This window comes from Dendropsophus ebraccatus, chromosome 12 (genome assembly GCF_027789765.1).
Source record: "Dendropsophus ebraccatus isolate aDenEbr1 chromosome 12, aDenEbr1.pat, whole genome shotgun sequence".
NCBI classification, from domain to species: Eukaryota; Metazoa; Chordata; class Amphibia; order Anura; family Hylidae; genus Dendropsophus; species Dendropsophus ebraccatus.
The window spans coordinates 86,591,242-86,663,330 of record NC_091465.1 but is presented as its reverse complement, the minus strand read 5'-3'; the positions used below and the strand labels follow the sequence as shown (position 1 = coordinate 86,663,330).

Genomic DNA, 72,089 nt, shown 5'->3' with positions numbered 1-72,089 from the left:
GATCCGGATGCAGAGGTAATCTCCAAAATTCCCCTCTGCTCATATTCATGGGCAGGGTGAACCATGACCCCTTCGGCCAGAAGGGAGTTATTATTATTACTGATGACTGATCTAGACTGATCTTTGTCAAACTCTGGGAATCATGGCTATGGGAGGAGAGATATACGCCAGCTGGTATGTCCATGGTATTGTCATTGAGTCCACTACCGTGGGATTGTCTGCCCTATAAAGGGAACAGAAATTTCTCAGTTTGGCATTGCTTGCTGATGCCATGAGGTATCTCTGAGGAAGCCCCCACCTCTGGGTTAACTGAATGAACACTCTCCTTGAGAGAGACCATTCCCCCGGTAATGTCAGGCCTCGACTCAATCCGCCAATATATTGTCAACACCCCTGATATGAACCGCAGAGAGTCTGGATATTCTGGTTTCTGCCCAACAGAAAAATCTTCTCTACTTCCCTGAGGAGAGAAGGGGATCTGGTACCTCCCTGTTTAGGTACGCCACACAGGTCATGTCGTTCATCCGGATTCTGACTGCTCTCTGTAAAATAGGAGGAGAAAAATGAAGAAAAGCTAGGTAAATCGCTCTGAGCTCCCTCACGTTGGAGGGCAGAGCGGATTCCTGTTGACTCCAAGATCCTGCAGTCGTGATGACTGTCAGATGAGCTCCCCAACCTGTTCCTGAAGCATCTGTCGTGATGGTTATCCAGTGTGGTTCTGAAAATAAAACTCCATGTTTGACTTGTCTCCACCACATTAGAGAATGTCTTGTTTGAGTCGATAGAACATGCATCGCATCCAAGTCCTTCAGTCCTCGGTTCCATACTGTTAGTGCTTCTCTCTGAAGAAATCTCATGTGCCATAACGCCCATGGCACCGCGTCCACAGCTGAGGCAAGGAGCCCTAGAAAGCGCATTTATGTTCTTATGGATACCTGACGAGGAGGAATTAAGTCTGATTTCTCTATGTTGATAAGCCAACCTAATTGTTGAAGTATGTCCTGGACATAGTTCAACTGAACTCTCAGAAGATCCTGAGTCTGAGTCATAATCAACCAATCGTCCAGGTAAGGGATAACTTTATCCCCTGTAAACGGAAGCGAACCATCATGGTTACACTACCTTTGTGAAAACAAAGGGTGCGGAGGTATTCCGGATGGAAGGACTTTGAATTGTAAGTGTCTTACCTTCCCCTGGATTTGGATGGCGAAGGCTCTCCTGTGAGCCTTCAGAATCGGTACATGAAGATATGCATCCGGTAGATCTATGGTGACCATAAAATCTCCCTCCTGGAGGATAGATTTTACCGATCTTATGTTCTCCATGTGGAACGTCTTCTTTACGATGCACCTGTTGAGATATCGCAAATCTATAATAAGCCTCCAATTTCTGGATGGCTTCAGCACTAGTAACACTGGGGAGTAAACTCCCTGACCGATCTCGGATAGAGGAACATCCTCTAGAGCCTCAATGGAAAGGAGGTGAAGAATTTCTGTCTCTAGGACTAAGTGTCTTTCTGGCTTAAGATTTCTTGACAGAAGAAATCTTGGAGGAGGAAGAGATGATAAATGAAGGACATAACCATTTTGAATAATATTTAACACCCAGTGATCTTTTCTTAATTCTTCCCAGGCAGGGAGAAACAAACTCAGACATGTTCCCACTGGACAGCTTCTGCATCAGAAGTCTGGTTTCTTGTTGGTGTCCTTATTCTGCTGCTTCCCGGAACCTCTTCTGGAATAGTTTCTTCCTCGACCTCTGTACTGGTATCTCCCTTTGCCTCACTGAGGAGATTTTGCTCTGCGAAAGGAATCACCGCTCTTATAGGACAATGGTAGGGACTTCCCCTCCTTGTCAGACAATTCCTCCATTAATTTATCCAGCTCAGAGCCAAACAGCCTACCTGGCTGGAACTCCATATTACAGAGCTGAATTTTGGAGTTAGCATCTCCAACCCAGGGTTTTAACCATACCGCCCTTCGGCAGCGGTTGAGAGCGTACTAGTTTTTTTACGCTAACCTGGTTCCCTGAGATGCATCATCGCAGAGAAAGTCAATGGCCATAATGACCTTTTTAAGGAGCGAAGGACCTTGTCCCTGCTAGCTCTACCTTCCAAATTTTCCTGGACCTTGGTCAGCCATCTTCTTAGGCTTCTAGAAACCTCAAAGAAGAAATGGAGACTGCCCCTTGGGCTGCCGCTGCCGTATATGATCTCTTGAGGGCTACCTCCACCCTTCTATCCATCGGATCCTTAAGATTGGATCCGTCCTCCGCAGGCAGCACAGTACATTTTGACAGTTTGGCTATGGCCGGGTCCACTTTTGGAGGCTCATTCCAGTCCTTACATTGTTCTTCCTTGAGAACATATAAGGTCTTAAACCTCTTGCTCAAACCCGGAGCCTTTTCCGGTTCCTTCCATTCCGCCTGTAACATAGACAATGAAGTCTTACCCACAGAAAAAGCCCTAGGCTTTTTTGAGGAGGACCAATCCTATCCTCTTCTATTTCCTCAGGGTGTATTTCAGCTTGCACAGCTTAGCAGAGCTTGTGAATTCTATCAGCTGTGAAATACCCCCTGAATAATTCTTTCTCATCTTCAGAAGTAGAAGAGGTTTCAGAAGAAGATGATGACTTAACTTCATCAATCACAGTAAAACTGAAAATGACCATAATCCTACAGCCATAAAGTAATATACTCAAAGGCTGGGAGTAGAGAGAGAGAAATACTCCGTTTGGTCTTTAACTTAGGACACGGGCGGCGATTCTCATTAGCCGCCAAAGTCTTTTGCACATAGTCCTTGACCCATACAACTACATCCTGAACATCAGGCTCCTCATAGGTTTAGGTCTGCATGAAGGACAGCGTACTTAGGCATTATAAATATTTTTAGGCATTCATAAATATTTTTATGAAAGAAAGGATGAATCTTATCTGGAAAAAATGATCCTCCTACGGTATCCATAGCCGTCAGGTAGAGGAGTCTCACACTCGGCACATGAAGTGCTTCCTTAGAAGGTCTTTTGCCAGCAGCACGACTGGTCTCCATTTCAGACATCTGCAAATAATCAATGTATTACAATACATATAAACCACTAGCCTGGCTAGAGTGATATCGGAAAGAGACACTAGGTGGCAGCAACACTTACTTTTAAGCATATAGAAGAGAGATCACAGCACTTTGCACTCAGATGTTTTCTATTAGATCCAAATGAGCCACAGAAAATCCTTCCAGAGGAAGACAGCCAGACCTAGAGGTAGCAACAGCTTACCTTCTGCCTTGAACACACAGCTAATCCGGCATGCAGAGAGACGCGCCGCTGCCGGCCTCCGGAAGTGACATGACGCTGATGCCGCAGTGCTGAGACGCACGCAGCGCCGATGCGTTCCACAGTCGAACGCGACTGGAAGAAAAGCCAGCGGCTCGGGTGACACGCAGAGTGCGTTCCAAGAAGCACTAGGTAAGAAAAACTTAAAAGCTAAGACCTGCAGAAGCAAATATCAGAATACTACCTGGACACCGGCTCCAGCGGCATCCCAGCAATCATTACCTGGAGAGAAAACCTGAATGCAACAGGTTAACAAAGCATAAAAACGGAGGAGGGACAAAGTCCCCTAGGGCTAACAGCAACGAAGTAAAAAAAGACTGAGGTCTAGGGGGAGGTGGAGCCTATTTATACCTCATGGAGGAGGGGATTAAAATTTAATTGTTATTTTTTCATTAAATATTCCTTCGTCCCAGGGGCTCGCAGGGGCGAATTTACCCCATATGTTGTGATGCCAATGGGACGTAAGGGAAATTAACTTGATCAATGAACATCACTTGGTATGGAAAACCTGAATATTGGTTAGTGCAAAAGTTATCCTGCAAGTCTGTGTTGTACTGGGTCATCAAGTATCATCCAAATCCAGTAAGGGTGCCACTTAGGGGAGGAGCTGGAAACAAGAATAAAAACAAAGGGTGCCTTCTGGTGCAACATTACTTGCTCATACTTATTATTCTAAAACTCACCGATTTTGGACATCTGCCTTTGGTTATTAGTGACAGAACCTGTTTCTTGGAATTTGCCCTGTTGGTGTACTAAAAAAAACAAAAGACAAAACAGCGATTTCTATTGAAATACTTTGTGTCACACACCCACCTGGTGGAATCTAAAACATCTGTGATATAGGTGACTTGGCCCAACAGGTTCCCCCCTCCACAACAGCCAGTGTAAAAATTGGATAACCAATAGACACACAGCCTTGTTTATTATTGCACATCAGGTTTTTTGTGTTTTTTTGAGTATCCATATTACATTCTGTGCTGAAATTCTGGGGTATCAGATTGTGAAGCTGTAAAGATCCAGACTTCTCCGGTTCCTTCACGTTTTTATAACATCCAAGGACGTGCCACTCGCTCTGGAAATGGCCATCCAGCATAGCGTCCATTTCCAGAGGGAGAGGAAGGTCACAGGATGTTTAACACTGACAGTGGGCGGGAATAGGCAGTCTGGGGTCTGGCAGCTGCTGGGGGCAGGTAAGTATACATTACTGACATGAACCCTGCAGTCACACCAGGATGCCCAATCATACTATCACAGACAACCCTTTAAATTGTGTGACAATTTCAAGTACAGCAACGAGCCTCTGGCTCGTTGTTTACCTAATAATAAAATGCACTTTTAACCCCTTCACGTCAGCAATCTGTATATACACGTTCCTATTGCACATACCCCGTGCAGTAGGAATGTATATATACGTTCCTGACTGTTCGGGGTTTGACGTGTGCGGGACTACATACATCAGTGTCCCGGGAGTTGAGGATAATGAGAGGCAGCTGCGATCCCGCAGCTGTCTCTCATTAGCCCCTTAAAGCCACAATGCATAGCAATCGCGTCGTTTAAGGTACTCAGTGACAGGGATCCCTGTCCCTATCGCTTGTACCGATGGGCGGAGGTTATCCACTTACCTCCGTCCTGTCGGCCATCTATGCATAGAGTCTGCTCTCAGGCAGGCTCTATGCATAGATTGCCGATAACACTAATCTATGGTATACCATAGCATAGACCAGTATATGCAATCTATAGATTGCATGTTTTAATCCCTTAAGGTCTGAGCCAATTTTTAGTTTTGCGCTTTCGTTTTTTCCTCCCTGTTTAAAAGGCCATTGCGCTCGTTTTTTTCACCTACAGACTCATATAAGCTCTTATTTTTTGTGCCACTAATTGTACTTTGCAATGGCAGACTTAATTTTTGCATAAAATATGCTGTGAAACTAGAACAAATTTACATGTGTGGTGCAATTAAAAATTTAAACTTTTTTTTTATTTGGGTGTGTGTGTGTGTGTGTGTGTTTACTCCAGTCACCCTATGGTAAAACGGATGTTACAAGATGTCAAGATGTTACAATTACAATGATTAATTTTTTTAAAGCAGTCAGATAAAATAAGTTAAGTCTTTCAAGAAAACTAAATGTTCCTTAAAATTGCTCTTTTACTATCACTATAACGCTTTTATCCTTTGGTCTATGGGGCTGTGTTGTGTCCTTTTGTGCACCATGATTTGTACCTTGATTGCGTAAATGCGACTTTTTGATTGCTTTTTATTACAATTGTTCTGGATTTGATGCAACCAAAAATGCGCAATTTTGCACTTCGGAATTTTTTGCGCATACGCAATTTACTGTGCGGGATAAGAAATGATATTGTTTAATAGTTTGGGCGATTGTGCACACAGCGCTACCATATATGTTTATTTAATTATTTTTATTAATTAAATGGGGGTGATTCATACTTTTATTAGGGGAGGGGATTTTTTATTAATAAACTTTTTTTCTTAAATACACATTCATTAGAAGTCCCCCTGGGGGACTTCTAATACAACTACACTGATCTCTCAGTGTAGTATACTTAATACAGCACCAATCCATCAGATCGGTGCTGTATTGCTCTGATCTGCAGCAGACCAGATGTTAACATTTAGTATGTTAATGTGTTTTCCCTGAGTCCGATTGGCAGCACAACAGATGGGGTGTCTCCGGTCCTGTGTACCATTTGGACAAGGGAATATTTTAAGTAACAAAAAAACAAGGCTCCACCCCCTCCGGTATAACTAGCCCCCACCAACCTCCTCCCACTGAGTTTATTGTATCTGCATAGGGAGGGACTCTTGAGCTGCCAATAGGACTCAGGGAAAACACATTAACATACTAAATGTTAACTTCCCTATTGTCCATATTGGCAGCACAACAGATGGGGATCTAGCAAGGATAACCCCCTATAGGGAGGGCTCTATGCTGTAACAGAATTTAGGACAGCTCTGGCAAACATGGTTTGCTTAGAGAGTAAGGATTCAATCCTGTAATGTCTGACGAAGGTGAGTGGAGAGGACCATGTAGCTGAATTACATATCTGGTCCAATGGAACAGAGCTTCTTTCCGCCCAGGATGTGGAAACAGCCCTGGTCGAATGTGCCTTAGTAAAGTCTGGGGCTTGCTTGCCAGCCTCCACATAGGATAGGTTGATACAGTCACATATCCAGCGTGAGATGGATGGTTTTAAGGCTTTTTTGCCTCTATTTTTCCCATGAAAGAGTACTAGCATATTCTCTTCCTTTCTGAAGGAGCATGTTCTCTGTAGATAAATCCTTAAGGCTCTTACCACATCCAAAGTGGAAAAATCTTCTTCTCCTTCTGATGTCTCTGGAGCAAAAACTGGTAGTAAGATTGAATGATTTACATTCGAAAAAGAAGAGACTTTTGGACAAAAAGTAGCCAAGTACCGCAGGATGACCTTATCTTCCAGGAAGGTGGTATATGGCCTACAGCTCTCCTACTCTTTTTGCCGTAGTTACAGCCAGAAGGAACACCATCTTGAACGTAAGGAACTTGATGTCTACGGACTCTAGGGGTTCAAAAGGCTGCTTACACAGTTGCTTTAGAACCAGAGTCAAGTCCCAGGGAGCCACCGTTTTGGTAACCGTAGGCCTTAGACGTGCAATAGCCCTGGTGAAGTCCTTTACCTCTTTTTCTTGCAGCAGTCTTCTGTTCAGAAAAAAGGATAATGCGGCAATCTGGACACCTAATGAACTTGGTTTGAGCCCTTTATCAAAATCAACCTGCAAGAAGTCCAGAATTTGTGCCGTAGTAGGCTGCAGCGGATCCACTAATCTTGAGGCAGCCCAATTCTGGAAAACTTTTGCGATTCTATCATAATAGCGATTGGTTGCCTGGCTCCTTGAATGAGACAGTGTCTCTAACACTCTCTGAGAGACTCTTTGTTCTTAGTATGGGCCTGTCAGCCTCCAGGCTGTCAGGTTGAAGGCTCTGAGGTTTTGGCAGAATAGACTTCCCTGAGATACCAGGTTGTCCATTATCGGTAACCTCCAATAGTCTCCCTTGCACATGTTCAGGATCTGTGGGAACCAACACCTCTTCGGCCAGAAAGGGATGATCACTATGGCGTTCACTTGTTCTTTGCAAATTTTGGCCAACACCCTCAGTATTAGCGGGATCGGTGGAAAGACATAGATCAACTGGAATGCCCAAGGTATTGATAGGGCATCTACTGCCAGGGGATTGTCTTCCCTGTACAGGGAACAGAATCTGCTCAGTTTGCAATTTCCCCTTGTAGCCATCATATCCACCTGAGGGAGTCCCCACCGGTCCACTATTCTTCTGAACACTTTGTTGTTCAGTGACCACTCCCCTGGGACTGTGAGTCCTCGACTCAAACGGTCCGCCAGCACATTGTGTGTGCCCTTGATGTGGGTAGCGGATAACCTGGTTATCCTTCCCTCTGCCCATAGAAATATCCTCTCCACTTCTCTCAGAAGAGTCTGGGATCTTGTGCCTCCATGTTTGTTGATATAACAAACGCACGCTATGTTGTCCGTCTAAACCTTTACCGCCTTGCGATAAAGTGCCTGCTGGAAATGGCAAAAAGCTTTGTAAATTGCTCTTAGCTCTTTTACGTTGGAGGAAAGACTTCTTTCTTCTTCCATCCAAGAGCCTGAAACTTGTCTCTGATGAAGATGGGCTCCCCAGCCTGTCCCTGAGGCATCTGTGGTAATTATTTCCCAGGTTTGTTCCATGAGATCCATCCTGTCCTTCACTTCTTGCCACCATTTGAGTGAGAGTCTGGTGTTTACAGACAGGATATGCATATTGTCCAGAGTTGCCAGATCTCTGTTCCAAATCCTGAGAGTCTCCTGTTAAAGATGCCTGAGATGCCACAGCGCCCAAGGGACCGCCTCTGATGTGGAGGAGAGGTGACCTAGAAACATCATCAGGGTCCTCAGCGAAACCTGTCGTGGAGTCATCAAGAACCTGCAACCCATGTGTAGTCTGTTCTTCCTCTGTGAAGAAAAGTCTCATCTGGATGGTGTCTATAACAAATCCCAGAAAGGCCTTTGTTGTTGACGGTTCCAGGTCTGATTTTTCCTGATTTACCACCCAGCCTAGCGGGTAAAGAAAATCCAGGACGACCTTGGTCTGTGTGCATAGGAGGTCTGCAGTTGGCTCCATGATCAACCAGTCGTCTAGATAAGGTACTATCCTTATCCCCTGAAGTCTTAACACGGCTACCACCGCAGAGACTATTTTGGTGAAGACGAGAGGCGCTGTGCTGATGCCAAAGGGCAGCACTTTGAACTGCAGATGCCTGATTTCCCCCTGAAGGGGTAAGGCAATCCTTAGATACTGCCTGTGGCAAAGCAGCATCGGTACATGGAAGTACGCGTCCTTGAGATCCAGGGACGCCATAAAGTCTCCCGGGAGAATTATAGACTTCACAGACTTTGTTTCCATTCTGAATTTTCTGTTGACAATAAATTTGTTCAGATACCTTAAATCTATTATCAACCTCCATTTGCCGGACGGCTTCGGGACCAAAAAAAATAGGGGAGTACACCCCTTTCTCTTTCTTCTAGGAGGAACCTCCTCCAGAGCTTCTATAACAATTAACCGAAGGACTTGCTGCTCTAGAATGCTTCTTTTTTCACCTTCTAGACCTCTTGAAATTAAAAATCTTTCTGAGGGAAGAGGATTTAACGGAAGATAATATCCTCACCGTATAGTGAGGATCTTGAACTGCAGAGGCCCAGGTCTCCCAAAAAAGGAAAGGCGTCCGCCGACCGGCAAATCTTTTGAGTCAAAAGGCTGGCTTCTTGGCTCCCTCCTTGGACATCTGTCTAGATGTACCTCTCCTACGGGAGAAAGTCCCTCTACCCTTATTGGAGTATCTGGACTGTCTTCCCCTGATGGGGGATCTCCACCTTTTGAACTGCCTGCGAGCCACTTGTATCTGAGGAAGGGACTTTCCCTTCTTATCAGATAACTCCTCCATTAGAGTACCAAACAACCTACCCGGCTGATATTCTAGGTTGCAGAGGTGGTATTTGGATGGGTTGTCACCCGTCCAAGGCTTTAGCCATAGGGCGCGCCTACCAGCGGTAGAAAGAGCCATCGTCCTAGACGCTAGCCTGATCTGCTGAGAAGAGTCACAAAGAAAATCTATGGCAAGATTTATCTTTTTGAACTGGGAAAGAATCTCATCCCTCTTAACACCTTTGTCCAGATCCTCCTGCATCTTTGCTAGCCACCTCCTTAGGGATCTAGCTACCTCAAAAGAAGAGACCGATACGGAAGTCTGAGCAGCCCCTGCGGAATATGCCCTTTTAGGAGCTACTTCCATTCTTCTATGCATCGGGTCCTTCAAACTAGAGCCATCTCCTGCAGGCACTAGTGTACGTTTTGATAATTTAGCAATAGCGACATCCACTCTAGGTGGAGTCACCCAATCCTTAATCCAGGGCTCCAGACTAAAAAATTTACCTAGGAGCCATTGGCTCCTAACCTGAAAAATTTAGGCGCCAAATAGAATATTTGGTCGCCAACATTTTAAACCATGTAAAATTAATGTTATGTTAAATGGGACTTACTGTGTGCAGAGGCCGCAGCCTCCTCCTCCTCCTCCTCCTTTAGATTCTTTCTTTTCTTAGTTTGAAAACGTTCAACATGGAAACTTGCAACTTGACAACCATATCCAGTCTGACTCAGTACTTCAGCTTCACTTGGCTAGCCTTTTAATGAGGCTTACTCTTCTGAACTTGAACTTAAAGGGAACCTGTCGACCCCCGTGCCGGGGTGACAGGCTCCCAACCCCCCGTTAGAGCCCCCTATACTCACCTCATCGCGCCGGGTCCCGCTTCTGAAGATGGTCGGGTCACGGAGATCTCAGCCGCTGCAGCCCGGCGTGCGCTGAGAGATGAGTCCAACGCTCAGAGAATGACAGGAGAGTCCAGCGCTCCGTCATTCTCTATGAGCGTTGGACTCATCTCTCAGTGTGCGCGCCGGGCTGCAGCGGCTGAGATCTCCGTGACCTGACCACCTCCAGAAGCGGGACCCGGCGCGATGAGGTGAGTATAGGGGGCTCTAACGGGGGGTTGGGAGCCTGTCACCCCGTCACCGGGGGAGACAGGTTCCCTTTAAAAGCTTGCAACAGTCTATACATACTGAGCTAGACTTATGACTGCAGCCATAGTGACCCCCCCACAAGATGTGTATATAGATAGATATATCTCTCACCTAGTGACTAATGCAAGTGACCCCCTACAATACAGACACCTGAGGGGCCCTGATAATAATAATTGTGCATATATCTATCTCCCAGTGTCTGCAGCCAGTTTGCCCTACACTTATAGATGGCCCCCTCCCCTTATAGATGACCCCCTCCTCCCCCCCATTATAGATACCCCCTCTTCTCCCCCCCATTATAGATGCCCCCTCCTCCCCCCATTATAGATGCCCCCTCTTCTCCCCCCCTTATAGATACCCCCTCCCCTTATAGATGGCCCCCTCTCCCCCCATTATAGACACCCCCTCTTCTCCCCCCCATTATAGATACCCCCTCTTCTCCCCCCATTATAGATACCCCCTCTTCTCCCCCCATTATAGATACCCCCTCTTCTCCCCCCCATTATAGATGCCCCCTCTTCTCCCCCCCTTATAGATTCCCCCTCACCTTATAGATGCCCCCTCTCCCCCCCCATTATAGATGCCCCCTCCTCCCCCCCATTATAGATGCCCCCTCCTCCCCCCCATTATAGATACCCCCTCTTCTCCCCCCCATTATAGATGCCCCCTCTTCTCCCCCCCTTATAGATTCCCCCTCACCTTATAGATGCCCCCTCTCCCCCCCCCATTATAGATGCCCCCTCCTCCCCCCCATTATAGATGCCCCCTCCTCCCCCCCATTATAGATACCCCCTCTTCTCCCCCCCATTATAGATACCTCCTCTTCTCCCCCCCATTATAGATACCCCCTCTTCTCCCCCCATTATAGATGCCCCCTCTTCTCCCCCCATTATAGATACCCCCTCTTCTCCCCCCCATTATAGATACCCCCTCTTCTCCCCCCATTATAGATGCCCCCTCTTCTCCCCCCATTATAGATACCCCCTCTTCCCCCCTTGAAGATGGCCCCTCTTCTCCCCCCATTATAGATGCCCCCCCTTATAGATGCCCCCCCCCCTTTCCTCTATGCTAAGCAATATTTAAAAAAAAACAAACACACAAACTCACCTGACAACCCGCTCCCCCGGCGATCCTCTTCTTCGGACGCTGTCCCCGGCTGATGCGCGGCTGCCGGGGGTGTCCCATCCTATCCCCGGCAGCGCGGCACATCAGTGAGCTCCCTGTACGCCGGGGCTGTGACTTCTGACACAGGAAGCGTCTCTGACGTGCGCTTCCTGTGCCGGAAGTCAGGGCCCCAGGCAGCTCACTGATGCGCCGCGCTGCCGGGGATAGGACGGGACACCCCCGGCAGCCGCGCATCAGCCGCGCATCTTAAAGAGACAGCGCGCCGCCGCCGGGGCCAGTCGCAAATGGCGCCCAGATTAATAAATCTGGGCGCCATTTGCAAAAAGTCAGTCGCATTGGCGACCATTTTGGTCGCCATCTGGAGCCCTGTAATCTGATCCTCCCTTATGTTATACATAAGCTTAAATCTTTTGCTTAGGATTGCTGATCTCTCAGGTTTTTTCCACTCTGCTCGGATCATGTCCATCACCTTATCCTCCAAGTAAAAAACTCTACCCCTGGAGGTTGAAGGTGCGGCGTCTGTGGCCTCTACCGGATGAATCTCCGCGAGGACCGCCTTAACTAATTTCTGGACTCTGTCCACAGGAAAATAATATTCGTCCGAGGATGAAGCTGACGATGATGCAGATGAAGCTCCTATTTCATCAATAATAGTGAGCTCCTGCTCAAAATGTGGGAAGCTAACGGAGAAGACTGGCTTCTCCTTGCCCTCTTTTTAGGTCGGCTCTTCAAAGAATCTTTAAGTTCTCCAATGGACTGCTGTACAAAGTCCTTCACCCAGACCACCACATCCTGCATAGAAGATTCCTCTCTATCCGGTAGGTTGCTGCGACACTCCTGACACAGAGCAGAATTATGAGCCTCCGGGAGAGCTTTATCTGTAAATAGAATCTCACATAAGGATCCACCCTGGAACACAGTGTAAGACACACGAGGACCCAGCCTCTACTTACCACACCGGATACAATAAGTATTTCTATGCTTAGAGGTGTTTTTGCGTCCAAGGGACCCCCTGCTTGACTCTATAGAAGACATCCTGTAACACTGCTTAGATATAAAATATGCTAGCAAACATCCATATACAAGACAAGCAGGCATACCAGCTTTATACAGCTACCTTGTGCTGAAAGCAAGCGGATGGAATGATCTCCTTACTGGTTGTCTGTGCTGACAGATAAGTCTGCAGACTGTGAAACGTGCTGTCTCCTACAAAAAACAACGCCACACAGCACTATACTGTGGGCGTGTGGGGTTTAAATAGGCGTCCTTGGCGCCATTGCAATAAGCCCTGCCCCCCTCTCCGGCTCCCTGCCAGGTTCCACTGTTTACCCTTAACGGCCTAAAACCGCAGCGGGGGCATAGTCCTGATAAGTGTTGCTGGTACAGGGTCCCCAACCGCCTGTATACCCAGCCTGTATCCACTTACCGAACGCGGCCGCTGCACGGAGCGGTCGCGCAACCCGGAAGTGATCTTCTGACTCCCGTGACGTCACTTCCGCCTTACCGGAGAAGACGCCGGAGAGCGCTGAACGCTGCGGACATCTCGGTAAACGCCCGCCGCTCCCCTGCATAGGTCCTTGATGCCGCTGAACTGATCAGTGTCATGTATAACCCATAGCAGGGCAGCTGTCTGTAGAAAAATATGTTTTAAGAGAAAAAAACGCCAGTATAGGCAGAAACAAATAACCCCATACTGGCCAAAAGAATAAATCCTTCTGCACAGCCATACATAGCTGTGCATTCCAGTCCATGGCACAGGGACAAGGAAAAAAACTCAGTGGGAGGAGGTTGGTGGGGGCTAGTTATACCGGAGGGGGTGGAGCCTTGTTTTTTTTGTTATTCATTAAAATATTCCCTTGTCCAAATGGTACACAGGGGCGGAGACACCCCATCTGTTGTGCTGCCAATATGGACGATAGGGAAGCATGGATTGCATGAGATACGTCATGGATTGTTAAGGGGTTTAAGTGAAAAGAAAAAAGGTGTAATAAGAAAAAAGTTTTTAAAAGTATTTAAAAAGAAAAACCTTATAAAACCATATTTTATTATATATATATATATATATATATATATATATATATATATATATGTATATAAAATAAACACTATGGCTCTTAGAAGGCAGGGAGGAACATTGCATTAATTTGAGATCCGTGCATCAATGGGCTGGGTCTTGAAGAGGTTAATAAATCGGTCTATTGCTCACTCACAGCAATAGACCAAACAAAAATTGGACCCCGATGATAACTCACCTTCCCCGCTTGTTCTTAGGCAACACTCTCCCCATAGGCGGCCCCTGAACCATGTAACATACAAAATTTATCCCCATAAAAAAAATGGACTGGGAACCTTCGGCAGTCCAGCTGTTGAAAAACTGCAATTCCCACCATGCCTGGCTTATGTAGCTGGAAGGCTAAAGGTTTCACTTCTGCCATAAACAGTACAGTACTTAATGCACACCGATTCTCTGATCCTGATACTCATCATTTGCTGGTAAATTTTGGGAGGCCCACTATATATGTTTAACACACTAACTCCGCATATAGAAAAAGAGGAGGTATGCCAATGTATACCAGTCCAAGCACCATTGAGGCTGTCAGATGAACAGTGCTTTATGGAAACATCTGACATGTGCGCCAGAGCTTTCCCGAATTCTGGAAACACGAGATTCATATAATGTAAAGATAATCTTCCCTAAATTACAGAACTTTATAAAAAAGTTACAGACACTGATCAAGCAGGGAACATGGTGAGGTGTACAACATATGTTAAAATGGGTATCACAGAGGAACACAAACCTCCAGATGGTCTAGGATATTAAATTAGCCCAATAGCTTTGAAAACACCAACTGCCGCCATTAAAGGCCGCTATTGTACATACAATTGTGCTTAGCTCTATGTATGGCACTTTTCTCCTCCTAACGCTCTGCTGTGCATACTTCTTCAGAACACACAGCATCATATACAGATATTTTTTTCTAAAACCAAGGCATAATGATACACACAGTATCTGGAGTACCCACAACACACGTCTGTATAAGCTATGTTATACGGGGGGAGAGGGGGCGGGCGTGATCATGATGTTCATGCCCTAAACTGATCAGGAGGAGGCAGCTTCAAAACTAGAACAGATTTTTTTTTTTTTTTTTTAATAAAGTTTGTAATCCAATGGACACACAAAAAAAAATCCAGGATGGGAAGGGGAAGAAAATCCATAAATTAAGGTGTCTGGAAAAGAAAAATGAAGAAATAGAAGGGAAACGCTGGGGAAGAGGGTGGTTAAAAAGTCTTTTGTCCAAGTGTATAACACTTCCTCACAGATTGCGATGAGCGGAGAAATGTCTTAATGAAAAGCACTTACAAATGAGGGACAATACGTCTGAGTATGAAAATAAGATTCTTTCTGAAAACACATTTTTGGCACAGATTAAAAAAAATGTTATGTCGTGGGGTCTGATTTCTCTAAAGTCAGTATTATATATATTTATATATATATAATATATATTATATATACTTATATACACACACCCATGGAGAGTCCTAGAATATCTGAGGAAAGGAAAATAGATCTCCCTTTTGTATGTTTTCCCCATGTAAACTGTACATCCCAAATGAAAAGGAGTGAGAAGTCCTTAGAGCAGATTAGACCGGCTGCAGAAGATGGCGGCGGCGACCGGCCGCCGCTTTTCCCATCTCCTTATTTTGCAAACGTCTTTTACGCCTCTTTCCGGTCAAAAGTCTAATATTCACAGGTTTCTGCTCATCAGTCCATTGTATCCGGGCTTCTCTATATCACAGCATGTCGCTCAAAATATGACACACGCAAAAGGGGCGGGACGGGCAGGGAATGCTGTACAAAGGTCCATGTCACTAATTTAGTGCAAAGGCAGGTTCAGCTTTTTTTTTTTTTTCCTTTTTTCTTGCTTTTTTCCTCTTAAAGAAAAAGAAAAAAAAACAAAAAAACAAGCACACAATAGTAACCACTATCTTGGAATACTCCACGTTTCTGGACGTGGAATCCGAAACCATCTTCTTCCGTAATGTTGCATCAAGCCACCTGTGTGCGTCAGCTTGTCCATAAGCAATATGTAAACATCCTGGGAAGCAGCAACGCCGGCTCCGTCCAGCGGGACGCGAATCCTCAACAGCAGAGTGGGACAGAGCACTCACTCAGCAACTGGTTTCCTAACGGTTTAGTGCGTTGTTTGTGATGGCAGTGAGTAGTCTCATGCCGATGCAATGACGATCATTAGATGAGGAGAGATGTTGGAAATGCTGGCTAGCAAGTCTGGTGCAAGGCGGGACAAATGACTTTCTGAAAATTCACAGGGTGGGAAGATCTGCAGGACATAGGCCGGCTGGAAAACAAGAAATAGTTATTAGAGACAGAAAAAGTCACTGAATTCACCATGTGAACCCCCATCACTAAATACCATTACAGATGAGCAAATTTCGAGCACACTTCAGTTTGTCCAAGCCCAGCGCTCTGCATGTGATTACCAGTGGCTTAAATTGGATACATCCCTAAGGTTGTTTGGAATACATGGATACAGCCATAGGCTGTAATCAAATGCAGAGCGTTCGGACAAATCACAGCGTGCTCAAGATTCGCTTATCTCTAAATACCACCCAAAAGGCTATAATCTCACACAGACTGACAAATACTAAGCAATAGGTGGATGTTCTGGAACTTCTTTGTAAGATCATATAACAGCTCATGTAACTGCACCTGGTTGGAGCCTGGGTTGGGCACGTTGATGATGCCAGCCGCCTGTTTTGCCTGTAAGTAAGTGATGAATGCGGCTTTCAGTGATTCTGTCTGGTTAACAACATCCTCCTGGTCACGGCCACATGGAAGAGCAAGTAACAAACAGTAGTCACTCTCCACCTGCAAACACAAAGGAAGCACATTAAATGAAGGTAATTCCAACATACAATCAACGTCTTTGAAGCGGTACTCCTTTCTCTGCAGCCTTTTACACCTTCATCCAAACCCTCCTCTTCCAGTCTTCTGATCACACCTATCAGCTGTTCTTACTGCTTGTTTAGAGGTTTTGTTCCCTAAATTTTTGCATGAAATACAGTAGCAGCAGGATCCTGGAATGGAGAGAGTTTTCTGCAGCCATACAGTGCGATCTGTAGGGGATTCTGCTGCAGGAAAACCTTTAAATTTTTTAACTAACATAAAAGTAGCAAGTAAAGCAAATTCCATGTAATATCCTACATGGAGGCGTGCAGGGACATTTCCCAAACACAATACAGCACAAGGCAAAAACATATAGGACTAAATCTGCTAGTGGTGCAGGTCTATGGCCAATGCATGAAGGTGGCAACAAATATTAGAGAATCAGGGTAAAAAATGATGACAAGGTAGTCAATGCTTTAAATGCGCTTTGTAATTTGAACACTTACCATCATGCGGCGAGCTACCCCTTCCAGCTGAGTGGCCTCAAGTCGCATGCGCTGAGCAATCCTCAACGGGGGTCCTCCCTCTGGGGCTGGTAGAGACCTGTGTGCCAGCACATTATTACCAGAAACAAAGTGCAGCTGTACAGCAGCTGTGTCATTCTTCAGTGCAAGAAGACCCTGCCATACGATCGGGTATTTCTGAAAGGAATCACAGAACAAATATGAGGAACACGTTACCATCATAACTACAAACCTGTTACTGTAACAATGGCCGACATTTATCAATCTGCCAAAAACCAAGACTATCTGGTTTTGCCCATAGCTCCCACTCATCACCTTTCATCTTGCCAGAGCTTTTTAAGGAACACTGAGCTGTGATTGGTTGCTATGGGCTTAAAGTGTAACTACCATTTTTAAAAACTTCTGACATGTCATAGCATAGTCTTAACATGTCGGCCATGGAGCGAGGTCTGATAGTGATGGGGCCAGCTGCTAACAATTTAGAGATCAGAGGTTGGTTGCTTTTCTATGTTCTGCTGCATTGCTGGATTGTAGAATATGCCATAGTTTGTTATGATTGGAAACGTTTTTGTACCTGTTTCTTTACCCTGTTTTTCCATAAAACCATCAAATTCAGATTCAACATAACATGTCGGCCATGAGTAGACATACTCACCGTCAGCAGTTGTACCATGTCCACTGATCGTTGCGGAGGCTCCTGTTTGGGAAGAGATTGGATATCCGACCTTTGGAGAGCGCTGGCTGTGGAGGACATAAAGGCGGCCTGTTTCTGGGACTGGTGAGGGGAAGGCAATTCTTGTTTTAGACTGATGGTAACAGGAGATGGATAGGAGGTCTGAGATGTATCCACTGATGCTCTCTGCAGGTGCTGAATGTGAGACTCCATCTGACCAGTATGTCTGCTAAGAGCTGGATGATGAGCCTCACTAACCGATGACTGCGACACCTTAGGGTCTTGACCAATTTGTGGCGTTTTGCTTCGACCAGGACCACTTGAAAGTGGATGGTCATTGTCAGGCCCACCCTAAAAGTAAAAACATGCAAGCCTTAGAAGGCAGAAGACAATATATACAAAAGATTATATATATATATATATATATATATATATATATATATATATATTATATAAAAAAAACACTTTTTGATTTCTATGAAACATAATACAGACACCTGAAAACATAGGTTCCAATGTTGTTTGTGGTTTTGTGTCCTGTGTGCCCAGTTTATGATATGTGACTTTAATAAAAAAAATAAAAAAAAAATTGTATTTGTTTGCACAAAAACCATTTCAGCCCACACCACACACTAAAACAGTAACAGTAATACAAATCTTTACACGTAGCATGAATACTTCCCCCTTAATAAAAAAGCCGCATGAGCCGTCATGATAAATACTGTGCAAGTTGTTGACTGAAAAGTATGGTTTAAATAATACAAAACTAATGTGAGTAATGTTGCCGAGTATAAATCCCCAGAAACCCGCCGTCTTAAGGCCCTATTACACAAAGCGATTATCGGCCATATTCGGCCAATACGACCGATAATCGATTTGTGCAATAGAAGACAACGATTACCCGACATGCACGATGTTGGCTGATCGCTGTCTTAACAGGCTGAAACGCCAACGATCAGCCTGTTAACGATCTTCTGCAGTTTCTCCATGTAATAGGTGCAGCGGAAGACCGCCGCTATCTCCTATAGGCTGCCCGGACGATCTGACGATATCCCTGGCAACCCCCCCCCCCCCCCCCAACTCTTACCCAACGGGCGGGGGAACGAGGAGCAAGCAAGCACTGATCTGACAGGTCGGCGCTAACTTGCTCTTCACATTGCCCCGTATAATAGGGGCTTAACTCAGCATCTGCAATGTATAAAAACTTGTTTGCATATTGTGTATTCAAGTTCTTACCTGGGATGGGGTCATACTTCTTGACTGCAAGCCTATGGCCGATGCACCAGAGAACGGAGGATGGGAGAGTGGAGCAGCGGGGTGATAGTTCCGGATGTCTGTGTACACTGGTCGGTAGTCGTGAAATGAGCTCCCAGAAGGATGAATAAGAGGCACACCGTGTGAAACTACAACCGGCTGAGATAAGCTCAAACCGCTCAGCATTCTGGCATCGTTGTGTTGGGAATGAGATAGTTTGACATCGGGTTGTTTGGCCAATTCCTTCACAGGTTGTGGTGTTTTACTGGCAGGGGGAGTCTTCACTGGACCTTCAGGCGTTCGGGATCGCCTAGACTCTTGATGGTGCTCGCCAACAGCGGAGATGTGAGAGTGCATCATCATGCGGACATCCCGGGGCAATATGACATCTTGAGGAACGCTATAATGATCCAGGCGCATCCCAGGTGTAGGCATGCGATATTCATGCTGCATCACCAGGACTTCAGACTGAACATGGGCAGAACCTCGGCCCACAGGATGGTGGTAATGCATGTCCTCATCTGAAGCGTGCTGGGAAGACAATGTAGGAAGTACCACTTCTCGGATAGTCGTTGGCTGTGGAGTGCTAGATCTCTGAGGTCTGACATCCATCTGAGGCTGCATAGCTGCTCTAGGAGAATGAAGTGCGTCTGGGCGTATACCATACTGTATGGATGGCAGAGGTGGGGTATTGATTCTGACATCACCTTGAGACAAGTGCCCTAGAGACACAGGTTGTGTTACACTGTGAGGTGGCATAATGACAGTCTGTTCTGGGTGCATGCTCGGGATGTATGGAGGCACTGGTATTCCTGGACCCAGCATAACTGAGGCATTGTTAGTTAAGGCAGGTGAAGCTGTAACACTGGGATGACAAGACCTGGCAAATGGAGATGGTGAATGGCCAGAGGTACAAGGTGAATGAGGCTCCTGTTTAATATTTAGAAGTGGGAGAGCCCTGTCTGTGGGTGTGCTGGATCCAGAAGCAACATGATTTGCCTCTGGTTGAATCTTGCTTGATAATGAAGAATGGTGAGGGCTTATATTAGTAGTTTGAAGCACTTTAGACTCCATTGCCTCAGTCATCTTTTTACCAGAAGGTACCATCTGACTAGGTAGCATCTGGCTGTGCATTAAAACTGGGGCTGCATTCGGGGTAAGTACCTTCACCGCCCCGGTTTGTGAGGACGCATTAGGAACACTTATGTGGCTCGATTCAGATTTTTCCAAGGAAGACCGTTCTTGTTTTATGTTTGAGATGACTGGTGATGCATTGTATTGTTGGTAACCCGACGGAGTCTGAGGTCCTTTTGGCAACATCTGAGATGGAGCGAGTGGTTCCTGCTTGATTTGGGATTTTGACACAGATTGTTGAATCTCTATATCAACTGCACTGGCTGGGGGGATCTGGCTGATCTTTGCACTGATTCGCTGAGGGCCCTCTGTTTTCTGGCCAGAGTAACTTAACAGCATTACTCCCTGTGACGTGTTCACTCTGAGCCCAGGGCTTGGCCCAGTTTCTGTGGGTCGTTCCTCTATTACGGTCATTGTTGGTTTAATACAAGCACGGCTGTCATTAGCATTTTGTCTCACCTTGATCTTCTGAGAAGGGATGCAAGGCGGAGCGGGCTGATGTTGTGCGTGCTTTGCCAATGTGATCCTTGGCAAGTCATCAGGATCAAAGCTGGGAGGCATTCTACTAATAACAGAAGTAGCCTTATGGGCCAACACAGTCCCCTTCTCTTGAAAAGCTGGGGCTTCGGCTGCAGGTGGAACAACTGTGTTGGTAATAGGAACAGCTGATTTTTCTTCAGAAACTGGTTTAATAGCTTCTACTTGCGGATGGATGGGCTCTTCTACATGTGACGCAGGGACAGGCTCTGAGATTGCTGCTGTAACAATACTGGGGGTGTTGCTAGCGGAGGACACATATTTTGGTTCCATTAGAATCTTCCTTAAGGTGCTTGAGCTTGTATCCACATCAGAGGCCTTGGTATCTGGGGGCATTGCAGGAGGTGGAGTAGAAATGGAAGAGTTATCTTCATGCCTAACAATCCAATCAGGCATAATAGCAGGAGCTGAATGTGCAAGCGGGGATGCAGAGACGGGAGCTCCAGTTTTCCCTGGGGTAGTGGACAGAACTGAAGGAGTTGTTACACTAGGTGGAGTAACTGGGGCACTTTCAGTACTTGAACGTAACTTAAAGCTACTTTGACTAACATCATCAATGTAAAGAGGTTGAGGTGAATCACTCAGGTTTGTAGCTCCTGCCATTTCTTCATCTTTAAATTCATCTCCTTCCTTGGAAATCGTGTCAGAAGACGAATTCAAGCTTGTGTCTACAGCTGGATTATCAGTGTTAGAGGTTGCAGGTTCCTCACCAGGCTGTTCCTTTGGACCTTCGTCTGAGGAGACCTTTTCATCCTTTGCAGGAGATTTATTTTGTATATTCTCACGGCTCTTGGCAACTCTTCGTCTTCTCTTGTGTCCCTTAGTACGACCCTTTTGCTTTGGAGGAAAGTCTCGCAAAGGTTCACTTTCTTTGGCAGAATTTGCCGATTCGTTAAAAGCTATGTCTGGCTCTTTGCTTCCTATAGGATCTGCCTGCTCAGGCACAGCAGGTGCAGGAGGTGCAGTGTCAGAGCGAGGGGTAGTATCAGTCTGTAAAATTACATCTACTGCTTGGACTGTTTCAGGATGCAAGTCGTCTGGCTGGGAAGCAGCAGGAGCAGTTGTGGATTCAGGGGGAATTTCTGCTTCCCTTTCTGCCGGATATGTAGGAGCATTAGGAAAAGTTTCTGTGTCAGTAGAAATGTCACATATGATGGACCCAATAGCTGCTGCCAGTTCTGTTTCACTGGCCTGGTGTGCAGGTTTATCCCCCTCCTCCTCTGGACAAGTCTCAGATACTTCTCCACTTTGTGGGTCTTTGTAAGATGGAATAGCAGCAGTTTCAGTGATCTTCTCAATGTTTTCAACGGCTTGCTCAAGTTCTATCTGTCGTGCCAGCTGTACAGCCTCTGAAGAAATCTTGGATTCCTTTGCTGTATCTTTGTCTGGGGTTTCAGGGAATGCGGTTTCTGGTGGAGTTGTAAAAGGTGGAGAAGCATTATCTTCCTTCTGAGGACTTTTGATTTTAACAGGAGTTACAACCACAGACTCCGTATCCTCAAGTGGCCTCAAAGCATCCACATCAGCAGCATTAAGACGGATTTCTACCATTTTCAAATGAGGGATATTTTTGGGATTTTTGGGCCTTCCAACTTTAGCTTTTGTCACTTTCTCTACAGGTGATATTTTCTTGTCAGGCAATTCAGCATTAGGTTTGTCTGCAGGACATTTCTCTGGCTCCACATCTTTTACGTCTGGAATGACATCACTAGTTTCTTCTTTGTCTAATCTTGTCTTGGAGGACTCTTCAACTTGTGCCTCTGCTTTTTCATTACTGTCTTCATTGGTTTCTGCTGAACTCTCCTGGGCTTGTGATGCTGAGTCGCTTTTGCTTTTTTTACCCTGTTGGATACTGGATACAGGAGAATGGCTCTGGGACAGTTTTTGAGATCGGGGAGAGCGCCATCCTTCTACAGGTTTTACATTGTCAGCTGGTTCTTTGACTTCTGCATCCTCGTTCTCTTGTTTTGGTGGCTCTGCTTTGATAGGAGACACATCACCCACGACTTTCTTGCGAACCTTTGGTGGCCGCCCTCTTCGTGGAGTGGGAAGAGCAGCAACTGGAGGTTCTGCAACTTCTTTTTCAGGTCTCTTTCTTGTAGATCGGGATGTCTCTGTAGATTCCTTAACTGAAGATGCTCCATCATTATCCCCAGTGGTGGCATAAACAGATCTAACATTTCGCCTTGTTCGAGGCGGAGCTGGCTCTGAGACATCAGGTTCTGGGACAGCACTTGGAGATTTTGCAGAGCTCCTTGAGCCTCTTTCGTGTTCACTCTTTGTTTCAATATGTTTCTGGGGCTCGCCGCGTGGGGATGATGACCTATTACGCTTCTCCCGGTCAATCCTCACGCTTTTTCTAGTGGCGGGTTTATCTGCAACATTTGACCTTTTGCCTTTAGGTGCCTTTTTGTTTTTTACTGCATTAAGAGGTTCCACCTCCATGTCCTTTTCAGCAATAACAGGTTCAACTTCATCTGGGACAGGCTCTGATTTCTGGCATACATCTGTGTCGCTACTTGTAAAAACAGAAGTTTCTTCTTCTAAGGTCTCATTGGGTTCTTCTACCTTTTTATCTTCCTTGGAAGGAGAAACTGCAGGTGAAACATTTTTCAGTTCAGTGACTGGTTCAGCATTGATTTCAGAAAATGAGGCCCCTGGTGTGGGTGGCTTTGTATCCAAGTAGGATGGCTGTTCAGTACTAGTCATCTCTTCAGGCACATGTGGAGAAGTAGGCTGGGCCTCAGTTTCTACAACAACTTGAGTAGCTTCTACAGGAGGAGGTGGAGGAGCTGATGCTGGAACAGGGGTGACTATAGTGGGAAGTTTAGGTTCCTCAACAGCTAGTTCACAAGGTTCAGCTGGCTTCTCTTCTACTGCCTCCAGAAAATGAGGTGGCGTTTTGTCAGCAGGCGTTTTTTCTTGGATTGGTGCAACAAGCTCTTGTTGGGGAAGTGCTGCTGGTGTTGGCACAACTTGCACTGGTGACTTAATCTCCCGCCCTTTACACTCTGGCGTAGGCTCTGGAGACTTCGGCCGAATATCTTTTTCTTCCACTCTATCTACCTCTTTTGGCTTCTGCTCTTTTTCTTTCTCTTTCTGCTGCATCTTTGTGAGCTCAACAAATCGACTATGGAACAGGACCACTGGTTCTTGCACAAGATCTGAAGCATAACTGATGCCGTCAGAAGAAAGTTGTCGGCCATACGGACGAAACAGACCTATGTCTGTATCTTCATCTTTCCTTTCCAGATGTTGGAGTCTTTTTGAGTCTTGTTCAAAGATTGAACTGTGAAGGAACCGAGAAGCAAAAAGTTCTTGCTTTTCTTGCTCTTCCTCCTTGTGGTCATCTTTCTTATCATCAGATTTTCCATCCGAATCAGTTTTTATTTTCTTTTTCTTCATGTACCATGATGGTATAGGTCTTGGAGCAGAGTCAACTTTTTCTTTGTCTTTATTACTGCGAAAATTAGCGAATCTGGAATCCCAGTCCAAAAAAGACCAGTTTTCTTCACGAGAGGAAGACAGTGATTTCGCCCTCTCTAACAAGGCTTTTGTGTCCGGAGTGATTGTTTTATCTAATGCAAATGAATAAAATTTATTTCTTTCCAATGAGCCAGACAGTCGTTCTTCCTTGTCTCTCATTTTATCTTCTCCATCCCGTAATAAAAAAGAAAATCTGGAGCCATCTAATAGAGAAGGAACTTTAGGGGTAGCTGGTTTTTGATCAATATCTTCATCAGAGTCTGATGGAACTTCCCCAGGTTCAAGGTCTCTGGGACGCTTTCTGATGGCCTCTCTCTTTATAATGTTACTAGGAAAGCTAATATCCAGCCTGCTGCTTTCTTGTTTCATCTGATCCCATTTACTATATTCTTCTTCAGGGCTCATAGAAATTATTTTCCCTTTGGAGGGATCAGGTATGCTTTCCTTCTTGGCAGATTCGTTGGGTAGCAATTTAAAATGTTCGTCTTTATATGCCACATTAGAAAACGTGTTCTTATCCTCCGCATGGGGCGACTCTTTAAATTCTTTGATTGGTATTAATTTGGGGGAGCCAACTGGACAGTCTTCCTCACTAAAGGCAAAAGGTCGCATACCTGGAGAGCAAGACAGTCTCTCAGATTCATCACTTATTTGGCGGGAACTTCTATAGTGTCTTTCTGGTTTGGTAATTTCATAATCCAAATGATCGTTCTTTTTTTTTTTAGTTGGAGGGGAGTCATCTGTAACGTCTTGTGGAGGTTTCCCAACTTCATGCACAAGGCTACGTCTTTCATACTCCTCTGCTTCTTTGTTCGGACTTCTGAATTTTTCTGACTTCAATATCTCCAGTTCCATCTGCTGCTTCAGCTTGCGATTTTGCTCCATCTGTTTCCTGTAGCTTTGGGTATGATCAATATCGATTGCAAGCTTTTCTTCAGTTTCTGATCTCTCGATGCCCACTGCCTCTCTTGAAAGATGGTAAACTTTTCTGTCTTCTTTAGAAGAATCTTTATCGATCTCTTCTGACATGAGTGCATGCCTCTGAATGTTTTTCATGAAGGGGATCTTTTTAGAAGCTTGTTCTAAAGATTCAAATTGTTCATCTACCGATTCTCCTATACGAAACGGCAGATCTGAATTGGAACGACCAGAGATTCCAACAGACAACAAATCTTGGCCATCTTTGGGGCTGTTGATGGTGAGAAGTCTTTCAGATTTGTTTTTACGACTTTCTCTTTTTAAAAGATCTTTTCTAGAACCTTTCCTTTCAACATCCCCCTCTCGACCTACAGGGAAGTCTCTTGAAGGTGCAGGCTCAACAGGTTTCCTTAAGCCTAAACGGCTATCATCCTCATCTTGATTACTTCTTCGAACATCAAGTTTTTGCCGTTCACATTTTAAATTCGCATCAGCAAAGCGTCTCTTACGGGCCTCTAACTTGTCTAGATCAGCAGCCATGGCACCCTCTGTAGGCTGCTCCGGCTTTAAGTGCTTTTTAAGTTTTTGTTTACCCTCTTTATCCACAACCTCAATGTGGCTAGACAGTGACTTCTCTTTTGGCACCTTAGTTCTTGCTGATTCAGCTTTAAGTTGCTCAAACTTGGGCTGCTCAAGTCTGATCATCTGAATTTTTTGATCTGACGAAGGAGACTTTATAGACTCGCCATCAATCTTTGTTTTTGATACCTTATCTACTCCAGGGGTATCAAACACTTTACCTTCCTTTTCATTTACTCGTGTAAGAACAACACAAGGCATGAGGTCCAATCTGTTTTTAGATGTACAGTCCTTTTCATTTTTCTCTTTGGCCAGCTGCTTGGCAATACCCTTCTGTTTCTCTATACTGGGCTCCTTTTCATTATCTTGATCTGTTTCAGAAGACTGGGAACTTGTTGAATGATTTTTGGACTTTCGCTTTGACCTATCCGATTTGTCTTTCTCGCCTTTCTCTGTCTTTTCCTTACGCAGTAGACGTTTTTCTTTATCAGAGCGATCTGAATCAAAAGTGCGCTCTTTTTCGATTTTCTCACTTTTTATGTAACGTTCAGTCCTAGTTTTGTCAAGCTTATCAAACCTTGAAGGGGAGACAGAACTACAACTTCCACTGCGGTCAGACGAGCGACTGTAAATTCTACGTTCAGGGTCGCTGGTAATTCTTTCAGACTGTGAAGGGGAGGGAGCAGGACTCTGAGGTCTTCTTGAATGGGTAGGACTTTGGCTACGCTCTATTTGTCTCCGTTCACTATCCCGTTCTCGATCTGTCTCAAAACGCTCTCGTTCCCGCTCTCTTTCGCGTCTGTAACTATATTCCCGGATGTCCTGCTCATATGGATCTCTATAGTCTCTATATTCTCTTGACTCATCGTAGTATCGCTGTTCATAATAATCGCCTTGGTATGAATCCCAGTCTGGGTAAAACTCTCTGCTCCGAGCAGGGTACTCTCTTCTGGTTTCCTCTTGGTACGTCCCCACAGTCCGGACACTATCATAATAAGTCCGTTCCGTGGAAGTAAATTCATGGTATGACCCCCTTCGTGTTTCATCAGTTCTGGAGAGAAGCAAAACAAACAGCAAGTTAGTTGTGATGCATATCCTACATCATTTCATGCACCTACACTGTCAACAAAGATAATCTGATAATAATGAGTATAAAAAAGCCTCTCTTAAAGGGAAACTATCAGAAGGTTAGATTAATTTAATTCACACAAAGCGCTGAGGATGAATCCGGGGTGTAGTGAGGTCGCCCCCGGCACTGGTCTGGCCCACTCCATTGATAATTATTACAAGGGCCAGGCTGGCCAGAGGTGGATTAGTGCTTTTGGGGCGCATCCCCAGTGCTCCAAACGGCCTTACTACATGCCAGATTAAACTGCAAGGTGTTTGGAAACTGCTCTTAGGATGAAGCTGTAAGACTTACCTTCATCCTCAGAGCCCCGTACGCAATAGGAAGATCAGATTAGATTTGTCTAACCTGATAGTTTCCCTTTGAAAGCAAGGCTGAATGCAGAAATAAGGAGCAATACAGGTCTTTCCTCTATAAAAAAAAAAAAATCCATCTTTTTGGCCCAGTGACATAAGATTGTCACATGCTTAGAGTTTGGTTCTTGAATTTCCACGTAAAAATTAAGAGGACTCTTGTTTCAGGCTAATGGAATTCACTGGATAAGCACATGACCATGGGTCTCCAACCAGTGTGAATCCCTGCCTGATTTTAAGAACAGGAGTTCCTGACTCTCTTGCTAAAATAAACAAATAGCCCCAGGGGCATATTGCCACCCCACTTGTCAAATGGCCAGCTATTAAGCTAGTTCTGCAGTCACAAAGACCGTAAACAAGAGCACACGTGTGCATGCATGACTGCCACTGCATTTTGACAGGAGATTTGGATCCCTGGTAGAGACTGGTTGATCCGCACCATCGCTTATCCCTATCCTCTATATGAATGATAAATGGTGTTGATGGCACATATTCTTTAATGACAAGCACACAGTGCAGGAGACTCACCTCCTTTCTGATATTATCTCATATATATCCCGAATGTCCTGTCCTGAAGACTCCATGGAACCATAGAAGGCCAATTGGCTTTCTTGATTTGCAAAGTCCACCTAGGGGGTGAAAAAAAAAAAACTTTCATTAGTTTACAAAAAGGGGGGGGGGGGGGGAAACCTTATTCATCTAGGTTTGTTTGTTTTTTTGAGGTGTCTGCAAAATTTCAGGACTAGCAGGATATTTCATGTAGCAATAAAATTCTGGTTCTGCATTACACATTAGGTTGCTGTAGTGGCTACGCCAAATGTCAATATTTGAGAGAATTTTAGATTATAAAAAAATAAGGCTGTCAAGTTACAAATATGTTTCATCACCAGAGGTCATAAGAAAATTGCAAAACACTTGCTTTCTGCACTAATAAAGCGCTCCACAGCATCAGTGATAGAAGCAGCTACATTACCATGAGATCGCCACAAGAAGACATAACAGGAGGAAGGATAGAACTACAGGGAAAGTGGAAATGGGATGGTATAGGCAGGGGTTCTAGACACTGGGAGAATGTAAAAGGGCAGTGTGTGTAAGCCTATACATTGTGTTGGGGCTGCTATATAATCCATCCAAACATTTACTGCCTATAGACAGAAATGTAAAAGAAAACATGAGATGCAATTCAGAAACTGAATCATCTCTCCCCACAGGATGATCAGGATTATTATCTCAGTGTAGAGATTAAACTGCTTACCAGTAACAAGAGAATTTTAAAGAAACAACAATAAGATACTCAGAGACACCAGGCTGCGCTCCACTAATAAGTGCTTCACGTCAGCCTACAGGCTCTGGGAAAGCTGGCTTGTTTAGTAGCTTTCCAGTGTATTATGAATCCCCTGCCATGGGTTTAACAAAAGTAGAACTTTGTATAAACTGCTACTAAATCTCAGGATTTAAATTTTGATGCACTTATTAAGGTGGTCTCTGCACACCTTAACGGTATTCCCACCAATCTTCCTCCCCTTGGTCTCTTTTACAGCTGCTTGGGCAAATTCAATCTCATTGTAGAGAATCAGGGCCATGCCTTTAAAGCGATCATACACCACCTGTCGGGAGAAAAAAACAAACAAAAACAAGGAAACGTAAGAGCCGCGTCCTACTGGGGACTTGGTAAAAGATCAGCGTTCATCTCGTCTCGTTTCAATGAGGATTCTGACTTAATGGCCATCTTGTATCCCACGTAGTAAAATGGAATCCATTATTGAGTTGATGAGGGGTTCAATTTGCTAAAGGTTTGTTTCTAGTTCTAAGCGTTTAGTCATCAGGCTCTTTAAGGGATGTAATGTATTCCATATTAAATCCTTACTGTTTATTGTTACTGGTAAGACAGCTGTGGGCTTGTAGAGAGATATGAATGAGCGCGGCCTCACTTAGCAATGAAAATATGAATGTACAATGTATATTGCGCCCTCTCCACAAACTGCTGTCAGGGAAAAGCGGAAGCTCACACATTACTGGCAATACAGATGGTGCAGGCTTTGATCCTATACGTGTACTAAAACATGGCTATTACAAATACAGTCAGACCAGCTCATTGCATAGAATTTAGATTTTCTCCCATTAACAAGGCCATTGTGTCTGACAATATATGTAATTGTAATTTAAAGGATGAAAGGACAGGAAAGAATTTAAGAAGATGCAGGATTAAGTACTCCATCTATTTTGTGTTGGATAACATACCTTAAGCACAGGCCCATAACGGCTAAAATGGCGAGTTAGATACTGCTCTGTGACACTGGAGGACAGACCATCTATCCACACACAGTTGGTAGGCATGCTTTTCCCAAAGCCGAGCTGTAAATAGACGTGTCAACATGTAAGACCACTAGTACAGACTCACACCTGGACATTTATCTAATTTAGCCTGAAAGAGGGTTCTTTATACACGTAACTTTTCATTTTACTTGGAGCTCTAAAGAGATGTCAGGTTGGCAGACACACCATCATCAAAAATCTAAAGTTTTGGCATTTAGAATTTACTTTGTTTATGCGGTTTGCTGTGTGGGAACATTATTATTATATTGTAATAGTTCTGAAATCCGCAGACGGAGCTACTCAATATTTATTTTGTTACTTACATTATTTTATTAGAAACAGCAAATTAAATGGCAGCGTGATTGATTATGATAGTCATTGGTGAGTACTAGTTACTGATGGCATGATGCATGCTCAGTACGGCTTTGATTCATTGATCAACTTGCAATTATGGAAAGCAAAGGACCAGTAGATGCAAAAACTTAAAATCCATAAAGCAGTTTTATTTCACTGGTGGTGGAGCCTGCTTTGCACTCTGAAAAGGGGGTAAAAATGATGATTCACCCTAAAGCTATATACCTTTAACCGGTTGTTTCCAAGATACTCTCCATCCATCTTCTTAATGGCTTTACAGACGCTTGTAATATCACAGTACTGCAGAAACGCATACTGAGGAACGCCATTCACCTTCTTAACATCAATATCCTGGACAGGAGAGGAGATGAATACAGCAAGATCAATGGGACAAAAGTGGCATGAATGCACACCCAGTGGTGTTGCCCACAAGTAAACTGGATTATAAACAGACTGGCACATAAAAAAAAGAGCTAGAGACAGATCAATCACAAATAAATGCTGAGATGACTGACTATCACAATACAAACCTGGAGAAATGGACAATTTTAAAATTATTGTATTTATTATCATACTGAGGCTTCATTCATGTCGATGGGAAAAGCTCCCAATGTTTACAGAGGCATGAAAACCATACAGCAGCATCTGTAACTCACAGGCTAGAACACCTTAAACATACATACTGAAAAGCTATAAAAAGCTTATGAAATGTATACTAAACAGAGATTGTGACAGGTGTCAGAGGCCCAACTATCACCTACAAACAAACATATCTGCTTGGATAATAGACTTTTTTTTGGATAATGTACACAGACTAGTGTAGTCTACTATGCTATTCTGTATGTCATCCTTTGAGGTATACTAACTTAATACAATAAGCCTGAATGAGCTGAAAAAGTACACAAAATTACAGGACCCCTACAAAGATGTTTCAAATGTATACTGGAAGCTTTAACATACACACTTAAAATACTTCACTCATATCACTAAATGTATGACAGAAATATACATAAAAAAAGTCATCAGAAATAGCTAAGAAACTTCCACATTACAGCCGCAAATCCAGACATCCACAGCACGCAGTGGACCAAAGAGGCTAAAAAGATTAAATAAAACAACCCTGAACCTACCACAATCTCCCCAAATCTCTGAAAAACATTGTGAAGATCCAGGTGGGTGGTAGTTTTTTCCAAGTTGCCAATGAATAGGGTTCTAGTGGCCTTGGGGTGAAATTCATCTATTCGCTCATCCAGAGGCCGGAATTCATTTTCACTTTCTGTTTCTGAAGGAAATAGAGGACATGCTTCATATTTCTATATCATTAAGATAACGGTGAGGTCACAGAGTACAGCATTTATTCTGATCCAGGACAGATGCTCACAGGACTTGGTTGCATCCATGGACAAAGATGTGATAACGTACCTGGTCCTACCCATGCGGTCACTTCTATTTGCATTCCAAAGAATAATTTGCCTTTTGAGGCGTTAAGTGCTTTCTCCTGATCTTCCTGTTGCCTGAAAAAGACCAGACCATATCGTTCCTCAGATACGCCATGTATCTGCACGGACGTGACTTTCCCGTACTTCTTGAACTCGTGAAAAAGTCCATCCTTAAGGCTTGTATCTGAAGACAATAGAGAAGTGTTCATGGACCTTTATAATTTAATGGAAATACTAGCCATAGCTGCTTGTGTAGGAGGAAAACTCATCTCAAAAGGGGTTGTCCAAGAAAACAAATTGATAGCCTATCCACAGGGTGATCTATCAATAGTTGATATGCCGACTCCTTGAGTATCAAATATTGATAGTCTATACCGCCAATGCTCTCCAGGCTAGAATTTATTTTTTTCCTGGAAAATCTCTTTAAAGCTATAAATGGAATACATTACAGACTACCACCTAAAAACACACTACCTGTTGATCTCACAGGGAGATTCTGAACTTTGATCCCAAAACTTTTGCGAGGTTCATCCTTATCCAAAGATAAGAGGGGCTGTGAAGGAGGTGCGGGAACTGCTGCGGACTGTACGGACCTCGCTGGAGACTCATCACTAGAGGTGCTGCTGGAATCACTGCTGTAACAAAACGAAGACTGTCAGATTTAGTTCACAGAACACAGATGTTAAGCTGTCATCTTAATACTGAACACATAGTGGATATACACTTCTATACAGCATTCAGTATTGACAATATATGCCAACTGTGTATCCATCAATTATTTTTGGGGTGCAATTGCTACTAGCTGAAACTCATTTTTCAGTTACTTTCACAGTAAGTTTGGCTTTTTAAAAGGGGTGCTGGAGAGCAATATATATTTTGTAATGATTGCATCTATAATGATTGCTACAATGAGGAATATGGTTTTGTTGAAATAAACAAATTAATAACACTTGCCTATAAAAGACAAAAAGAAAACCAAAATTAGTACTTTTTTTTTTAAAGAAGAAAATTCTAAAAGCTATATAACAAACCAAAACACTAAAAATTATTCAAATAAAAAAGCAGAGCATGTTCTCCACAAGGGGGCGCCCTCTACCCATAGGACAAGGAGCCAAGATGACTCATTCTCCATTAGTGAATTTCACATTCCAGAATGTGACAGGGCTGCAAACATTACAAAAAAAAACTACAAGAGATGCTGGAGAAAAAAAACACACATTTTGTAAGGAACAAATATACATATACGATATAGATAATGCACACAGTGGAGGCCAGAGTACTAGGTCATCAAAAAATATATATATTGGGGGATGGGGAGTAGGGGGAGATACAAGAACATTCTGAATACAGAGTTGGAATGTGAATTATTGCTCCAGACAATGGCTCCTGAGACCAGAGAGAGATGTCCCCTTACTGAAATAGTATGAACCCAGGAAACGCCCAGAACTCTCTTGTATGTATTGTATGCAAGTGATGTTACAGCATACCACACATACAGGATTAGAATGATTCTTTTTTCCATAAGAAGCACCACACCTGTCCTCAGGCTGTGCATGGTATTACACTTAGGGTACTATTACATGGAACGATAATTGGACCTATCAAGCAGATTACCATTCTGTGTAATAAACACAACGATCAGCTTATCGTTGATATAGGTTTGTACCTATAATTGTCGGGCACCGAGCGTGCATCGCCAAGTGTGACAGCTGTGCGCGGCCGGCGGCTGGCAATTTGCAAAGTGCATACATTACCTATCCATGGTCCAGGGCTCCTCCTGCGCTCTGCTTCTCCCCGGGTCCCAGACACTGCAGCTTCAGGGCGGCCTGTCTTAGCTGACCTGGACCATGGATAGGTAATGTATACAGATTAAGCAAGGGCTGCAAGGACATCAGTAACAATGTCCATGTAGCCCTTGTTAAACGATTATCGGGCCATGTAATAGACACAGTAAACAAGCGCCGATGTAGCAGATCTCTGCTCTTTTACAGATATTATCAGGCCCCCATCGGGTGGTCTAATGGTACCCTTAGGCTCCTTTCACTACAATGTAACTGAGCAGCAGCACCACACACAAACTGACAACAGTAGTGGCACTTTTACTAAAAGTAACTGTCTTCCAATCAAGGAAACCGTATTAAGGTTCTATGAATTATTTTTCACAAAAATCCTTTATACAGTAACATAACATTTTGTAGCAAAATCAAAGGGATGTCTCCCCTCCCCTATGGTGCCCATCTCCTGTTGGATTTTTCCAGCCATCTGCAAATTCAGCCAAGGACTAGCTATAGATAAGTGCTTCTCATATCTAGTCCTCGTGGCCACTAAAGGGTCATGGTTTGAGGATATCACCGGAGATATTATTATACATGCATCAGGCATTATTACAGGTGTTCATTGTACGGGACAACCTCAAAACCTGACCTGTTAGGCTACATTTACACACCCATAGAGCAACAAGCGTCTCGCACTATGAATGTGCATCTGAAGTGTTCCGTGCTTCAGGGAGCACTACATTGCTGCTTCACAAGCATAGCGATCCATGCCATAAAACGCTGTCCACATTACAGCAGGTCCTATTTTCTTGGAGTACAGATCACGGCCCCATACACAAGTGTGAACCGGGCCCCTGAATAACATTGGTCCTATGTTCTTTCAGCGATTGTGTCCCCGCAATTGCAGACAGAACAACAGACACATGAATGTAGCCTAAGGGGGCGGTGAGAGACCGCAAGCGATAGACTGCTTGTTTCTGGCACTGGCCTTTTTTTTCTTGTGGAGATACACAGATTTATAGAACAATATTGAGGAGAACCTTTCAGTACCTTGAACCCTTGCATACAGGGCCCGGGGCCCTGAAAGGTCCTGATAAACAATGGGGGGAATTTATCAACACAATTAAGGTCAGATATTAAACCAGACAGGGGGAACCTGCAGACCTTAAGCTGTTGCAAAACTACAACTCCCATTATGCCCGACAGCCAAAGCCATGTATAATGACAGTCACAATTTTTGTGCAAGTCTCTGGGTTGTCCATTAATACGCTCCACATAAATATTCCTTACAGCGCCATTCTCTCATGTATACCTTTTATTCATTCTTACAAGGTAATATACATATTGTAAGTAGACATGTTTCTTCCAGCAATAACCAACCCGATTCCAGCTTTCATTTTGTCAATTCTTTATAATCAGGCCCCTATGACACAGATCACCAAAACACAGGAAAGGAGGTGTTGTCATGGGGACCTTGGGGACCAGTGGCGAAGTCAGCCACCCATAGGAGAGGACTATACCCCTTTACATCACATTTGTAGCCATTTTGCAGTGGATATACTTGTAAACTTTCCAGGCTAGCAATCTCCTGAATGCTATACATCCTCACCAGTCCCTGCTCCTCCTTCCACTCCCAGGCACCACACAGCACAGCATACCCGTGTCTGGAAACATCTGGAGGCACCCTCAGTCCTGGCATCCATAACTCCCCTGAACAGTGAATACCTGGACCAGTGATGACTCTGTAGTATTGCATGTGTGGTATAGTAGCTGATATAGAAGTCATTCAGGGACTTATTGTATTTTAAGATTATGTTATGCTGCATTTAGATCGGTCATATTACTCTTCCAGGAAGGTCAGAGAGACTGCAAAAAATTTGTCCTCATTTGCTTTAAAGGGGCCAATTCGCATCTAAGCTACCCGACATAAAATACGTATGGCTTCCACATCAAAGCGCTAAGTCAGTTTTGTTCCATGTGGATCTCAAATTCATACCAGAAAATGCACAATGTGAACTATGGCATCAATTCCCACTGAAGTCCACTGAATCTGGGAAGAAAATAAAAAAACTCTACACAAATCTTTGGGTCCCTGCATGTGGCTGTTGAACTACTTTATTAGTACACAAAGCTCTATAACACCACCCGGATAAGGGAATCATACAACTCAGAATCTACTTTGTGCTTGAGCCACAACTAGGCCTTAAAGCAAACCTTTCACCTCGGCTTGCAGGGGGCAGAGCCCGTCCGACCCCCTGGTGGAGCCCTATATATTCACCCCTTCCATAAAGTCCCGCCACCGAGAAATCGCAGTTGGAAGCCCTGCGTGTGCGTTATGCTAATTACCAGAGAGGAGTTCGATGTCCCAAAACATGTGCGCAGGGCTTCTAAAAACGATCTCTCGGCGGCGGGACTGGGTCTAGGAGCAGGACCTTATGGAAGGGGTGAATATATGGGGCTCCATCGAGAGGTTGGGTGGCTCTGCCTTTAAAGGGATACAGTGCCCCCCCCCCCCCCACACACACACACACATTCTGCTAAAAAAATTTGCAACTTTGAAAGTTCCATTTCTCAAAATACTGCATTATACAATACTACCTTATAAACTAATAGTATATCATTAGGATATGCCATCACTTCTGTATGATCGGTGGGGGTCTGACCTCTGTGGCCCAATCCTGAGAATGAAAAGGATGTAGCAGTGATTTAGAACCAAATACCTTTCACAGCTTTCCCGTCAAAAAGATGCTCCAAGCTGCTCCGGAAACGGCAGCCTTATGCCCCTTTAATTTTCAGATATGCGATTGCCTACTGGACAGCAATGACATACCCTAACAACTCACCATCACTTTACAAGATGGGAAAACCACTCTGGCTCCTACTAGGGGAGATTAGGAATATACTTATAGATTCTCCTCTGAGTATACAAGGAACAGAGGACACATTTTTTCATATCTATCATATATGGATGACCAGATTTACACTAGTCCGGGTATTCATCAAACACAGGGTTTTACAATCGCACCAAAACAGAACTATTGTTATAGCTGGCAATAAAAAGAAATGAAATATATAGTATTTTCTGTCTATTTCTTTGCACTAACATTTCGCCGCAACAGAACAATACCAAACATCTGCCTGCAATACCACAATGTCAGGGAGCAAATGTCTCCACCAAGCATGTCTGCCACCCCAAACCCTGTTCACATCTGCAGTGAAGGTTCTGCTAGGGGCCTAAATTGAAAATAGCACCATACTAGAAATCCAGCTGATCCCATTATAGTCAATGGCATTTGAACCGTAACCTCAATAGAAAAAGTTATAAACCGGAAGAGAAGTTCCCATTGCCAACTCCCAGTGAGCACACGGGCCTGTGTAGCTTGTATTACACCACCACTACTATTACACAGGACAGGTCATGAACTGGCTTTAATGTAAATCTGTCTTTAAAAATCCTAAGCGCTTGTAAAGGGGAATATTTATAGTATGGGAACAAAGAGAACACGTAGTAATAAAGCCTATACAAAAAACACAAACCAGTCTGACTGGTTTAGCCGACACAATTTGTTAGTGATTTTCCCTCGATGGATAATACCAGATAGATTTTGAAAAACAGGAGAGTCATGTGCAGAACACGACCATCCCCAGGGATCACCGACTGATATCAGATGCAGGAAAGCTCAGAATCGGCAATACTGTCAGGCCGAGCTCCTCTCCATTAAAGCAGAACACGTTCACATATTCAGTGCAGAGAAAAACCACAGAGACTCGCCTCACTATCACATGAACTAAAAATACCCAACAACAAAGCAGCCGCGTACAACACCCAGTGACAATACCGATGACATCTCCGCCCAGCGCAGCCTGCAATGCGTTCAGATCCGTCACTCCTCACTGTTTAAGGTGTCCCCAATGTTTAGAAAAGTGACGGCGAAGAGCTCATGACCGAACCGAACCTTACATAAAAAATTTAAACCTGGTTAAGGTGACGAATATTCATAAGGATCAGCTGCGTTGTATTTTACAGTGTATGTAGATCTATAACTTCCTAGTCTCTGCCAGGGCTTTAAGTTCACGCACGCTTTTAAAACAGATTGCAACTGAAATATTGTATATATGTTTCAATGAATTACATATCAGAAAGTGATAAAAGTTTTAGCCTGACTGGTAACTACACAATACCAAAAACAAAAGAGGGGTGTGTGTGTGGGGGGGGGGTTTGGGGTTAACAAACCGCTGGGGGTTAACAAACCGCTTCGGATAGCTGCTTTTAATCAAAGGTCTGTCCTGGGGTTCGTTCGGCAAGTGATGCAGTTTTTCTCCTGAACAACAACATTTAAACTGGCAGCCCCGTGCCCAACGGGCGTGGCCTAGAGGCTGGCACACTCTCTCTGTCCCTCCTCATCATTAGGAATGCTCCAGGCAGATTGTCTCCTATTCATCAGCTGTGTCAGCACTGCACATGGGCTGCATCGTTAAGGCACGGAGAAAATGTTCCAGTGGCATTCCTAATGATGAAGAGGGTGGGGAGGAGGGACGGAGGTGAAGTGCAAAGTTAGGGCACAGATACTCCCTTTGGGCACGGGGCTGCAAGTTTAAAAGTAGTTTATTAGGACAATAACTGCATCACCTGCCGAACGGACCCCAGGACAGATCTTGGATTAAAAGCAGCTATCCCAAGGTACAAGTGGTTTGGGGGAGGAGGAGTGTCAGATTGTGGGTACAGAGTCGCAAATCGCATCTGAACTGGAGACAAGAGTCTCTGAAAGAAAGTGGCCATGTTTTTGTAGCACTGGATAACCCCTTTAAAACACAAAAAGGGGTCAGAAGAAGAAGGGTCATGGTAACAGTGTTTTTTCAGGCACAATGACTGGACTGATCAGTGGGGTGCCAGCACCTGGGACCTGTGCAGATCAGCTGTTTGGTGCACACAATACACAGTGAACAGAGTTTATCTCCATGCATTGCGTAGTGGTGGCAACCTGTAACAGCTCAGGTCCGGTTAAAGTGAATAGAAGGTGAGCTGCAGTTACACATTGCCACCGCTAAACAATGAATGTAGACAAACTCTTTTCACTGTGTATTGTGTGCACCAAAGAGCTGACGTGTGGGTGCTGGCTGGTTGTCAGCACCCTGCTGATCAGTGACTGATGACCTTGACATTGTGGATGGTCACCAGTCAATTATGTTTTTTTTTTTGTTGGGTGGATCATAAAAGATGGAGTTACATACGAGGGACAAGTAGAATTAAGGTCCTTTCTCATGAGCCAACACTGGGATTGGAGCTTATTTGCATTAATCACGCAACCTATTAACACCATGACATTATACCAATACTTTTTCCTGCCTGTGATCAGTGAATTCTTGTTTGTCGGCTGATCGCTGGACCCTTATGTGCCGGTCACCACCACAGCTCAGAAAACCACCTTTCAGTTGTGGCAAGTCCTGCTCTAAACCGCTGTAGAAGAGACTATGGGAAGTTTTAGAGCAACTATGCCCATTGGTACCCAGATTAAAGTAAGTGAATTTTAAATATGCCTCTTTGTAACAAGACACAGACACCTGTCAAGGGCTTTAAATGGTGGGGAGTCGCAGCACAGTATGGCTGAGTACTGAGCTAATAGGCAACTACCCAGATAAAAAAAATAAACAAAAAAAGGCACATGAGCACCGTATACCACGTTTCTAGGATGAAGACGCTGCTGTGGTGCTTTAGTGACCTCATCAATACGTTTAAAAAAAAAAAAAAAAAAAAAAAAAAAAACACCTTTTGCCACCACTTCAAGTTTCCATTATGAGAAATTTGCAAACTTTTTGTAGAATTGTGTTTCCATGCATAGAGTTACTGAGGTTGTGACAATGTGACCCCCTGCTTTAGTGATGACTTTTTGGAGGCTTCACTTTAGGGTGTGCTTTGCCTTCTGTGTATTAATAGAGGATTCAAATAAACTGCAGCTGTGAAGCACTCAATGGTTTGCAATGCTTATTTACATGTCGTCACACAGGACAAGAGAGGAGCAAACTGTTCCATGGCTTGTGGGAAAACCAGATCTGTGTTGGTGAGTTAACAAGTCTGTAACCTCTAATGCAGAAAGAACTTATTAAAAAAATGTAGGCGTGAGGACGAATCTGATGACAAGGTCCTGTGACCTGAATGGTGGCTCCTATTACCTGAGTGATAGGACTAGAAGTTCTACAGCTCCACATTTTAGTGCCTATTTGCTGGAGAATCTCTGATCATATATGGTCAATGTATTCATAGACCCCCCCACTATTATCCAGCAGAAACAAAGGGCATGTCATTTCTGCCTCCAGCCATGCAGTTTGCATTGAGGTATACATTTATTTGCTCTTCTATGGAATAATGTAGCCTGCTTGGCTATTCCATTGATTAATCTCACTGTGTTACCATCTAAACTAATAGATAAAATTGTACGGCTCATTAAGTTATACATATTTTGCAAGTTATTTCTTGCCCCCTCTTCACCTCCCTTTGTTGAGACGACTAGAAATGAGCATGCAGAGTCCGATCATGCTGCATTGGATCACCAGTGGCTGAAGAAGTTGGATGCTGCCCTAGAGAGTCCTAGAAAACATGGATACAGACATAGGCTATTTTCCTCAACTCCCTAGGGCTGCATCCAACTTCAACCACCGGTATTCAAATAGCAAACAATCAGACTCAAGCATGCTTGAGTTGCACTAGCTATTGTACAAATGTATATTAATTATACAGTATATAGACACTATAGGGAGGAAATTTACAAAGATCAGCAATTCACACGCCAGTCCCTGGGAAAGTTTGGCTGATTCGTTGTGAGTTGCTCACGCCACACTACACCAGCTCCTGAGCAAGGGAACATGTCCGCTACAATATACACTAGCTCTGGCGTATACTGTAATAAATACAAGTGCACTTAGGCCACACCCCATTTCCAGCAGAGCCACACCTATGCTTTTTTTTTTTTTTTTTACACACCGTAAACTGGAGAGAGAGAAAAAAAAAATCACAATTGTAGCACAAACAAAAAATTTGCAACTTTTTCACACAAAACTGAAGACATAGGGGGTTAATAAATGCCCCTATAACTCTATACATCTACAAAATAGCTTTATAAATACCAGCAAGACCATTGCTTTTAGAGCAGAGTGGTGGTCAGTAACCTGGACAACAAGCTGCCAAAGGGAGGGACAGAGCAGCATATACAGAGAATGAGACACAAGTTGATGAGCGCTACAAATGTAGCTGTTAGTTGAGATGGGAAAACCCCTTTAAAAAATATAACTATACTGTGCTATGTATGGTGGATGTATTATGGAAATTGTGTATGTGCAGAGGAGTAAACCACTGCCAGGCACCTCTGTCCCCTCCAGACACCTCTGGCAGAGGCCTATCTCCCATCAGAACACAATGATCGGCCATATTGCCATTCATCATCCACCACCCCAGACCAGACTGAAATGCAAAAATGTTTTGAGCAGATATCACTCTTGCTCAAAGCATTAAAGGGGTACACTGGCCATATAAACTGTTTATGATAACCGGGTGTGGCCTTGGCATTTTCAGCCTTTCCTACACATTACATTTGTTTTAGACTTCCGCAAAGATTCTGGCACATGGCGTTCACATTTTTTCTTACCAACATTAAAAACTGGTCTGCTCTCACATTAGTGCTGTGACTGGCGCAGGTTAGCATGAAATGGTGCACAGTCTCACATGCAAGAAAACTGCCATGTCCAGACTCGTCTCAACAGGCCTGCTCGGCTGAACAATGGCTGCGGCAAGTCCATCCCAACATAGGGGTGGACCCAACATAGCGGGACCTGAAGATGCGCCATCTGCTCAAAACACATTTTAGCCTAACGGAAATGCCAACCTTTTTTTATTTTTTTTGTTCCATCACCTTCAGTGCTGGGTATTGAAGGTTTTTTTTGGATTAACATTACCCTGGAAGTCCACTGGATTTCTGGGCATCCTTACACAGTGCCGCTACACCAACCCAGCAGTGAGCCGCTTCTGTGTATCTAATGTGTATAGCCACCTGTGGAGATGGCATTCCTGCAGGTGTCTTCCATGAAATGCATGTAAGTCAATCTTGAGCGGTTCAGGCCACGGCTGACCATACTGCTTCCACATAATCAGATTACGGTCTTCATTATCTAGGGTAAGGATGAACACCGTCAATGGGATATAGGTTACTGGTTGTAATCCTGACTAGACCCATACACCAGATGATAAAAATGTGATGGGTAAGGTTCTGGTCACTGGGTCCCCATGCCAGTCAAACATATGGCCCCTCATGAGTTGTCACTATCCCTCAAACGGAATATTATTAAACAGAGGGGAAAAAAAGTGACAGAACACACAATGCCACAAAACAAAGCACAATTTTAGGCTTTCCCACAGATTATGGCACATGGCAGTCGGGGGGGGGGGGGGGGGGGGGGGGGGAGAGACAGCCAGATACACTGAGCAGCAATATGGCAGATATAACGTTACTGAAAGTAACGTTGGAACAAATTATAGAATGTAAACCTGTCTGGGATAAACACTAATTTACAGGTTCTCCATATACGGACGGGGAGCAACAGTTCAGGACAGATACCGACCAGACTCCCAACATTATGCATCATGAAACCATAAGGGTTTAAATAAATCCCCACGGTGCCGCACGGCTGTGTCATTTAACCCTTAGGGGACACAGCCAGTTTTCATTTTTGCGTTTTCGTTTTTCCCTCCTCGTGTATATAAGGCCATAGCGCCTGCATTTTTCCACCTAGAGACCCAAATGAGCCCTTATTTTTTGCGCAACTAATTGTACTTTGCTATGGCAGATGTAATTTTTGCCAAAAATGTGCCGGGAAACCAGAAAAAAATTATATGTGTGGTGAAATTGAAAAAAAATATAAGTTTTTTTTTAATTTTGGGGGGGGGGGGGGGGGGGGGGTTTGTTTTTACTCCGTTCGCCCTGGGGTAAAACTGACTCGTTATATATGTTCCTTAAGTTGTTAAGATTACAACGATATGTAACATGTATAACTTTTATTTGATTTGATGGCTTGTAAAAAATTAAAACCTTTTAAAGAAAATATATGTTCCTTAAAATCGCTCCATTCCCAGGCTTTTAGCGCTTTTATCCTTTGGTCTATGGGTCTGTGTGAGGTGTCATTTTTTGCGCCATGATGTGATCTTTCTATCGGTACCTTGATTGCGCATATATGACTTTTTGATCGCTTTTTATTACAATTATTCTGGATTTGATGCGACCAAAAATGCGCAATTTTGCACTTTGGGATTTTTTTTGCGCTGACACCGTTTACCGTGTGAGATCAGGAATGTGATAAATTAATAGTTCGGGCGATTACGCATGCGGCGATAGCAAACATGTTTGTTTATTTATGTGTTTATTTTTATTTATAAAATGGGGAAAGGGGGGTGATTCAGACTTTTATTAGGGGAGGGGATTTTGTGTTATTAAAAATACATTTTTCTTTTACTTTACACATATACTAGAAGCCCCCCCTGGGGTTGGGGTTATTCCCCCTGGGGTTAGGGTTATTCCCCCTGGGGGACTTCTAGTATATGCACTCTGATCTCTCATAGAGATCCATGCAGTATAGTTATACTGCATGAATCCATGAGATCGGTGTTCTATTGCTTTTGGCTGCTGCAGCCAAAAGCAATAGAATGCCGAGCCGGGATCAGCACCATTACGGCGCAGACCCCGGCCCGGGATGGATGCGGGGATCGCCCCCCCCCCCCGCAATCGCGCCGCAGGGGGGCGATCCCCCCACTAGACCACCAGGGATGGATATGAGCAAGTATTTAGACGCAGCTGTCAACTTTGACAGCTGCTTCTAAGTACTTAACTAGCGGGCACAGCGATCGGACCGTGCCCGCTAATAGCCGCGATCCCGGGCTACATGCGGCACCCGGGATCGCGGCAGTTCAGAGGGGGGTCGCCGCGCGACCCCCCTCTGAACTCCCATAGCGGCACGAGGATGTTCAGTAACGTCCTGGTGCAGCTATGGGTTAAACTGATTCGGAGCTCATGGTGTCATGATGATACATAATGCTGGGAGGTCCGTGAATTGGTCCATAGCACATCTTCCGTGCTTGGACAGTATTCATGGAATGTGCAAATAAGGCCTAAGATAAAAATAGAAATTAAACACTATAAGGGCGGACTAGATGTGTAAGTGCACATTACTCATGAACATTTTCTGTCACTAAAAATAGCAGATGCCATATTAGATCTAACCTGCTATTTTCTATCGTCTGCACCAGTAGAAGAGTTTCTGGTGCAGCACAAAGCTGACCCAGTAGAAAACACAGCGTACGGATACCTGCACACTATGGAATTGCGACTGATAACTCCTCGTGCATTCTGCAGCTCGCAACTGTGGGCCTCTGCCCCTGTCATAGACTCCTGTTTTTTTAAGTAATATGAAAATATTATAAACTTAACCCTTTGAGGACCAGGCCCAAAATGACCCAGTGGACCGCGCAAATTTTGATCTTAGTGTTTTCGTTTTTCCCTCCTCCCCTTCTAAGAGCTCCAGCACTCTCAGTTTTCTATCTACAGGCCGTGTAAGTGCTTGTTTTTTACAGGAATAGTTGTACTGTGTAATGGCGTCTTTCATTTTACCATAACATGTATGATGGAATTCCAAATATATTACTTATGAAGATATAAATTGGTGAAATCGTAAAAAAAGAATGCAATATGGTAACGTTTGGGGGGTTCCTGTGTCTACGTAATGCACTATATGGTAAAAGCAACATTATACTATTATTCTATAGGTCAGCCCGAACACAACCATATGCAGGTTACACAGATTCTCTAATGTTATATATTTTTTTTTTTTTATGAAATCCTTTTTTTTGGCAATTAATTATAAATAAAATGGGACTATTGTGACGCTTATAACTGTTTTATTTTTTCACCTACGGGGCTGTATGGGGTGTAATTTTTTTCCGCCATGATCTCTAGTTTTTATTAATACCATATTTGTGAAGATCGGACGTTTTGATCACTTTTTATAAATTTTATATATATATATATATATATATATATATATATATATATATATATATATATATATATATATATATATATATAGGAAAAAGAATATAAAAGCAGCACTACCTTGTAAAACGTAGTTTGGTGCCAGCAGATTCCCCAACCAGGGGTATGAATGTCCATATACAACGAATAGTCCGCAGCACTCCAAGTTGTGAAACAAAAAGTGGTATTTATTCCAAATATATCATAATATCAAAAATAGTGACATGCAGCAAATAGACGCGACGTTTCGGCAGCCTCTACGCTGCCATTCTCAAGCTTGAGAATGGCAGCGTAGAGGCTGCCGAAACGTCGCGTCTATTTGCTGCATGTCACTATTTTTGATATTATGATATATTTGGAATAAATACCACTTTTTGTTTCACAACTTGGAGTGCTGCGGACTATTCGTTGTATATATATATATATATATATATATATATATATATATATATATATATAGATATATATATAGTAACATAAAATCGGTAATCCGCGCACTTTTTTCCCTCTTTTCGTCTACGCAGTTTACCGTTCGCAATGACGCTTGTTATATTTTAATAGATTGGACAATTAAACACGCTACGGTATATTATATGTTTATTTATTTATTTTTATGTTTTATTTATATAATGGGAAAGGGGGGTGATTTCAACTTTTATTGGGGGAGGGGTTTTGGGGTAGTGTGTTAGTGTTTTTAACTTTTTTTTTTTGTACACATTTGAAGTCCCTTTGGGGGACTTGTACATACATTAGTTTGATTTTTACACTGATCATTGCTATGCCATAGGCATAGCATTGATCAGTGTTATCGGCAATCTGCTCATTGAGCCTGCCTGTGCAGCAGATCGGACCGCACGGAGGCAGGTGAGAGACCTCCGGCGGTCTGTTTTACCGATCGGGACCCCCGCAGTCACACTGCGGGGGTCCCGATCGGTAAGTGACAGGGGACTCCGCGATCGCTGCAGCGTGTCATTACCGGTGAGGACCCGGCTGCTGATTGCAGCCGGCCCCCACCTGCTATGAAGCGCGTTCTGCTCCGGAGCACGCTTCATAGCGGGAGAAACACCCAAGGCGTACAGTTACGCCCTAGGTCGTCTGGGGACAGACTTCCATGGCGTAACTATACGCCCTGGGTCGTCTAAGGGTTAAAAAGATGTGATAAAATATTCCCGTTATGAGGTATAACAAGTATTCCAGAGGTCATTTGAGGTATAACATAAAAAGAAAAATGTCCCAATTTTAGGACTAGAAACAGAAACTCGAGAGAGAAGTTCAACTAGTCATCCGGCAAAGTCCATAGCCGACCACTTGCGTCGATTCTACTCAATCCAATTTGAAAAATGAAGTAGATCCATCACTAGAAGCGATGGAAAAGTCTCAGAACGGCTTACAGACAACATATGAAAGAGACTGTGATGTGGATATAATCAGAGCAAAAGAAACTGTAGGTCACAAAGGGTCATATAGTTATAGACAGTGTAATACCATGGTATCTCAGACATCTTTAAAATAGGTAGAGGCCCTCCACATACTCCATGTTATGGAGAATTTTTTCATGTTTACAGAGCCTAAAGCTATGATTCTTCCATAGTGATAAGTGTAACAGCCTCTATTCACTCTTGTATGTCCGAGATGGTGGTGGATCTCCAATGTCTAGCCAAGACTGTTTTGGCATGAATATACAATATGCATGCCAATCGTCTATATTTAAATGGGATATGATCTATATTTAGGAAGAGTAAGACATGTTGGGGTGTCTGGGGGATCCCTATGGGGAGAACCGTGTTAAATAAATGAAAACAGTCGGTCCAGTAAGGTTTGTTTACCGGGCACTGCCATATGTGCAGAAGGGTTCCTCTACCCTGTGTCATAGACTCGATTCTATGCAAGGGCGGATTCCGTCATCCGTCTAAAGAATGAACACGTTCCTTTATTCATAGAATGGAGTCTATGACACGGACGGAGACGCCTGCCTCAGTCCGCCGGCGGGTGGGAGCTGCGGAATGCGCAACGGGTTATCCCTCGCCATTCCGCAGTGTGCACGTACCCTCAGGGGAAGATGAAACAGGATCACTCTAACAGCATCCAGGAGAGATTTCTGGTGACCTAAGGATAAGAACTTCCACGGACATTTACATAAAGCTGAAAATAAAACATATATTCTTAGTGCATTTTTGCCCTATATTTTTGTGCTATTCACAACCAAATAAAGTATTACTAAATGCACAACTTGCCAAATCTAAAGGAGATGAAGATAATCCCAGACCATATGTAAAAGAACATTCCCATATACAGAAGAGGCCCCCCCAAAAATAAGCTAAACAAGTTTAAACAAGGGGGAAGGGAGGGCACCAAGCTCCAGAGTTGACTTACATGGGGAATGTGGGAATGCTTGGCAGCTCACACTGAAAGCAAAAGAAGCTTGAAAAAACAACTTTAAAAAAAGAACCCAACTATCACCGTATTCTAAGACCCTCATATAAAAACCAGGCTGATTTTTAAGCTGTTTTGGAGCCAGGTTATCCTGATGGCTTACGCACATTTAAACTATTGCTATTTTATTTACATCGTCCTTTAGTTATCATGAGATGCAAGTCTTAATGCTAGGACTATGGATCTGCACCCTCATGCCTCTACGTGTGGTCCAAGTTAAATTTGCTTTTTTACACAAAAATTTCGCTTTCCATCAGTCACAAATCAACTATCTTGGCGTCTGTTTCATGCGCCATCGAATATGGCCTTTAGTATAAGAAAATAGCAGCTCCCCGTGGAATGACCTCTTCAAAGGTCACAGAGTACCCTCAGTAATGTCTATTGTCGTCTATGGCCGTGAGTCTTGCCATAAAGCAATATATTAAGTGCTGTTAAAAAAAGCTCAGGCAAAAGACAAAATGAAAAAAAAAAAAAGTCAGAAGTTGTTTAAAAAAAAAAAAAAAATTATATTTAATAATTTTCTAACATGTTTTGGTATCTCTCTCTAAATCAGTAAAATAAAATGTAGGTGACACATTCCCTTTAAGTAGTAAGAATAAAGGGCTGTATTGCCCGACATAACGCACGCTGCTCGTCACTATTTTACAGCATCCTTTCTGGATGTTGGCTCTTCCTATGCTTTATGGCAGATGCTTCATATGTTTATATGTCAGAAAGCATGCTTACCGCTATCGATAAATCTTACAGGCCAAAACTAAAGCTGATCCAGATCAGTCATTGCATGCCAAAAATTTGGACAGCATTTCCAGTCAATAGTGTCCTTCGGAAACTTATGTACCACCACATAAGGTGAGGCCTACTTTGTAATGTCTACAGTTAAATATTGGCCTACACACTGGGCTTATATATAATTGAACATCATTGTATAAATTATATACAATTGAACATCATTTTTAAGCTATGGCTGGGGAGTGGGTGGTTATGGACGGCGGAGGTCACTTACCTTCCCGGTTCCAGCGCCGGGTCCCGGATCGCACCACCCGGTACACTTGTCGCGGCCGCTTCCTGGTGTGAGCTGCCGCATGAGACGTGACGTCTCAAGGCAGCTCAGCCATAGCTTAAAAATACCCCCGGGCCGGACTATCCCTTTAAAGGGAACCAGTCATGTCCTTTATGTTATAAAAACCTTCTTGAGTACCTTTTTAGACACTGTGTCCTTAAACGCATCGTTTTCTAAGTGTTCTGTAATCCCTGATCATAGTAATCAGGCATAGGGATGGAGCCACAGCAGCATGAAGTCACTATGCCTTTGCCTTCCTCCTTGTCACTCAGCCCTGACTGACACTGATTGGTCCAGCCAAAATGAAAAGGAAGCAGAATGCAGGGGGTGCAGTAACATATTACAGAATGTATACTTGCCCATTTCCTGGTATGTAATGACCCTGTGGAAAGTACCCACTCAGCTAATTGTGACATGTCAGGAGTGGCAGCTGCATAATCCCGGCAGGGGTCCAGGAGCAGCGATGCAGCTCGGCGGGGGACAGGGACAGGTAAGTATAGATTCTTTATTATGTTCCAGCACCTTCCTGCCTTTAGCAGATTTTTCATTTTGGCCGGACTTCTCCTTTACACTTCCCATAGACTTGGCTCCTCACTTTTTAGTAGTTATGACTTGCCTTCATGGTTTGTTCACACATTTAGGTTTTCAGTTGCAAATATTAAAGGGGTAGTGCGGTGGTAAAGAATTATTCACAGACTAACACACATTACAAAGTTATACAACTTTGTAATGTATGTTATGTCTGTGAATGGCCCCCTTCCCCGTGTCCCACCACCCCAACCCGTGTACCCGGAAGTGTGGTGCGCTATACTCACCTGTCATGTGCCGACACCCGTCTCCGATCTTCAGCGAGTGACGTCTTCTTCAGGCGGACGGCGAACAGCTCCGACTGTCCCGAATGCCGGCCGCCCTCTGCAGCGTCATCCGATGCTCAGCCGCGATTGGCTGAGCATAACGGTGCTCAGCCAATCGCGGCTGAGCACAGTTGTGACGCGGCATAGGGGGACGGGCGGCAGCGACTCGGCCGTCCGTCCGAAGATGACGTTTGGCACAAGATGGCAGACGGCCCTCGACACGGATCAGGTAATGTATAATGCACCACACTTCTGGGTACACGGGTGGGGGTGGTGGGACACGGGGAACGGGGCGATTCACAGACATAACATACATTACAAAGTTGTATAACTTTGTAATGTGTGTTATTCTGTGAATAATTTCTGAGCGCCGCACTACCCCTTTAAATACAAAGTAAGGAGCAGGTTATAAATGGAAGACCTGTATAAAGGAAAGAGACCTTTTCTCTCTTCAATCCATTTCTGGCTGTTTTCCAATAGCTTCAATTAAATACTTGACCATGTGAACATACCCTTACATCAGCAAGCAATTTCATCAGGATTTTAAGAGATTGGAAAGCATTTATATGTGAAAAATCATTACAGAGGTTCTCGGACTCAAGGCCATAAAAAATGAAAACCAACAGCAATAAGATGCATTGGTATAAAGAAGTAGCATTTTCTGCAATGAACATTCACATTGCTCCATTAGTAACTTCCCCACTGCTCTTACGTTAGTTTCTCAAAAACATATTACATAAGTCAGCCAACCATTAAAGGGGTATTCCGGGGAAAAGTAGAAGATCGCGGGGGTCTGACCCCGGAACCCTCCCAGCGATCTACTTTTCCCCTATCCTGTGGATAGGGGAAAAGTGAGTTTTCCCCATAATACCTCTTTAGGGTGCCTTCACACATGCCGACTCGCAGCAGAAAACTCCCTGCGAGTTTCTGCTACGAGCCGAGGTCCTGGAAGGCCCCTATCACTACATACAAACAGTGGTCTGAAAGACCGCTGCGTGTATGTAATGCAGCCGCCCCCTTAACCCCTTTGGCTCCCGCACCGCTGTCTCCATACATTACCTGGCTCTGGCTGCACGGGGTCCCGCTCTGCCGCCCAGCCAATCAGTGGCTGCGGATGGGCAACACACTGATTGGCTGGGCGGCAGAGCAAGACGCCAGGACCCCATGCAGCCAGAGCCAGGCAATGTATGGAGACAGCGGTGCGGGACCAGTGCGCGAGCCAGAGGGGTTAAGGGGGCGACTGCATTACGTACACGCAGCGGTCTTTCAGACCACTGCTTGTATGTAGTGATAGGGGCCTTCCAGGACCTCGGCTCATAGCAGAAACTCGCAGCGAGTTTTTTGCTGCGAGTCGGTATGTTTGAAGGCACCCTTAAAGTGACTGTACCACTAGGCCCAAGCTGAAGCATTGGAGGCGGGCCGACCCACCCCCAGTGGGAAGAAACCCCAGCCCCTCCATGACGTGACTCCATTAGAACTATTGGAACTCTATCATAGAGGGGCTAGGGTTTCCTCCCACTAACTGCTTTAGCCTGGGCCTGGTTGTACAATCACTTTAAGACTCATACATGCACAGTCAGCCACTCTTTCAGACTAGTTTCAGCCCAAATCATCATCTGTCGGTTTTTTGAAAGTGGTGAAACCTGGTCATCGAGTTGCTGGTGTGCAACTGTCTCCTCACATTCTGGCCTATCAAAACCTAATATGCATGGCCAGCTTAAGAGAAGGCAACAACCACACAGAGGACAAAAGTTCAGGCAGTGTCAGACATCACTCACATACAGAAGGAACTAGGGCACACGGGGTGACAAGCAGCAGGGTAGAATGGTAGGTGGTGACCGGTTTCTTCACAAACAAGGCCAGTCTTTCAGGTTTGCACATTTGCATTTAATAGACTCTGTGCTTATCACTGGTGATCCATAATTGCTGAACAATGAAATACAAACTGCACAGAAGTTACCTGTTTGCTGCGAGATTGTGTAACAAGATCCGGCCTGGCAGATGCCGAAATGTCCCTTGTATTTATACACAGACTGGTGGGACAAAGGTACATCAGTAATTGGGAACAGTTACCCGCCCTACCATCATTTATACCCTATTGGCCCATTCACTCATTTTCACAAAAAAACATTGGACTTTGGTGGTCTTTGTAGTCGGAGCCAGAAATGAACAAATATATAATAATCGAACAAATCAACCGTGAACAATGATGTGTAATGCTAATAATCTATAATAATAAAGTTTTCACTTCTGACCGATGGAAATGTTGGCTAAATTCTCTTCTTCAACATCCTTTAGGCCTCATTCACATGTTAGTATATTTTTGAGGACCATATTTTGAGTCCACAATTTTCTGTCCGTAATTCACAGTATCATCCGTATGATAGGAGAAATGGTCAAAATGATGATCCTGGCTAAAATTGTGGATCCAGATTTTTTTGTGGACGTCCGCAAAAAAAAAAAAATCATGGTATGCACTACAACATTTCCATTTTTTTGTGGCACGGATCCGCGGATGTGTGAATAGGCACATACAAACTAATGGGATAAAAATTTGTCCATAACTGTGGAACAGCAATTACAACCAAATTTTGTGGATGTGTAAATGAGGCCTTAGTATTTTGTTTGGATTTTATCAAATGCTGCATCTGTATTATGCAACATCATGTGCAAATTTGCCATGCAGAGTAAAACCAATAGATGGTGAAATCTGTTATGCCCAAATTTTTGTTCTCAGAAAGATAAGCCACCACCAAAAGGTACCCGGAAGAGAGACCCGGAAAGAGCTTTCAGATAGAAAAGGGTTCACTTGACAGGACTACATGGGATGGAAATGCTGTGGGTATACAGCTAAAAGCGAGAGCAAAAACACAATTGGAGACAAATGGGAACAAAGCTGCAAACAATGTGCAACACAAAGTCACGCTGCAGACTGAAAAATCCATGCCACGAACATTCACAGCATTTGTAGAGTATATATACATATACATATATATATATATATATATATAATATTTTTTTTCCCCCCTCCTTCTGCTGAAAATGTTTTATTAAGCAACATCACAGCATTTCTTTTCAATGCAGATTTAAGAGCAGAATATGTATTTATTTATTTTTTTTTATTATTCTAAATTTGCTAATCTGGTAAAAAAAAAAAAAATCACTGGAGAAATATTGCAGATTTTGATTAATTCAATAGTTAAAATAAAGCATTAAATTGCCACAGGTCCATACAGATTTTGTGTAGCTATCGCTAGTGTGTTAACAGGAATAACAAATTCCATCCCATAAGTCACTGTGAATTTTCCCACAAAACCCACTGTGGAAAATCTGCCCTGTGTGAAGTGCACGCATTTTCTCTCACACTCTACTGCTGCTTTCCACCAAATTATTAAGAGGAATAAACAACCCCAAAGAACAAGTCCGTGCATACATCTAATGCTGGAGATAGTTCAGCTGCAGAGGTGCAGAATTTGCCTACAAAGCAAAAGCATCAATAGCAACGTGCTATGTAAATCCAGGAGGGGTGCACAATGTAAATGACTAAGCATAATCTCCTCCCTGGGCTTTTTGTAACATATCCGGGTTAATTGGAAAGCAGTTCACACTTTGCATTAATGAGCACATTACCCTCCCCCATACTCCATGCTGCCAGGATGAGGAAGTGCAATGTGCTCGGCCTGGGAGGTGGCATTCAGCCAAATGAAACTGGATTATTCCAGTCCAGACTGGCTGCAGACATACAAACAAGGAGCCCCATCCTCCGCTCAGCGACCACCTCTCCCTCTGGTTCCCAGTGGCTGCGTATAGCACACTGATACACAGCACATACACTGGACCACAGTTGTGGTTCGTTCCCACGCACAGAGGACACACTTCACAGAGCTGATAGCAGCAGCACACGCCTCTGGCTTCCTGCATTTTTATGGCTTAGGACAAGTAAGAGTAACTAAAAATAAGACGGCACGGTCTATAAATTCATCATACTTAAAATGTTGCTGTGCTGAAGTTCCAGAAACAAAGGGACTTCATTTTTGTGACATTTTCAGAATTTTGTGTTTTTTCAATTAATCAAAGAGCTTCTCAAAGCCCTGGATTGTGAAATAAAGAACCTGACATGTGACTGGGACACAAATACAACCTCATGGCGAAATCCTGTTACCAAAGGACAAAACAGTAAATTAAAGTCACATAAATGCAATGAGGTAGGAAAGAGACTGTTCTACACTGTAGATTCTATTAGAAGACTGACCTCCACCATGTCACACAATGCACAGTATAAATGTGAGCAGACAAACAGCAATATCAAATATTTCATGTTAATAAGTCAAACAGGAAGAACAAAACCTGTGGGTGATGTCTGACTCAGCAGCTGCACACAATCCTTAATGCTAGGCTCTGAATGAAGCGTCAGCCATCTATTCCTGCCGCCCTACATCAACAACAGACTACAGGTTGTAGGAAAGCTGAAGCAGAATTTATGCGTTTTAGCACTTTCCAAGAAGGGCAATGGAAACGGCACAAGGCAGCACAAACCTTTCTATTAGCAGCTTCAGTCTATGGGAGCGTGTGGTGCACGACATATGGCCTTGGTGACCCGGTACCTAGTAGGATTACATTGTATAAACATTTACCAATAAGCACTAAGCTCTGTAGTTACTCTATAAGGCTGTATCTCATCAAACACAGCCATAGATAGACATCACAGAGAGCAGAACCAGGATCTATCTGCAATCCAAAGTACCCCGAGGTATGGAAGGCAAACCAAGAGGTCTTATTCTAGAAGTCATCCCAACATAGTCTACCTGTCAAATGAAGATGGCCATAAACAACGCCACGTTCGTAAGGGAACGGCTAACAGTATCTCAACAGTGGACGGAAAAGCATACTCCGGAAAAGCATACTCAAACATGTTCGATTTTAACATTTTCAATCCATTGTGTTGTGGTAGGTTAAAGCTGTATTAGACGGCACAATTTGCTCTGTAACCCAATGGGTCGGCACTTTCCTATTGAGCCTATTAAGCGTCTCAATAATCGTGTGACTGAGGCTGCAGGAACATCACTAGTGATGTACACACAGCCCCTTTCTTAATTCACCCATGGGGTGCTGCGCACCTTCTATTCCACAGAGATGTACAGTTGACAGATGATTAATCTTTAACATGTTAAAAAAATAACAGTTGATCAGCTGATCACCGCTTCTATTACACAGATATCTGCCTGATTTGGCAGATAATTCCCTCGTGTAATAATTGGTATGGCCCCATGCTGCCTCATGTGCGACACAAATAAAGGGGTAATTCAGCGGTACAAAAATAAATCACATTGGGTGCTGTAAAAAGACTGTACTCGTCTGCCCTGATCGCCTGCCATTCTGACAGCTTCTGGTCTCCACTGCTTCCTGTGACATGCTGCCCCCCCCTGGAACTCCCCTCTCGGCCAATCACAGTCCAAAAGAACGAGTTGCCTTAGCCAGTGACTGGCTGGGTTGGCACAGGAAACGGCCAAGATCAGTGGAAACGTTAAGAGCTGGGAATTGGGCAGGTGAGTATGGTTTCTTTTATTTTTTTAGAGCATCCAGTTATTAAATATTATGTGCCACTAATACACCCCTATGAAACAGTACACCCCAGCCAGCAATGATACATCAACACAATTCTTTAGAAAAGCATTTACATGTGGCTGCCAAGACAACAAATGAAATAAAATCTAAAACTGCTTGCTTTTCAGACTCCTATGAGGGAATTCATAGCAAAAGTAAAGCAAATCAGCACACAATATGAATGGTAGAAAAATGATCAACACTGAAACCGAGGACGCTGAACAGGCAAATGCAATAAACATTCATCTGTAATGGCAAAAAGTGGACGTCACAAGTGGAGAGGACAGAATACGCAGATTCTCACTGGGTAGCCAATAACTAAGGACTAAGAGGATTTCCTCCCAAATTTTATAAACGGCTATACAAAAGCCTTGCAACCACACATGGTGACAGAATTCATTTGTGGATTTTAGTAATCTCAACATGCCAAAAGATCCCAATGGCAGAGCTGGCAAGCCTCGACCACTGATAATTTACAGAACTACAGGGCGGTCAAACCCCTTCACTAGTATATCACACTCCACTTCACTTATATCACAGAAAATCAGACGCAACAACATACACAACAAGCCTTTCAAGTCAATGCCATTGTGTTGTGAATGTCGAGTGCAGTGATTTCCATTCACCTTAAAGAGAACCTGTAACCCTGGGCATCCCCCCCTCCCCCGAAAAGAGCCCTGCATACATACCTGCTCCTGCACATCTTGCCCCCACCGCGAAGATCTGTCCATAAGCTCATCTGCTTGCTCCACTGATTTCCTATGGCCATCAGACTCCTCTCCGCTCATTTGCATATTGAGCATGCAGAAGAGCAGACGGACAGATCTCTGCGGCGGGAGCGGGTATGCACGCGGGGCCCTCTAAGAGTGTGGGGTGGATTCGGGGGGAGACTGCCCGGGGTAACAGGTTCCCTTTAAAATGCCAGATTGGCGGAAAGGTTAATTACAGAGCCTCCCCCCCCCAGACTTTTCTAAGTACATCAGTACACTCTTGGAAAACCCAAATCTGACAAATACAGCAGAGGCACAGATAAACCTGCTATCGTTCTCATTAAAAAAAAAAAAACCCTATGGAGGGGCACAAAAATGGCAATGTCTATGTAAGAAAAACAAAAGCACAGCAGAATTAAACTTGGGCTACCACCCAAACTTCCGAATTGCCAGTATGGGAAAATGTATTAGTTTTGGATGGAAATCCTCTTTAAAACTTCACCAACGCAAATCACAAAGTGGCAATATGAAAGACCGCTGAATAAGGTAATGAGATGAACAGGTGTTGAAGTCAATCCACTGTCTATCCAAGCACTGTGAAACCTACCTGTCACTACTGGTACTACTGCTGCTGCTGAGAGAATCACTACTAGACGATCTACTCCGTGAACCACTGCCGCTGGGTGATCTGGCAGGCCTAGAAGCTTGGCTAGCCAGCCTCTGAGGGGACTGGTTCCTTGACTGGGATGAATGAGGTGAGCGACTCCTACTGTGCTGGTAGTTCCGTTCAGGCCGTCTGCCTCGTACCTCCCTTGAAATGTCATTTCTGTAAATATCCCTGTGCACTACACTGGGCAATGTAAACTGCTCCCGGGTCCTAGACTCATAACGTGGATCATGAGCATCAAAACGGCTTGGACTCCGACGAGAATTATAGTATATTCCATGTTGTAAGGTCCGGTCACGTGGGTCTCTATAGTAATCCTGATCATAGTGTCGTGTCCGTTCAAACCCTCCAGTCCCACGTTCATGGTGTCCATAGGCACTATGTTCATAAGTACGCTCCCGTGTATCAGAAGCCCTGTGGTTAAAGAAAAATAAATAAAAAAAAAAACAGGGAGGAACTGATCAATCTCCCATCACAAAAAATGTAGATTCAAAAAAAGCACATCATGCACTCACTCAATATGTAATGCCATTAACTACTACTAAATGCTAAGTCAAATCCTAGCTCCATGTGTGGAAAGGTCCAAAGACATGCTATTATGACCAATAAATAATATCTGAGAGGAACGCTAGCCAAATATTATATTTTACATGAACTACACATAAAAATGTGATGTCTGCTAGACTAATCTGAAGGCATCTCTCTGTAAATCTGCTAGCTGGTCACAAATCAACTCTTTTTCAAGTCCAATGCTGCTTGACTAAGAATTATGCTAGGAATATACATATATCTAAATATATAGTCTTTTGTTTTGTTTTTCAAGCAGAAAGTGATTCTTATGGTTACAATAAAGCTTGCCATCAGTAACAATATGTACCTTAGTATTCAATTCATCTAAGGGGTTGGCTGATAGTGATTGAAAGAATGTCCAGAAATCCACAAAAAGTGTCTGGAGTGTTTCAGGGTTTCCTCAGGATAAATACAGTACATTCACCATATGAGACAGGCCAGTGGGCAGCACGCAATAGCACTCATGGCTACTACAGGACATTTCTTCCTGCCACTAAACTGCCTATAGGGTGGCTTCCTATCCCGTAGCTCTCCTGATCTCCCGCTAGTCTCTTCTGTGCAAACATCTGGTAGTTCTTCTATTTGCTGGTAGAGAAAATCAGTCAAAGATATGTAGAGAGAGAGATGGCTCTTCAATATTTATCCTGGTTTGAGCAGCCTAACTTCTATCTCCCGCATGGGAGGTTATAATCATGTTTGTAATGTTGAATATAGAATTCCCCCAGGGTGAATTTAAGGTCTAGCACATCCAATAATACTACAACAGAAATAATTTGTATATTAAGATTGTCTTCAGCAACATTGCACTGGTGAGAGGGCTGTGGCAGAAGGAACGGGGCAATAAGATTTTCTCTGTCAAGTATTAGGAAAGCAGAACTACAGATAAAAGTGCCATTGCTTAGTGTTATAGTTATGACAGACACATCAATACAATTGCTAAGAACGTAACAGAGAGAAAGGAGGTAGAGGAGGAAGCAAAGTTGTAAGGCTCAGAAGACTAAACAGTAGCAAGCTGTTGATGAATCTATTAGTTCTATAGGGGTTAGTGGAAATAAAGGATGACTTTGGGTTAGGAGAGGGGCGGAATATATACAGGGCAGCACATACCAACCTTTTCCGAGTGAGGAAACACGACCTACAATCCCAATTAAATCTAGGGAGTGATTTGAGAACATAACTTCCCCAATTTGGTCCCATTTTAGGGTACATCCACCTTCTCAATGAGGCAAAAGGGCAGGGGTTTCAAATGACACTTTAGATGAAAAAAAAAAACGGAGGTAACCAAACCAAAAAAAAAAAAAAAATCAAAAAAAGGGAGCAATCCGCAGAGGAATGGAGTTCAATGGGGATGGAAGGAATTACCCTTCTCCAGCCCCCTGGCTTGGATCAAAAGTATCCACTGTGGTTTTGAGGGGGGAGGAAAACAAAAATCACGTCCCATGGCAGCTGCTGTTTTCTGGGAAACCATATCCGTCAAAGTCCAAGAAAGCTTGTAATTCACAAGGTAGAGTATAGACATCCAGACTCGGTATATCCTCGTTCCACCCACTAGTGTGCCAAAGCTGTGTTTTATTTTTCTTCTCATACATTTTCAGAATGCTTTTTATACCATCCTCACTTTGACCATTGTCCAAAGTTCGGGTAGAATTTCATATCCACATTACATTCCACAAGATCTGTCGTTTTATATAGCCATGTAACAGAATTATTCCCAGCTTTATCGATGTAAATCCCATTGTGTGTAGTCTTCATTCTTCTCAAACTATTCCCATTCAGATTAATATACAATCCAAGGAGGTTAATGCGATGTATGTTCCAGCGATTGACAATCCATGTCCAGGACCAATTCCACCAGCTGAAAGATTTCACTGTACACCACAGCCCAGTGGTCCTATGTAACTCCAAGGATATATCCACACAGACAGCAGCACTATTCCCTTAGGGAGGGTAATCCATGGGAATAAACGCCATACTTCCAACTAAAGAAAGTCCGGACATACATCCAGCCAGCTGCAGAAACACTCCCTTACAAATCCACACGGTCCCAGCCATTAGGATAAGAATCACATTTCCAAACCCAAGAGGTAGCATACAGATTTCCCAAAATGTTACATCCATCAGGGGGAACCTAAGAGTTTTGTTTTTTTTCCTCACCATATTAAATACAAAATACCTGCCTACAGAAACCTTACAACTTACCCATCAAGTCTCCGCTCATAACGTCCTTCCCGTGCATGAAGTGTTTGTGGGGGTCCGTAAGTGGGCCCTCCACCACCTCCTCTGAAACCAGAAACCTCTCTACTACGAGATGTTATGGAAACTGTCTCATCCAAAACACGGGCAGCTCCCGGAATGGTGCCCGGTTCGTTATAATCCGTCCGTAGGTCCCGATCCCCCATTTTGTTGACAGCATTGTGCGCTTTCTGTGCACTTTTAATATCCACAAAATCCACAAACGCTGCCACACCACCATCAGATCCACGTTTAGGTAAAATTTTGACACTTTCGACGCGTCCATATCTGCAGAAGAGAGAAAGAAAGAAAGGGGGAAAAATAAGAAAAAATTAGACCTGAACCAGAAACAAAAGACATCTACATATGCTGCCCTATTATCTGTATAACACACAACACATTTGTTTTCTATTACATAGAAGTTAATGTCTGGCAATGTCCCTACATCTTAGACTGTTCACATCTGCATTTAAGTCTCTGGCCCTATTCCACCAACAGATCTGACGACAGATTATCTGCCAAAGATTTGAAGCCAAACCCAGGAGTGGATTTGAAAAGAGGAGAAATCAGTCTTTCCTCTATGACCTGTTCTCTGTTTATAGTCTGTTCCTGGGTTTGGCTTCAAATCTTTGGCAGATAATCTGTCATCAGATCTGTTGGTGGAATAGGGCCTTTAATCTGTCACCTCTGACAGAAACAAAATCCAGCACTATTTTTATTGTCAGTAAAACGAAGGGCACCATTGAAAGTCAATAGAGTCTACTGGTGCACTTGGCATCCATTACTTAAATTGTATGACAGAACATAAAAATGGTTATCAGAACAGAGAAGTGAACAGAGCCTTAACCAACAAACACATTGAAAGGGTATAATAGACCAGTGAAAGCTTTCCAATATTAACTAAACCATGAAATTTCTCTTTGTAAATGTAAAGCGCTTTCTTCAGGCACGTCTTAACCTGCTTAGACAATAACCTCTCTAGAAATGTGAACATTTCAGCCTAAAGGTTGACTAATAGCTGAAAACTTTTAGTATTCTGTCCTTACACCTGGCAAGTTAAACACCTTATGTAAGCAGGGCAGAAAGCAACAACCCCACCCCGGAGTTTCATGCCCAAACTTGCTTTAACTATTGAGAAGAAGGGTGTTAAGTCTCTGTAAAGGAACCTCACATTAAAAGCAAGTAAGGTTGCATTTGCAGAGTAATCAGAACAGCATTCCCGTGATACAGTCACTTACAAATGCTAGTGATACTCTCAAATACAAACCTGACACAATGGCAAACACTCTGTTATGTACATGTGGTCCCCATTGTCCATAAAAACAAAGAAAAAAACCATTGGCTGGAATGCTGAATGTCACATGTATAACTGGAACTGATCATTTGACCTAGTTAGTTTGAAGACTAAAATGTCACATTATTAACTAAAACATCTCAATATTATATGGTACTGGACCAGGTGAAAACTGCTGACAGGGTGGCACCACTTCCTAAAATACTCTACATTGTGAGGCCCCATTTCATTTTATTTTTCCAGGGGAATACACTCTTAAGTGACTGAACATTAGCTACAGTCATCGAGCCACAATTGTGCAACACTAGGATTGCATCACTTGTATGTTTAAGTAGTTGTCATTTAGGTTCATGTATTAAAGGGAGTTTACCATTTGCTAAAAATTAGTAACCTTTCAGACATACAGATTAGAGACTGTACAAAAGGAAACACAAGATTTTATACATATTTATATTTAGACCACATTTATGCATTTATTGGTCTTCCAGGACCGTATACTATGTAAGCAATATGCAAAAAAAATTATCCGTAGTGCATCCGCAATCTATATTTTTTGTGGATCCACCAAATATAGAAAGATGATAGCTTAAAGAGGCTCCCGACCCCGTTACATCCCCCTATACTCACGTGATCCCGCCGGGTCCCGCTTCCTGAGCCGGTCGGGTCACGGAGATGTCAGCGCCCAAAGCCCGGCGCGCGCGCTGAGAGATGAATGCGATGCCAATAGAGAATGACGGAGCATCGGACTTCCCATTCATTCTCTATGGGCATCTGACTCTGCTGTCAGCGCACGACGGGCTTCGGGCGCTGATATCTCCGTGACCCGACCGGCTCAGGAAGCGGGACCCGGCGGGATCACGTGAGTATAGGGGGATCTAACAGGGGGTCGGGAGCCTGTCACCCCGACACAGGGGGTGACAGGTGTCCTTTAAATTAGGGTGATCCGTATCAGTGCAGATCTTTGAAACTACGGATAGTGTGAATGGGGAATTCAACAGGCACTAAATTTGTCTGTAATTATGGATCTGCAATTACAGACCAACTTAATGAACGTGTTAATTCCTTAATGTTATGGACAAATAAGTCTGTGGCCAAGCCTAAAAGTGTTGTCCATTTCTTTCCTGTGTCTAACTTGCCATGTAACCGTCTTCTCCCCCCCTTTCCCTTGGGAGAAGTCATTTCCTGTGGATCCCCTCAGAAACGGGCCAAAGTCATTGCTTTTGTTGCTGATGATTGTTCTTACTTTGGGGCCTGATGTCCCTCTAACCTGTTAGAAGTTCCCATTTGTATTAATTATTTAAACAAATATTAGTAAAAAAAAAAAAAAGAATACCTAAAAACAAATGTCTAGCAAGATGAAGGTGGTAAGGTGAAAACAATGATGTAGGACGCACTGAACCGATGCCAGGAGGGGCACAATAGTGAAATTTTTTTTTTAACTGTGTTTTACAAAACCCAAGTGGCTGAGCACCCCCTTTTAAGCTGTCAAATATTATTTTGTCTATGACTAATAAAAAGCTCTAATGTGTAAAAAAAAATGGTCTATGTCCGCAGCAGTGGACTACTGGTTATTACTTGCATTGACATCAGGAAGCGTTTAAACAAAGCAATAAATAAGATTTGTGACACTGAATAATTTTTAATCCCAGTAAACATTTGTTTATTAAACTCTCTGGATGAGGGGCGCACATTTCCATCTATGCCATCTTTAGGTGAACAAAATAAGCACAAATCTATTGTCACATGAAACAATGAAGCAGATGGTATAACATAGAACCAAAACAGACATCAAACCGCCAACAGTTAATGTGCATCTCCAAGAGGCGAAACAACAAACGTTGACATGAAGAAAAGCAATGAGAAACTAGAAAAGGACAAAGTCTGAAGTCCTGACTGAAACAAGTACTTAATATAGGGACTACACTGAAAGCTACATATTTAGGTGACAGCCACATCAACAAAGTTGCACTTTGCAGCACTATGCAGAAGTAGTATCGATATCAGGGCAACAAAGACCTCACTATTCAGAACAAATCCCTCTAAACTATTGCTGGGTGAGCACTGTGTTTAAGTTCACATTTCACTAGTTTGAGTTTTATTACATTTTGGTTTTTTTTTTGCTTGCTGTATAGAATAGCCTAGCAGTAGTAGTAGCCTGTCCAGCAAAAAAAAAAAAAATTGCATTGCTGTTTTTTCCCCCAAAACTTCCCTCTGCCTTTTCAGTATTTAGTTTTCTATTTATATCTTTGTCTAGGGTATAAAACATGAACATAAAGGCAGTGTAACCCGGCCTGTGAGCTGTGGCATACCAAGCAGGACCGTCCAATACAGAAAACCATGTTCTAGAATGTGCCCTTCAGTAACAATCTGGTCTAGGAGCGGTGACTCACTACACAGGCATGTGCATTTAAAACACATACTTGCATAATCATTAACCATTAGCCTAGATAACGTGATCTCGATAATCTGACAGAGCAAAGGCAATGGGAAAATGGATCTGAGGACTGTTAAACTAGAAACTATGCAATCTCATTGTGATCCCTATACTGCGACAGTCAATCCTGCACTTCTCACAAACATCGGTTACTCAGAAAGAGATGGTGACAAAACGCCAGAGCAGCTCGATGAAGGAGATCCATGAAAACAATTACACAAGCCTATTCCTTCAGCGAGCTGCAGCGTAGGAGCATGTCAGGCCAGCAGATTCCTCCCAGCACTACACTCCTGTTTATGCTGCGAGCGGCTCACAAAGATCCATCTGCACCTAGTATTGTTCTCAGACAATGTACAGGAATAGCTCCAGGATACGGCACTTTATTTTTGGTAAAAGATTTTAATGTAATGAATGGAGATTAGGAATAACAGCAAACAAAATAATATTACATATAAAACATACATGGGGGGAGAAGCTATGCCCCCCTGTAGAGGAGAGATGTGCAGACCCATATAGTAGGTCTTATTGCTTTCTACAACTTGAGCTTTAATGAAGCTTTAGCAGGACCTATCCCATCTTTTTTTTTCCAAAGGGTATTTAGCATGTGGGAAATGACAGTAAACATAGCATTGAAGCAATCAGGGAGCAATTCAGATGTAAAATATACAAGAGAAGGGCATTTACGCAACAAAAGGCTGAGTAACTGCAGATATTGGACAATAAAAGCCATTCCCACCCTATACAATGGCAAACTGCTGTTTACACATTCCCAAGGACAATGCAGCTTTAAGAGAAGAAAACCCAACAATTTCTAAATGAGAGAAATGGCTGCATTTTACACAGCACAACGTGGCACATGTTCTAGGGATCTAGGCTCTCTCTAAAAGAGGCTTTTATGGAAGCAACTTCACTGGGTGGGGGATGGGTGGGAACAAGGAGCGTATATAACAAAAACAAAATGCAGAAGGGTAAGAAGCTAAAAGCCACTGTCTGGAGAGGTGTCTGCATCAGCTCCATAGCTCCACTCATACGGTGAAGGATTTTTATTTGAGGATGCAGGACACGATCCACGATTCAAAGACATGTAAAATAACTATAATGAAAAATCCCAGCAGCTCCACAGCGTACACACATGGCAGATGCCCTGCTTTAAATAAAAGACGCTTGTTGTGAATACGCCATCTAAATCCCTCCCTCGCTGCATCTCTTAGCAACATCTCCATGGTAACTTTGGGCACAATATTTAAAGCCCTTTTCAGTTGCTGTGAAAATCCTAGCAACACAAGAGGCTTTATTTGCTCAATCCTGCAGAGTACAAAATGTCAGATTAATCTGGGGCTCCAAAAATAACCTGTGCTGAAGGCGAGAGGAGCCCTCCTGGCACACAAAGATGCCCAAATGTTACAGCGTCACTGCAGAGACACAGGGAGAGGCTGGGAGGAGGAACATGGCGGAGTGGAGGGAAGCTTCTGTGTACACAACTTATGCCTGGATCACACACACTGGGGGCTTTGCTGCGTTCAGTAAGCCAGGAAGGTGCTGGGCGCCATTTTAAGGAGATCCTTCTCTCCGGATCTGCAGAACCCATCGTTCGGGATATTATGGGTGGGAGCAGGGAGGTCACTGCTGGGAATTATCCATACAAGGATGAAGAGCAATAGATGCAGAGATCACAGCTCCCCCTCCCCCACTTTACAATAGGCTAAAGGCATGTTAGTAATGTTTTCGTCCATGGGAACAACAAGGACATTGCTCCCTCCCCGCTTCTATTAGCGTGTGGGACTCCCTGGGTCTATAGTGCATCTATTTCTAGCCCTGCCACCCTGAACACAACCAGATCCTAAAGCAAGATTCCCAGGAAATGCACAACTATCAGCCACCATGCATGAAGCGCAATGAAATCCCACAGCTCCCCTCCCCCCATACACAGAAATTACAGGGGAGGAAGGGTAAAATGTTTAATAATTCAGCAGCTCAAGAAGAAAATCACAAACAATACAAGCGTCTGCCCCTCCAGCACAGGATGGTGCACAATCCTCTATACACAATGTAACAGCCCCTCTGCCCTAGATACACACAGAGGTATCTGCTGCTATAGATACACACAGAGGTATCTGCTGCTATAGATACACACAGAGGTATCTGCTGCTATAGATACACACAGAGGTATCTGCTGCTATAGATACACACAGAGGTATCTGCTGCTATAGATACACACAGAGGTATCTGCTGCTATAGATACACACAGGCTACACTTACCAAGTAAACACAAATGTGGCATCATGTCTACACCGATACAAAAGCCACAACCCTGCCAGCCCATGATGTGCTCCAGCAGGACAGCACTATAAGTATACATCAGGCTGACGTGCAGGAAACAAGAATATTCTGCACGTGCCATAAATTTGTGCACCCCTGCTGCCTATGTTCACACGCACAGGATGCAGCGCAGAGATACAAAGACGTACGCCATGAAAAATACATGGAGTGTGGCAGAACACGAACATCGGAGCTGTATCCCCGCTGCAGAAATTATATAAACACAGAGCTATAGACGGGGGAAGGTGGGAGACATTGGTGAGGAAGCAGCAGGCCGCAGGAGAGGCAGCAATATGAACCCCCGGGAATGAAGGGTGAGAAGTCACAAGGGGCAACTGCGGGAACCGACGCAGATAGAAGAACATAATGGCGCTAGCAGGGTGGTGTCAATGGGTTCAACCATGGGTCTAAGTCATGTATGGCAGGGGGATGTCCGGAACAGTCACACAACCCCCAGATATGGAGGAACGCCAGTCCAGTCACACAACCACCAGGGATGGGGGGACACGGATTCAGTCACACAACTGACAGAGATGGGGGGACACGGCTCCAGTCACACAACCCCCAGATATGGAGGAACGCCAGTCCAGTCACACAACCACCAGGGATGGGGGGACACGGATTCAGTCACACAACTGACAGAGATGGGGGGACACGGCTCCAGTCACACAACCCCCAGAAATGGAGGAACGCCAGTCTAGTCACACAACCACCAGAGATGGGGGGGGGGGACACGGCTCCAGTCACACAACCCCCAGAAATGGAGGAACGCCAATCTAGTCACACAACCACCAGGGATGGAGGGACCCGCTCCAGTCACACAACCGACCAGAGATGGAGGGACACGGGTCAGTCACACAACCACCAGAGATGGAGGGGACACGGCTCCAGTCCCACAACCACCAGAGATGGAGGGACACCGCTCCAGTCACACAACCACCAGAGATGGGGGGGGACACGGCTCCAGTCACACAACTCCCAGAAATGGAGGAACGCCAATCTAGTCACACAACCACCAGAGATGGAGGGACACTGCTCCAGTCACACAACCACCAGAGATGGAGGGACACGGGTCAGTCACACAACCACCAGAGATGGAGGGACACGGCTCCAGTCCCACAACCACCAGAGATGGAGGGACATGGCTCCAGTCACACAACCACCAGAGATGGAGGGACCCGCTCCAGTCACACAACCACCAGAGATGGAGGGACATGGCTCCAGTCACACAACCGACCAGGGATGGAGGGACACGGGTCAGTCACACAACCACCAGAGATGGAGGGGACACCGCTCCAGTCACACAACCACCAGAGATGGAGGGACACGGCTCCAGTCACACAACCACCAGAGATGGAGGGGACACCGCTCCAGTCACACAACCACCAGAGATGGAGGGACACGGCTCCAGTCACACAACCACCTGAGATGGAGGGGACACGGCTCCAGTCACACAACCACCAGAGATGGAGGGACACTGCTCCAGTCACACAACCACCAGAGATGGAGGGGACACGGCTCCAGTCACACAACCACCAGAGATGGAGGGGACACGGCTCCAGTCACACAACCACCAGAGATGGAGGGGACACGGGTCAGTCACACAACCACCAGAGATGGAGGGGACACGGGTCAGTCACACAACCACCAGAGATGGAGGGGACCCGCTCCAGTCACACAACCACCAGAGATGGAGGGGACACCGCTCCAGTCACACAACCACCAGAGATGGAGGGGACCCGCTCCAGTCACACAACCACCAGAGATGGAGGGGACACGGCTCCAGTCACACAACCACCAGAGATGGAGGGACACGGCTCCAGTCACACAACCACCAGAGATGGAGGGACACTGCTCCAGTCACACAACTGTGAGAGATGAAGGGACACGGCTCCAGTCACACAACCACCAGAGATGGAGGGACACTGCTCCAGTCACACAACCACCAGAGATGGAGGGGACACGGCTCCAGTCACACAACCACCAGAGATGGAGGGACACGGCTCCAGTCACACAACCACCAGAGATGGAGGGACACTGCTCCAGTCACACAACTGTGAGAGATGAAGGGACACGGCTCCAGTCACACAACCACCAGAGATGGAGGGGACACGGGTCAGTCACACAACCACCAGAGATGGAGGGACACCGCTCCAGTCACACAACCACCAGAGATGGAGGGGACACTGCTCCAGTCACACAACCACCAGAGATGGAGGGACACGGGTCAGTCACACAACCACCAGAGATGGAGGGGACACCGCTCCAGTCACACAACCACCAGAGATGGAGGGACACGGGTCAGTCACACAACTGTGAGAGATCAAGGGACAACGCTCCTGTAACCAAAACAGACAAGTTTTGTTTTGTTTTTTGAGGGGGGGGGGGGGGGGATATGTCAGGAATCTGAGGTGCGCCCTACCACATACTGACTGTATGATACTGGGGGAGAAGGTCCCATCGCCACCAATATCACCTGAGAAATACCAAAGCATGGGGACGGGCTCCTATCCGAGGTAAATACCACTATGGACTGCTGGTACATTCAGTATAATCTGAGGACAGAGAAACCTGTCAGGTACTCTCCAAATGATAGTATAAGGTGTGAATAAATAGCCAAGATAAATCCCGTAATGAGCTGCCAATATATTCTGTATTATTGGGGTATAACCAAAAATCTGAGGTAAATCCTGCCAGGAATTGCCAGTGCAGTCAGCATTATTAGGGTACAGCCCAATATCTGAGGTAAATCCTGTCAGGAACTGCTGGAACATAAAAATATTTGGGGTACAGCCCAAGAACGAGGTAAATCCTGTCAGGAACTGCTGGTATAACCAAGGTACCGCATGTATTATTGGGGTACAGCCAGAAAAATTAGGTAAATCCTGTCAGGTCCTCCCAGTATAATCGAGGAACAGCATGTATTGTCGGGGTACAGCCGGTATCTGAGGTAAATCCTGTCATGATCTGGCGGTACTCTCCATATACTCTCAGTGCAGCCGAATATCTGAGGTAAATCCTGTCGCCGGTAGATTCGGTCGGGCTCCAGCCGGCAGAGGCCCCTCTCCTGCACCGGCTGTGATCCCGGTAGATCCTCCGCCACGTCGCGGTCACTCACCGTTTGAAATGCTCGATAATCTTGTCATCCCGCACGTTCTCGGGTAAGTTCCCCACCCACAGGTGCCTGGTTTCCCGGACCATGCTGGCTCGGTATCCCGGCTCATGCAGACGGAGGTAGGTGGAGGCGGGCCGCGGAGCCCAACATTGGCGGGCAGGTTGCTGGGTTCTCTCTGGATTTGCTCGGTTCTCCGCACCGCGCTCCCTCGCTCCGCCGTGTCCCGGTCACACACGCACAACCAGCCCTTCGGCGCCGACACTAGTTCCGCGCATGCGCGGCGGCCGCTGAGGTGAATGGGGAGCTGAGGGGGTGGTGGAGGGCGGGGCCGCTCTGCGCATGCGTGAACACTTTGGTTCCCAGTCTGCGCAGATGCCAGCAGCGACTGTTATCAACTGCGCATGCGCACTGACATTTGGCTGTGAAAATCCTGGTAGGGGGGGAGCGCTGGGAAAATACAGAGGCGGGGGGAGGCTCTATAGGAGAGACAGGCTCCATTATACAGAGAGCTGCTGCTCTCCTCCATAGAGAGACGTGCACACACATATTACAGCCTGCAATGTATGAGACACACCATGTATACACAGGACTGCTCGCTATATACAGTATGTACAGCACTATACACTGTATACACAGGACTGCTCTATATGTACAGTATGTACAGCACTATACACCATGTATACACGGGACTGCTCTATATATACAGTTTGTACAGCACTATACACCGTGTATACACCGGACTGCTATATATATACAGCTCTATACACCGTGTATACACAGGACTGTTAGCTATATACAGTATGTACAGCACTATACACCATATACACAGGACTGCTCTATATATACAGTTTGTACAGCACTATACACCATGTATACACAGGACTGCTCGCTATATACAGCTCTATACACAGTACATACAGCTCTATACACCGTGTATACACAGGACTGCTCGCTATATACAGTATGTACAGCACTATACACTGTATACACAGGACTGCTCTATATATACAGCTCTATACACCGTGTATACACAGGACTGCTCGCTATATACAGTATGTACAGCACTATACACTGTATACACAGGACTGCTCTATATATACAGCTCTATACACAGTACATACAGCTCTATACATCGTGTATACACAGGACTGCTCGCTATATACAGTATGTACACCACTATACACCGTGTATACACAGGACTGCTCTATATATACAGCTCTATACACAGTACATACAGCTCTATACACCGTGTATACACAGGACTGCTCGCTATATACAGTATGTACACCACTATACACCGTGTATACACAGGACTGCTCTATATATACAGCTCTATACACAGTACATACAGCTCTATACACCGTGTATACACAGGACTGCTCGCTATATACAGTATGTACACCACTATACACCGTGTATACACAGGACTGCTCGCTATATACAGCTCTATACACAGTACATACAGCTCTATACACCGTGTATACACAGGACTGCTCGCTATATACAGTATGTACACCACTATACACTGTATACACAGGACTGCTCTATATATACAGCTCTATACACAGTACATACAGCTCTATACACCGTGTATACACAGGACTGCTCGCTATATACAGTATGTACAACACTATACACTGTATACACAGGACTGCTCGCTATATACAGTATGTACAGCACTATACACTGTATACACAGGACTGCTCTATATATACAGCTCTATACACAGTACATACAGCTCTATACATCGTGTATACACAGGACTGCTCGCTATATACAGTATGTACACCACTATACACCGTGTATACACAGGACTGCTCGCTATATACAGTATGTACACCACTATACACCGTGTATACACAGGACTGCTCTATATATACAGTATGTACAGCTCTATACACCGTGTATACACGGGACTGCTCTATATATACAGCTCTATACACAGTACATACAGCTCTATACACCGTGTATACACAGGACTGCTCGCTATATACAGTATGTACACCACTATACACTGTATACACAGGACTGCTCTATATATACAGCTCTATACACAGTACATACAGCACTATACACTGTATACACAGGACTGCTCACTATATACAGTATGTACAGCACTATACACCGTGTATACACGGGACTGCTCGCTATATACAGTATGTACAGCACTATACACTGTATACACAGGACTGCTCTATATACACAGTATGTACAGCCCTATACACCGTGTATACACAGGACTGCTCGCTATATACAGTATGTACACCACTATACACCGTGTATACACAGGACTGCTCTATATACAGTATGTACAGCACTATACACTGTATACACAGGACTGCTCGCTATATACAGTATGTACAGCACTATACACCGTGTATACACGGGACTGCTCGCTATATACAGTATGTACAGCTCTATACACCATGTATACACGGGACTGCTCGCTATATACAGCTCTATACACAGTACATACAGCTCTATACACCATGTATACACAGGACTGCTCGCTATATACAGTATGTACACCACTATACACCGTGTATACACAGGACTGCTCGCTATATACAGTATGTACAGCACTATACACTGTATACACAGGACTGCTCTATATATACAGTATGTACAGCACTATACACCGTGTATACACGGGACTGCTCGCTATATACAGTATGTACAGCCCTATACACCGTGTATACACAGGACTGCTCGCTATATACAGTATGTACAGCACTATACACTGTATACACAGGACTGCTCTATATGTACAGCTCTATACACAGTACATACAGCTCTATACACCGTGTATACACAGGACTGCTCGCTATATACAGTATGTACACCACTATACACCGTGTATACATAGGACTGCTCTATATATACAGCTCTATACACAGTATGTACAGCACTATACACCGTGTATACACAGGACTGCTCTATACACAGTACATACAGCTCTATACACCGTGTATACACAGGACTGCTCGCTATATACAGTATGTACACCACTATACACCGTGTATACACAGGACTGCTCTATACACAGTACATACAGCTCTATACACCGTGTATACACAGGACTGCTCGCTATATACAGTATGTACACCACTATACACCGTGTATACACAGGACTGCTCTATATATACAGCTCTATACACCGTGTATACAAAGGACTGCTCTATATATACAGCTCTATACACCGTGTATACACAGGACTGCTCGCTATATACAGTATGTACAGCACTATACACCATGTATACACGGGACTGCTCTCTATATACAGCACTATACACTGTATACACAGGACTGCTCTATATATACAGTATGTACAGCACTATACACCATGTATACACGGGACTGCTCGCTATATACAGCTCTATACACCGTGTATACACAGGACTGTTAGCTATATACAGTATGTACAGCACTATACACCATGTATACACAGGACTGCTCTATATATACAGCACTATACACCGTGTATACACAGGACTGCTCTATATATACAGCTCTATACACCGTGTATACACAGGACTGCTCTATATATACAGCTCTATACACCGTGTATACACAGGACTGCTCTATATATACAGCTCTATACACCGTGTATAAACAGGACTGCTCTATATATACAGCTCTATACACCGTGTATACACAGGACTGTTAGCTATATACAGTATGTACAGCACTATACACCATGTATACACAGGACTGCTCTATATATACAGTATGTACAGCACTATACACCATATACACAGGACTGCACTATATATAAGGTATGTACAGCACTATACACCGTGTATACACAGGACTGCTCTATATATACAGTATGTACAGCTCTGTACACCGTATAGACAGGACTGCTCTATATATACAGCACTATACACCGTGTATACACAGGACTGCTCTATATATACAGTATGTACAGCACTATACACCGTATAGACAGGACTGCTCTATATATACAGCACTATACACCATGTATACACAGGACTGCTCTATACAGTATGTACAGCACTATGCACCGTATACACAGGACTGCTCTATCTATACAGTATATTCAGCTGTGCTATATATATAGAGTCACATGGCGGGTAGCTTTGTTGCAGTGATAGCCCAGGCCGGGGCTGAGGTGGTGGCAGTGGCCGCTGACGTCCCATAGGGGCACAGCCTGACTGTTTTTGTTCTTGTAATGAGACCGGAGGGGGAAGGTGGTTCCCTTCTTGTGGAACAGGATCTCCTAGCCTGACCCTGCATGGGAAGAATGAGGCTGACCTCTGGGGCCCGGCAAGGGTACAGAGCTGAGGGGCTGCTGCAGTGTCTGCAGCACGTGAGAGCATAAGCCTGTATGTACACAGAAACTATGCCACTTACACCATGGCCGAGGATGGCCGTCATAGGCTCTGTGCATAGCTCTGTGCTTTATGGCTTCTAGTGCAAAATTAAAACCAGGAGGCTGTCAGTGAAAGCCTCCACCCCCCTACAATGTACTGCAGTCATTACTGTGGGGGGACACTACAATGTGCTGCAGTCATTACTGTGGGGGACACTACAATGTGCTGCAGTCATTCCTGTGGGGGACACTACAATGTTCTGCAGTCATTACTGTGGGGGACACTACAATGTGCTGCAGTCATTCCTGTGGGGAACACTACAATGTGCTGCAGTCATTACTGTGGGGGGACACTACAATGTGCTGCAGTCATTCCTGTGGGGGACACTACAATGTTCTGCAGTCATTACTGTGGGGGACACTACAATGTGCTGCAGTCATTC

General features: G+C 44.3%; 1 protein-coding gene across 6 annotated transcripts; it reads right to left on the bottom strand.

The window, feature by feature from the left end:
- Positions 1–15,518: 15,518 nt before the first annotated feature.
- On the bottom strand, positions 15,519–67,598 carry SPEN (spen family transcriptional repressor). Of its 6 annotated transcripts, none has more exons than XM_069948737.1 (15): positions 67,317–67,598; positions 58,119–58,439; positions 55,290–55,763; positions 31,652–31,812; positions 31,161–31,361; positions 30,869–31,020; positions 29,964–30,089; positions 29,310–29,423; positions 28,562–28,675; positions 27,597–27,697; positions 18,918–26,640; positions 17,664–18,032; positions 16,991–17,185; positions 16,308–16,466; positions 15,519–15,936 (listed from the first exon to the last, which is right to left on the bottom strand). In XM_069948737.1, exons 1-15 carry the CDS (start codon positions 67,397–67,399, stop codon positions 15,805–15,807), a joined length of 10,425 nt encoding a protein of 3,474 aa, XP_069804838.1. In that variant the 5' UTR covers positions 67,400–67,598; the 3' UTR covers positions 15,519–15,804. The 6 variants fall into 6 exon arrangements, with proteins under 6 accessions (XP_069804838.1, XP_069804839.1, XP_069804840.1 ...); XM_069948738.1 differs by having other exon boundaries at positions 31,652–31,809; XM_069948739.1 differs by lacking the exon at positions 28,562–28,675.
- Positions 67,599–72,089: the final 4,491 nt, after the last annotated feature.

What these genes read in the sequence shown, in the direction of transcription:
- SPEN (XM_069948737.1), bottom strand. Translation starts at nt 67,399, where the DNA reads ATGGTCCGGGAAACCAGGCACCTGTGGGTGGGGAACTTACCCGAGAAC. An exon ending in ATTATCGAGCATTTCAAACG is followed by an intron (nt 58,440 to 67,316) that starts GTGAGTGACCGC and finishes TCTCTTCTGCAG; the next exon opens with ATATGGACGCGTCGAAAGTG. An exon ending in GACCGCATGGGTAGGACCAG is followed by an intron (nt 31,021 to 31,160) that starts GTACGTTATCAC and finishes TATTTCCTTCAG; the next exon opens with AAACAGAAAGTGAAAATGAA.